This window comes from Dipodomys merriami, unplaced genomic scaffold, assembly GCF_024711535.1.
Source record: "Dipodomys merriami isolate MVZ:Mamm:240054 unplaced genomic scaffold, mDipMer1.0.p SCAF_592, whole genome shotgun sequence".
NCBI lineage: Eukaryota > Metazoa > Chordata > Mammalia > Rodentia > Heteromyidae > Dipodomys > Dipodomys merriami.
This window is the reverse complement of record NW_027206171.1, coordinates 425,922-498,010: the sequence shown is the minus strand read 5'-3', so window position 1 is coordinate 498,010 and position 72,089 is coordinate 425,922. Positions and strand designations below refer to the sequence as shown.

Here is a 72,089-nt window from a genome sequence, read left to right as displayed (position 1 = left end):
GATAGATACATTAAGTAGCCACTAGCATTTTGCAGAAGGCATGAGTTTGTTCTTTTTTCCTACCTTCAGCATCTCTTCAATGGCTAACTTTTTCAAGACTCACTGAGACCATCTCTTAAAGGCAAAATATTTTGTCCTGTGTTGCTGGATCAGGATGGTCAGAAAAATCTGTGCTTGGAAATAGAAGGGCAAGTGGATTGTTTCTTCCCTTTTAACATTTCTTCTTGGGAGAAAAAAGTACAAGAGACTCAAAGAAAATGAAAAAAACAGGATTTTATCACTAAACACATTTGGAGGTTTTGTTTTAAATTGATAATAAGCATAAATCCTTTTCTTCTACCATGTCACTCTTCTGTGTAAAAAGCTCTCTGGAGCTGGGCATGGTGGAATATGCCTGTATCCCAGGTATTTGTGAGATAGAGATAGGAGATCGTGGCCCAAGGCCAGCCCTGGGCTATAAACAAAAGACCCTATCTGAAAAATAAAGCAAAAAATAATACCAATAATAGGACTGGGCGTGTGGCTTAAGTGGTAGAGCATTTGCCAAGCAAACACAAGGCCTTGAGTTCAAAACCCAAAGTTCTACCTAGGGGAAAAAAACTTGGATTCTTAAAACCCTATAGATTGGACAAAAAGTCTAGAAACTGACTTTCAGTAAGTGTAGACACATTTTTTACAGTCTATTGTTTTGCACATTCCAATAGGAGGCAAGTAGTATTTGAGTTATTTTTCAGTGGCATCAGTATCAAGACTACATCAGTGTATCTGAACTTTTTTCTGAAGTCCTACAACATCTATATTATTAAGCATTTTGTTTTCCTTTTGGACTTTCATACAGATGTCTTTCTAAAATCATTTGTTAAGATCACCTGTTCTGATACAGTGCTACATAGCATGTTTTTCTTCTGTGGGAATCTTCAGAGACAGTTCCATCTATTGGTAGCTTTGTTAGACTTGGCTCTTCACTCCAAAGCGGGGGACTCATGTCCTTCCAGTAGAGAATCTACAAAGTTATTTCAATTAAAACCAAAACTTGATAGCAGGAGACAGCTTCCTGATCTAAATGTACAATTAGAGTTTAGGTTGGCAATTACTTTAAAAGGTTGTTTTATGTTATTTTTTTTTTGGAGAGGGTTGTCTTTGATCTCTGTAAATACCAACAAGCTTATACATTGTAAGCCAAGTGCGTATGCCTATGTATGAATTTGTAGAGCTGATTTCTGTTTCAAGTGAAGCTGCACCTTTCATTTTATAAAGTTCCCTCCACCCAGAATCCTATAAATGTTGTAAATAGACCATGGAAATTGCAGTAGTAGGATCAATTTGAGAATATCTGCTGAGAGACCAAAAAGTTCATTTTTTAAGTACCTTGGTTAATTAAAAAGTAAAAAGATTATTTCTCTTGCTTATTTTTGAAAAGAAGAATGCACTTTAACATAGAGCTGCATGGGCAATTCAAACAAATCCGTGAAGTGCAGTACCCATCCAGAAATCACACTTCCTGAAAACCGTTCAAAAAGCAGAGTCCAGATGGGCTGTTGATCTCACTGCCTGTAGGTTGAAGCTCAGATTCTGAACAATTTTGATACATGCAGGGCTGCTTCAAAAGAGCAATGTGAATACAGCCAGAAGCTTCGGACAGGCCTGTAAAACAGCAGGTCCCGAATTTACCACTAACTAGCAAAACTGACAGAAAACTCATAGAAAAAGTTAAGAAGCCTTCCTGCTGATGTGCACTCCTTACAATAGCAGACTTTTGCAAATGGAATTTTACAGTCTATATTTAAAGAACTGTATGTTTGTAATAAATAAAGTATGCGGAAAAGTGAAAAAAAAAAGAATTCTCCTTGGGGCAACAGCTCCCTATTAGGACTACCTTAGCCTGTCATGAGGAATTTCTGGTCAATAGGGACTGTCACCCAACTCTACTGCTAGCCCCTATATCCCATGCCCATCGAGGGCCCAACTACCCACCCTGCCTGCTTGAGCAGGTGACCTGGTTCCTACCTGCCAGAGGAGCCAAAGCCAAAGGAAGTAAGAAGGTCATGGCCACACAAAGGCCACCCATGCGTGTGAGCACATGGGCTGCAGCCAAACCTATCCAAGGAGCTCTCATCTCAAGGTGCATTTCTGAACCCATACAGGTGAGACACCTTACCTTACCACTGTGACTGGGATGGCTTTGGGTAGAAGTTTGCCCACTCTGATGAACTGACCAGGCAACACTAGTCGTGCTGCCATTCCTGTGCCACAAGTTCAACAGCCTTGTCCAGGTTGGTCTCCTGGCTTGACCCATAGAGAGAGTCTTATCCAGATAGGTCCCCTGGCCTGAAACATAGAGACTGCCTTGTCCAGGTGAGTCTCCTGGCTTGACTCACAGAGATGGCCTTGTCCAGGTGGGCTCACCTGGACTGACACATAGACGGCCTTGTCCAGGTGTCTCATCGCCTGGTGCATACAGATTGCCTTGTCTAGATGAGTCTCCTGTCCTGATGCATAGAGACAGCCTTGTCCAGGTGGGTCCCCTGGCCCGATGCATAGAGACACTGTTAAATCCCTGACTGTGGATACAGAGTCACATACTGCCAGTAGAAAATCCTTCATACTGTCTTCCCATGTGAGAGAGCTCATGTTGGCAAAGCACTACAACCATGGGAAAGTTTCCAATATTTCTTGGGAATGGATAATCAAGAGAAAGGAGGAATCCAAAGGCAAAATTAAAAAAAACAAAATTGAACAGATGGGTCTGAGCTTGTATCAGCTATCATTCCAATTCTAAATCAACTTGAGTATTCCTGGATTTACAAGACACCACCATGGGATTACTGGAAGCTGTGGATAATAGGGTGCAAATTAGATCCATCAGTTGGGGTGGGGGGAGGGAGAGGGAAGACCAGAATTCCCTTGAATTTGTAATGATCTCAGAGGAGGGAAAATCCATGGCCAAAGGTGACAAAGGAGTTTTACTAGCTGGTCTATAACTGCCTTGTCCTGGGCTACCTCAGAACTAAGAGCAGCTGCAGCCTCCAGGTGGCAGGTTTCTCTCTTTTTCCAGCAGGCCTCTCTATACCACAGGGCTCTCCTCTCCACAGGCCTGGCCTCTGCTCTGCTCCAGGAGGCCTGCCTCTTGTGGCATTGTGGTGGTGTTAGTCTCACTCTACACCCCTCCCCCACTCTGCTTCTCACAGATTGTCTCAGATGCAATATAAATATAAAGAACACCTTGTATTCCCTTTGCCTTCTAAAAGCTATTATTTAGTTAGAAGAAGAGGAAGAGATTTCAGTACAGAATATGTGTTCTAATAGCCTAAATGATGGTGCTTGATGAGTCTTGGTTCTAAAGGTACAAAAGAGGAAGCCAAAGTTCTCAAACTGCTGTATGCTTTGACAAGGACTATATATATATATATATATATATATATATATATATATATATATATATATATATATATATATATATATATATATATATATATATATATATATATATATATATGTTTGGGGGGGGTCTGGTCATGGGGCCTGAACTCTGGGTCGGGGCACTGTCCCTCAGCTTTTCAGCTCAAGGCTTGCATTCTACCACTTGAGCCACAGTGCCACTTCCAGCTTTTTGCTTTTTGCTTATGTGGTGCTGAGGAATCGAACCCAGGGCCTCAGGCATGCAAGGCAAGCGCTCTACCACTGAGCCACCTTCCCAGCCCTGACAAGGACTATATATTTGTGTTCTGATCTATATGTATGACTAAGTTATACTTGGTTTACTTCTTTAACATTTTTTACGGAGACAGTCTGTTATGCAATGTGGTTTCAAAGGCACAATAATTTGTACAATCGTTTATTCCTAAGTATGCCTTAAGCAGAGCTAACATGTTACATAGTTCTTCACCTTAATAAATATGTAATATAAATTTAACCAAACTTCTATTTTGTATATTTGCAAAGTACAAAGTAAAAAAATTGAACATTTTTTTGGAATTTGTATTTTGCATACTCAGGATGAGAATTAAGTTTTAAACAAGCCTATAATATTTTATGTGAATAAAATAAAATGGGCTCATTTTACATTCGATCTCCCATGACTGTGGTGCCAATTGCCCATTCCCACGGGGGATATGGAGAATCTGCCTTCCCCCTGTAGGGCAGGATTAACAAATCACTCCAGGACCCTCCTGCTGACCTGACCACAAGGGTCTCTTGGTCCACTGGAGGCAAAAAAGTCTTCCATTTCACACTGAGGCTGCAGTCCAACTAAAAGCTCACATGTAGAAGCCACCTTGACTCCAGCGTTCATTCCAGTTCTCTTCTCTTCCAATTAACTCTGAACCCACTTCAATGTTTCTAGGTCTTCCAAGGTACTGTACCCTGCTTTATTAACTGCAATCTTTTCAAGTTCTTTACACAGGACACATCAGTTAGCAGCAATATTCATGAGCAAAAACTCCACTAGGAAGAGACAGTGCTATCTGAGCTGCATGAAATAGGAAGGTGTAGGTAGAAAGGTCTAGGTTTTGTGCCATGCCACCTCCTTCAGAGTTTGCGTGAGAGATCACGCCAGATAAAGCATAATCTTCAAGGAGCATGCCTGCAGGAAGGGGGTGTTGGTTCAAGGCTTCCCATACACTTGGCTGCACCTTTATAGCCTCTACTTTTATTCTTACTATATTCTTCTTGGCTGTACATTCATTGCCTTTATTCTCGTTTTGGCTATTTTTCTATTGATCCATGAATAGAGCATGTTGTTTCTTTCCAATCCAATGGAGACGGCTTCTCTGAATAATAAAGACAAAAGATTAAATGTGGGCAATGCCACAATCAATCTATCATTTGATGTGACACTGCCTCCAGGAACTCCTACAATTTCACAAGCAGTTTTGTGGCTCATTCATAGTAAATATAGAAATTTAAAATCTCTAGATATGTTACAACAGGCAGAATTAATGAATTAAACTAAGCCAGAAGGAGTTATCCCAAAAGCACAGAGAGTTCTAAAAAAAGGGACCCCTGATAATTAAAGGAAAAGAAAAATTCCCCAACAGTTATGACTACTTTTAGTCCATCTTACATTATAGGGAATAGATGGTTATTTCCCACAAAATATAAAGTTAGTGACATCACATTTCCTGAGCTGACCCATGAACCATTGCCTTATACAGGAGTTTACAAAGATGAAAATAGATGGATTAATGTAAAAGGAAAAAGGGTGTTTTGGAACTCATTAGATTTTATGTAAAGATTAAGTAGATCTGGACCACTATGGTGTTTATTATCAAAACAACAAGATAGTTTAAAATAATAATTAGAAATTTATGTGAACAAACATTGGGATTAAAATTATAGAAAACGGAGAATGCCTGATTCAACCTGAAAGTGGTTTTTAGGATGGTTTCAAAGGGGCTTGAAAATATATGAAAAAAATAAAAAGAGTACAATATAAGTACAGCCCTATCTTGGGTTTGTTCATTATTAAACATAAAAAGGCTGACTAGATGACGCATTGTTTCGCACCATTTAGCTTAAACAGTTGGTGGGATAGTCATCAATTTTTATGTAATCCATCAATGTTTTTCTTTTCCTAAAAATTGATTACTTGCTTAAATAACAAAAGAATCTATGTCACAATCACACACTGTATGAAAATGTTAATTCTCCTCCATAAAGATACACTCAGATGCAACTCTTTTGAGTCTGTGTCTGTCATTTCGCCTACTCCTTGCCCACCTATCCCCAGATCTCTGTCCCATTGGTCCCAGTGCTCCGGCGGAGCTGGTCCGTCGCAGTTTTGTAAGCTGAAGTCAGAAGTTTCCTATAACTACTGCAGTGTAGCTAGCAGCATTGTCAAGTTTTAATTAAATAAACTGAAATCAAATTGGGCCCATGTATAATATCAAGGTGCCACAAGCTCATATTTTAGTTCCTTCAGTAGGATTCAAGACATCTGCTACCAACTTCCACAGCCACTATATTAAATGGACTAAATAAAATCTGTGCATGATGGCTCAAACCTCACCAGGAACAGGCCAGGGAATTTCTCCCAGCCATGTCTCTAGTTTTTACTCCCCTTGCTCTGCTTTCCCACATTAGAGCTGATAGAGAAAGTTAAACAGGGAGAAGAGATGACACTGGGAGACAGCAGGAATTCCAATCAGCTGCAGCCTATACCTACCCAGCCATGAGGATGCTCTTCTTCCCCCTGCACACAAACTCTCAGGAGAATTCTGCCTACCTGAGAAGGGAAAGGAAAAGAACTTGAGGTTCAGGGTAGTGGAGAGAGGACAGAGGAAAGCAATCCAGAGACAAGAAGGGAAAACAGAGAGAAAGAAGACTAGAAATAACAAATAGCTTAATATAGGAAGTGGGGGGAGCAATCTACAATTCTGCAAACACCCCAAGTCCCACTGGCAAGCAGTGTTCATCCTTCCACTATTGCTCCAGAATCCTCCTTTGAGACCAGAATTGAAGGACACTCAGACAGTCATGTAAGGGCCACAAAAATCACTTGACATGTGACAGGTCAGCACACATGTTTTTCACTGGCTGCTCACAGCTGTCTGTTCAGCCCCAGAACAATGTCATAAAAATCCAGATGGCCCTTGGCTGAGAAAAAGGTTCTTGGCCCTTGTGTAGACCATAATAAAAGTGGAGAGGAGTATATGCTATTGATGACAGAGGCCAGTGCACTTTCACACCCTGCATGGTGGACCGTCTACCCAACTCCACTCACCTCACCACACTGGGCACCTCTGTTGCACAGCAGGAGCTGCTGGAACCTGGATGACGCTTCCATCATGGTCACAAGAAATGCTTCCCATGGATGGGAAGCACAAAAGGACCTTGAAAAATCCTGTGTGTTACTGTCTTAATAAAAGATAATCTGGCAAACATCATAAAGTAGCTTTTACAGATCTCCAAGTGTGCATAGTTAAGGGAACATCTGATCGGTGAAATATTACTCTTAAATAAGCATTAGAAAACCCATTGTGAAACCCTGTGGAGGCACACTCTTCTGCACCCCATGCTCCACCATGGCTGGATGCTGGCCTGCATGGAAGGCACTAGATCAGAGCCCTTGGAATGTTTCTCCCTGGAGAAGATCTCAACACCTAGCATCGAGACCCCAGCCAGAGCAGGGGTTCCTCACAAACTGCAGCAGACACACTGTTGGCTTTCTTCTCAGTCAGAAGTACACCCCACTAGATAAAGGGGGATCACAGCTGCAAAAAAGAAAGCAAGGCTTTGCTCTGGCTTAAACCACATGGGCAGCCCTGTACTCTACTGTTATGTTCTGGCCCTCGAACCAAACAGATTCATCTGTTTTGGAAAAACCCAAGGTGGTTTATTTCCAATAGTGGGGATGAAATCCAGATCCTCCCACATTCCAGATAGTATGCATCCCCAACCCACAGACACAACCCTTTCCACTCACTCCCACATGGTTATCCCACTGGCATAACCATGGTCCTGTTTTGCACCCAGCTGCCTGGTTTTAGGGTAGACAGTCTCCTCAGCTCCACTCTGCACTACTGTGACAGAAACTTGAAAGCACACACAGACTTGAAATGTTACTTCCTGGCCAGCCACAACCCTAAATGCACTCATGACAACATTGATATTCCAATGCTTGCTTACAAAAATGCAAAAAGAAACTGAACTGACTAAATGGATGAAACAAGCAAGACAAAGTACATTTCAAGTCTCAGCATCCAAAACACCAAGCTTCCATTACTTGTAGATGACTTAGTAGCAACTCCTACTGGAATATCTACAGAAATGCAGCTAGACTGCAGAAAATACAAATGTCCAAACTACAGAAACACAGCACAGTGAGTGACTCTCTTGTTTGTTTCTTTTTTTTTTTTTTTGGTCGGTCGTGGGGCCTGAACTCTGGGCCTGGGCGCTGTCCCTCAGCTCTTCAGCTCAAGGCGAGCGCTCTACCACTTGAGCTACAGCGCCACTTCCGGTTTTCTGGTGGTTTATTGGAGATAGGAGTCTCACGGTCTTTCCTGCCTGGGCTGGCTTTGAACCGCGATCCTCAGATCTCAGCCTCCTGAGTAGCTAGGATTACAGGCGTGAGCCACCAGCGCCCGGCGTGAGTGACTCTCTTAACTTCAATTTTGAATAAGTCAAAAAATACATAAAATCTGATTTAAATGAAACTAATACTAAAATTAACATTACTAAACTTGTGTAGTCTAAAAGATGACTGGGGCATGATACTCCAAAATTGAACAGCTAGCAAGATGGAAAAAAAACTAAAAGCCAGAGGGAGCAAATGGGAATACAGAGAACTTTACATCTGAATGTCTTCCACAAAGACTCTTAAACAATTCCTGTCAGTTAAAAAGCAGATGAACAGCAGTGCACTGACAACCAAGGTGGTAGCCTCATCCTCCTCCCTCACTCTGGGAGGGCTATTTGGTACCCAGAACTGAAAAGGAGTTTGCACATGTCAAAAATTTATTGCTAATCTTCCTCAGCCATCTCCACAGTGAGACAGTATTGTGTTGCCACCTCAGGAGTTAAATGCTTCCTCTCCAAGCGATGACTGCCTCTTGCTCTACCTTGATGCCTCTGGTACCAAGGAGCAAACCCAGATGCAGGTCAGCTGACAGTGTTGGGCACATCTCAAAAGCCTAAGAGGTTCAGGTTCCTCAAGGCCTTTGACAACTCAAGGGATGAGCTCCTCCCCCAAGTATTCTGGCTTAACCCTATCTCTCCCTAAACCAATCCAAGTCACTGCAGTGGTCTTTCTGTTCTTTCTGGGTAACGTCTCTTTTGGAGGTATACTTCACCCTTGATAAAAACACTTTTCAATGAAGCCCGTTTTAAAGCTGTACCTCATGCCTCTACTGACAGCAGTACCAACAACCCAGAAGATTCCCAGCATGGACTCAAGGAACTTTGATTTCCTGTCACTCTAGGTTGGTGTGACCTTTTATAACACTTCAGGTTTATGGAATCACAACCCTTTTGAATTCAAGCTAGACCATTCAGCACAAGTTGCTTTTCACTGCTCTGTATGTTACCCCATAGTGTAGATGTACCATGCACTCATTTCCTGTCGCCTGCAGGCACACATCTGAGTATTCCATGCTTTGGCTGATTCTACAAATAAAGCTCCTATAAACATCTTCAAACAAGTCCTCATGAGGCCACACTGTAGTGTGGACAAATAGTTAGGAGCAAAATAGCTGTTACATTCTACATGCACAAAAAGCTGTCTATTTCCAGAGTGACTGTCTGTACCATTTTCTATTGCTCAACAGCAATCTACATGTTCTGTATTATTCTCTGCCAACAGAGAGATGATCACTCATTCATGGTGTCAGTCTGTGTCAGTTGGCACCTCTCCTCTGGGGCCTGTGACTACACATTACAACCTGGCAGAAGTGAGATGGCTCAATTCCCAGATGCTGCATGGTAAAGACAGAGAGGAGAGCCTCAGTATCCCCTACATGGGCACACCCCAATAGTGTAACATCCATTCACCAAGCCCTACATCTCAATGATCCCACCCCTTCCACTACCACCATGAGTCTCTGAGGGACACTCATCCCAGTTGAGCACCCTGTGATCTTAACACGTGACTTCTCTAATGAATACTGCTGTTATAGCTTTTTGTGTCCTCGTTTAACATTCATATACCACATCTCATATAGAAACTGTTTAAAAAAAGCTTTTGTCCTTTATTGGCAGTGCTAGGGCTCAAAATCCAGACCATGTACACTCTAGGCAGGTGCTCCACCTCTGAGCCCCATCTTCTGCCTTTTCTAATCTGGCCTCAGAAAGTGCTGAGGACTTGAGTTCAATCCTCAATACTAGGAAAAAGAAATTATTATATGGTTTTTGTATACTTCTTCAGGCAGATAAATATGTAGATATAGACACATTGATAACAGGTTCTCTATAGTCTGTCCTTTTGCTAGCTCTCTGAAAGCAAACTAAAGTCCAATGCATCTTATTTTTTCCGAAGTATAATTAATTCATGTTCTGTATGTCCTTCTTGTCAAACATTAGTTTTCAGAGTTCTGGCTTCCCTCCATAGTCTCACTTGCCACGTGGAGTTATATTTGGTGTAGAGGCTACAGTTCAGGCTCTTCTCCTCCCACACAAGTTGTGATTTGGATTAACCATCTCTCTCATCAAGACATTTTCATTTTTTAAAAAATCAATGAACATTATATTCTTCAATTACTTCTCAATTTTCCATTCTGTTCTATTCATTTACCTGTCTGTCAATGTCCCAAACTTTCATTGTCCTAAGCACTTTGTAACATTTTTTGAACTTGATCCTTTTCAAAATTATCCTGCCCATTCCAGATCCTATGCACATCTATAGAAACTTTAGAAATTGGTTTGTTCATTTCTATTCCAAAAAGCCAGCTAGGAAATAGTTTAATAAACTGCCACTCTGGCAGCTCTGAACATTCACTACATAAACATAGACTCTTATGATACGATAAGGCAGAGCCGTTCTGTGATCAGCTGCTACAACCCTTGAGATCCCAGTGATGACACTTGCTGTGTTTTGCTAAGCTGGCTGATGGTTGATAGTTCATGGAAGACTCAGATTGGGGCTGGTCCCCAGACAGCAAAAGGCAGCATCAAAAGGCTGGGGCTTTTCACCAGGAGAAACAGAGGCCAAGGCAGAGTTGATCATCAGTGGCTCACATCACTGCTCATGCCTACATGATGAAGCCACCATGAAAACCAAAAATCCGGGGTTCCGCCTGACTCTGAATTTAGCTAGCTAGAAATTCCTTATGGGAAAGAGATGAGACTGAGGAAGGCTTGTAAGAGGCAATCCCAGTCTTCCTAAGAAAGCTGAATTGGCCAGGAACTGGTGGCTGAAACCTGTAATCCTAACTAGCTACTCAGGAGACTGAGATCTGAGGATCAGGATTCAATGCCAGCCTGGGCCAGTAGTCTGTGAGACTCATGTCTCCAAATAACCACTCAAAACCTGAAGTGGTGTTTTAGTTAAAATGGTAGCTCTTGAGCAAAAGAGCTCAGGAACAGAGTTCAGGCCCCACAACCAACAGTAACAAAGCCAGATCACAAAGGCAGCAGGACCACCTATTGGTAGTAATACCTCAGAACCCACAATGCTGGGCAGACTACTCCAAATGAGGGAAAGACCTAAAAACACCTAATAAGAGGTGCTGTACTCAAAACGAATGGTGACCCTTGACAACTAAAAATAAAAAAAAAAAAACATAAGTAGAATGAAAGAGAGCCAGGTGCCAGCAGCCCACGCCTGTAATCCTAACTACTCAGGAGACTAGATGTAAGAATCATGGCTCAAAGCCAGCCCAGGAAAGAAAGTCTGTAAGACTCCTATATACAATTTCCCACCACAAAAGCTAAAAGGGGAGCTGTGGCTCAAGTGATAGAGTGCTAACCTTGAGCAACAAATCTAAGGGAGATTGCCCAGGCCCAGAGTTCAAGACATAGTACTGGCACACATAAGCATGCACGCACGCGCGCGCGCGCGCGCGCACACACACACACACACACACACACACAAAGACACACAAACACATCACAAGGCCACATTCCCAGGCCCCTCATGAAGTTTCTCTGAGGTAGCTTTAGGAGTGGGTACCTGAACTAGCAGTCACTCATACCTGTGCGTGACTTGCAAACCTGCTAATGTGTAAGCTTTCTTGCAGGGACACAAGCCAGAGCAGAGGGACCAACTTTTCCCTGCTTCTACTCCTTCCACCCAGTCCCAGAACCATGCTCAATCTCATTAGTACAGGTTTCTCCTTGCAAGAAGGTTCTATTAGGTGTCCTCAAACTGCCAACCTTCCACCTCCAAGGAAAGGAAGAAGAAAAATCTGCTCTTTCTCCAAACTCCAAGGGATTTGTTTGTTTGGGGAGTACCTAGGACTCAATACTGTATCACCCCAGCTGGCAGGGAAGAGATGGGCTCAGGCAGTCCTCCTGACTCAGCGTCCCAAGTAGCTGGTAAATTCAGGTACACTACCTAAAAGTGGAAATCTTTTTCATTTCCCTTCTTGGTGCTGTGAAAGAAGCACATAATTTGAACTCAGGGCCTCACACATGCTATGCACATGTCCTGGCTTCCCTCAAGCTCAAAGTGATTCTGGTGAGACTAAAATTAGTAGATCTGCCTCCACCATGAGAAGAGTATAACATGGGAGTGGAGCCCAATTCTACTGAGTTCAAGGCTGACCTATAACAAGTATGACATGGTGGGGTTACACAAGGAGATGAGCACACAGCACGGAAGCTTCCAAGATACTAGCTCCCCACAGTGAGCCGGAATGCTTCAGTACAACAGGTGAAGCACAGGAGAATCTTCCCTACATAGAATCCTCTCCCCAAGGAGCTTCCAGAGATAAGGACCACCTCAGATTTACTCCTTCTGCCTCCCTGAAAGACCAGTCAACCAGGAGAAACTTCCTTAGTACAGGGTGTAATCCTGCCAGGTCATCACAGCAGAATCAATACTGTGCTCTGGTGTTCATCCTGCCACTGAAGCAGGTAAGCCATCCAAGGAGGGGGTGTCTCATCTCATCTGAGGGAACCTGATTAAGTGGGAGAGGTCTCATCGCCCGGGGAGGGTCTTGACACCTGGGAGTCTCCATTTGAGGATGAAACCTTTGTCTTGTTTTTGATGCCAGTACCAAAAGATTTGATAGTTCATTGGAGACAGGGCTTCCCTGACTTTTCTGTCCTGATTGGCTTTAAAACACAATCATAAAAACATAAAAACATATCTCAGTCTCCTGGGATTACAGGGAGGTGTTACCAGAACATAAAAGACACCCTTTTCTTAATGAAGACAAGAAGTGCAGTACAAAATCCAGCTCCTCTCTCCTGCTCAGTCCTGGAGGACACACAGGCAATTCCACTCAGAGCCTAGAACAGGACTGAGGGGAGAACATAAGACTTGATGCTACACATGGCCACCTAAGGACCAGCTATGCTTATAACAGGGCTCTTGGGCATAGAAATAGTTGCAAAGGACTCAAGAAGAAAGTGGAAATTCCAGCTAGTTTTGGAAGCCTATGTTACTTTGGCCAGAGCGGCAGCTTGAACTGCCTGCTGCACATTGCCATGTGGCAGACACTGGGCACACTAGCATGCCATTTATTCAACATGGCTGGTCCAGATGGGCACAAAGGGTCTGTGCTCTTCCTAACAGGAAACATCTGCTATTAAGTCTGACTGAAAATTATGTGATCGATGATGAATGACACTAATAACATTTAATAACAAGACTTCTCATGATGAGTTATTATGTGATGGCACTGTGCTGATCACTGTATATGAATGATCTCATTCCAACTTCAAAGTAGCCCTTGGAGGTAGGGACTGTGATGTCTCCATTTTATGGATGAGAAAACAAGGCCCAGAAATACGTGTCCAAAATCACAGAGTTAATGGGTGGCAGGACAGGGTTCAAATCTTGATCTGGGTACAAAGTACATTTTCTCCTTAAGTTGTGGTTAAAAATTATTATTTTCACAATGTGAAATGTGTAAATCAGTGACATTTAGCAATTCACAATTTTGTGTTACTGTTGCATTATTTCTGGAGTATTTTTATTACCTTACAGAAGACCTATTAAGGAGTAATTCTCCAACATTACATTGCTCCTAATTCCTGTTAGCACCAATCTACTCTGTCTCTATGGATTTGCCTGTTCTACACATATTTTATATCAGTGGAATCATACAATAAATGGCCTTTTACCTCTGGCTTCTTTTAGTTAATACAGTGTTTGGGAGGTTAACTATGTCACTGCATTTATCAAAACCTTTTGTCCAACCAGAAGGCAGTGGCTCACTTCTGTAATACTAATCACAAGGCTGAGATATGAGATTCTTTTTTTTTTTTTTTGGTGCGGTCATGGGGCCTGAACTCTGGGCCTGGGCACTGTCCCTCAGCTCTTCAGCTCAAGGCTAGTGCTCTACCACTTAAGCCACAGTGCCACTTCCTGCTTTTGTCTTTTTGCTTATGTGGTGCTGAGGAATTGAACCCAGGGCCTCATGCATGCAAGGCAAGTGCTCTACCACTGAGCCACCTTCCCAACCCCAGTCTATGAGATTCTTATCTCCAATTAACCACCAGAAAGCTAGGAGTGCCAGTATGGCTCAAACTGGTAGAGCACTAACCATGAGAGAAAAAAGCTCAGGGCAGCAAGCAGGCCCTGCATTCAAGCCCCATGACCACAAAAAAAGTAAAAAATGAAACACACCTTCTGTCCATATTATCTTTTTTCCACTTTATTTTATTGGTGAACTTATTTAATGACAAGTAGGGAGGTAGGGAGGTTCCCAAGTGGGTTAAGTTGGAAGTACCAAAAAATTCAGGATCTAGGCTTTCTCCATATGTGTAGTTGCAATGAAGGGTTAGTTGGAGAGAAGAGTTTTTTCCAGACTTGTCTGCCCAGGATGGTTTTGAACCATGATCCTGACATATTAGTCTTCTCAGTAGTTAGGATGCTAGGCATACCACCCGTACCCAGCTTCAATTTCTTTTTACGTATAAGAAAAGCTTGCCCTGAATTTTCCCCCTCCAATCTGCTCTGCCAGATATTCAAGGCAACCTATTCCTCAGCAGTTGCTGGCAAAGAAATGGAATTACAATGAATGATGTAAGATTAATGAAGGTTGAGGCTGGAAGGGGCCCTGTTTCCCCTGTGGTCCACAGTTACCTGATACCTGAACAAAATCCAAAATGTAAGAGAAAGTGATGTCTGTAAGATGGGGCAGCCACTAGTATGTGGGAAAGATTTCCTGAAAGAAACCCATCTGTTCTGAGCTCCAGGCCTTAACTGAATGTCTGAAATGACAAACAAAACTATCCAATCACCAACCTCAACATGCCCAAGATGAAACTCATGGTCCCTTCCCAGTGTTGTATTTAGTTGTGACAAGCATTCCCATTTCAGATGCCCATCCCAGCAAAAGAATCGTCACATCAGCTTTATCATCCATACCAAACACAGTCCCAAGTCCTGCTGATCTAGTCACTCTTACTTATATCCACTGCTACCATCCTAAGTCCAAGTGACCTCATCAGTTCTTCCCTGGATAATCCACTCTAGTTTCTTCACAGCACAGTTAGAGTGGTCCTTTCAAATATAAATTGGTTGTGTTTAAGGCACTGCTCCTGGAAGAAAGACTAAAATTAGGTCTTTGTCTAATCCTTCTAGTCCCAGTCACACTGCTTTCCTTTGAGCTTAATAAGGTTTGCACTCCATCCCACCTCAAGACGTCTTCATCTGCCCCTTATCACTTTTCCCTTTCACCTTAACCTTCATTTCCAAAGGAAAGCTTTCCCACGCATCCTCATGGTAAAACCCTTGCACTAGGAATCACATCTTGATGGTCAGATTCTTGTACTAGAAGTCATGTCCTCATGCTCAGACCCTTGCACTAGGAGTCACGTCCTCATGGCTAGACACTAGCACTTGGAGTCACATCCTCATGGTCACATTCGTGCATTAGGAGTCACATTCTCATGGTCAGACCCTTTCACTAGAAGTCACATCCTCATGGTCAGACACTTGCACTGGGAATCACATCCTCATGGTCAAATCCTTGCACTGGGAGTCACGACCTCATGATTAGATCCTTGCACTTGTGCTGGGAGTCATGTCCTCATGGCTATTTCCTTGCACTAGGAATCACGTCTTCAAGGTAGAACCTTGGACTGGAAGTTAGAAAGGATTCCTTCTTTTTTCTCAGTATGCAGACTAAGGTCTAAGGTCCATAACAAGAAGCAGCTGGTGCTTCTTCAACAACACACTAAATGCTAAGTACATGGCTGTTGAATGGCTATGTTAATGTGTAACCTTAACAGAAGTGTGGCAGACATGGAAAGTACCCCAATTCCATGCGGTTACAGGATAGCCAAGACTGACCCCCTGGTTGGCAGTGCAAGTCACCTGCGTCCATTTGTTGTGGTTTCACCTCTGGCCCCATCTCTCCGGAATGGGCCGGGAGTGGGGTGCAGAGGTCAAGTGAAGTAACAGCCACCAGCCTGTGATTGGGCTCTCTGGCTCGCCGGTTGGGAAAGGGGAATGTCTCTGGGTGCTGATTGGCTGTCTCACTGCGTTTGGGTAGGCAACGGTAGCAGCAGTGGCAGGGGCAGGTGCTTGGAGGGACTGGACAGGGCCCAGCAGAGAGGGAGGAGGCAGGCGGAATGGGTCCTTGCCACAGGATGTGCTGAGCATTGCTTGTGTGGGCTGCCCGCCTAGACCTGCAGTGACCAAAGCTGGATAAGGGTGCTCTGGTGCCCTGTGACAACCACCAGCGATTCTATGCAGGAGAGCTTTTGCTGGGTCGTGGCCAACCGCTTCTACAAGCTGCTGGAAGGTGAGTAGGACCAGTTCCACATCCTGTGCGATGCCAATCGCTCTCGCCAGCAGCAGCAGCTGCATAGCCGCAAGCAAGACAAGACCGCCATGGTGGCTGCAGCTCCAGTGGAGCTACGCAGGAACTTAGGTTCCCAGGCCGGACGCTGGCGGCAGCCCCAGGGAGTCTCAGAAGGAGCTCAAGAGCCTCCCGGTGCCCGGTGAGCCTTGGCAGGACAGCCCAGGCCCTCAGCCACCAGGTACATGGGTAGGAGAGGAGAGGAAGGGCACCGGGTGCAGGACAACCAGGCCAGCTGCCTAGATCCTCGGCATGAGACCAAGGCACTGTGTGCAGCGAGGGTGAGCGCCCTGGAGGCATTTCATGTGCCAAGAGTGCTCTTGGCCAGGAAGGTGGGAGCCTATGAAACGGGGAGCCTGGCTGGCGCCCCAGGTGGTCCTGGGGTGCCACCAAGCCAGCAAGCAAGTCTGGAGCGGGCTGGTGCTACCAGCATGAAGGGAAGGGGGTGGCCGGTGGGGGGCCACAGAGGACGGGGGGTGGGGTTGCCTTTCTCTAACTGGCGCTGGCCTGGCTGCACTTGCATTCCTGAATCACCCCTGACTGCTCTAAGACAGGCGTTCCTAACCCTGGCACCTCCAAGCTTCTAGATGTCTCCTGCCTCATCAGACCATGGCCTGGTGCAGGAAGAGGAAGGGCACCTCAGAAAACACTTCCACCTGACCCGCCCTGGCCTGAGGCATCTGCACCTGCCTCCCACTTCTTCCCTGAGTGCTGAGTGAGGCGAGTGGTTGTCATGAGGTGAGGTGTGTGGTTGTCACTCTTCTGATTGTTGAGGTTAGCTGTGTGGTTGTCACTGTTCTAGGTGTTGAGGTTAGATGTGCAATTGTAACTGTTCTGAGTATTGAGGTTAGGTATGTGGTTGTCACTTTTCTGAGAAATGAAGTTAGGTGTGTAGTTGTCACTGTTCTGAGTACTGAGGTTAAATGTGTAGTTGTCACTATTCTGAGTGTTGAGGTTAAGTGTGTAGTTGTTATTGTTCTGACTGAGATTAGGTGGGTAGTTATCTCTGGTCTGAGTCGAGGTTAGGTGTGCGGTTGTCACTGTTCTGAGTACTGAGGTTATGTGGTAGTTGTCACTGTTCAGAAAACTGAGGTTAGGTGTGTATTTGTCACTGTTCTGAGTATTGAGTTTAGGTATGTAGTTGTCACTATTCTGATGACTGAAGTTAGATGTACAGTTGTTGCTTTTGTGTGTATTTAAGTTAGGTGTGTGGTTGTCACAGTTCTGAGTGCTGAGGTTAGGTATATAGCTGTCACTGTTCTGAGTAGTGAGGTTAGGTGTGCAGTTGTCATTGTTCTGACTGTTCTGATATTGATGTTAGGTGTGCAGTTGTCACTGTTCTGAGTTTTTAAGTTAGGTGTGTGGATGTCACTTTTGAGATATGCGTTTGAGATATGTGTTTGAGATATGCAGTTGTCACTGATCTGAGTACTGAGGTTAGGTGTGCTATTGTCATTGTTCTGAGTATTGATGTTAGGTGTGTGGTTGTCACTGTTCAGAGTACTGGGGTTAGGAGTGTAGTTGTCACTGCTCTGAGTGTTGAGGTTAGATGTGTAGTTGTCACCATTCTGAGTGTTGAGTTTAGGTGTTCTGTTGTCACTGTTCTGAGTATTCAAGTTAGGTGTGCAGTTGTCACTAGTCTGAGTATTGAGATTAGATGTGCATTTGTTACTGTTTTGACTGTTCTGAGTATTGATGTTAGGTGTGCAGGTGTCACTGTTCTGAGTACTGAGGTTATGTGTTTGGTTGTCACTGTTTTTAGTGTTGAAATGAGGTGTGTAATTGCCACTGTTTTGAGTAGTGAGTTCATGTGTATATTTGTCACTTCTGAGTATTGAGGTTTGGTGTGCTGTTGTCAGTGTTCTGAGTATTGAAGTTAGTAGTGTGGTTGTCACGATTCTGAGTATTGAGTTTAGCTATGTAGTTTTCACTGTTCTGAGTATTGAGGTTGGGTGTGTATTTTTCACTGTTCTGAGTACTGGGGTTAGCTGTGAAATTATCACTTTTCTGAGTATTGAGATTAGGTGTGTAGCTGTGTCTGTTCTGAGTTGAGATTAGGTGTACAATTGTCACTGTTGAGTGTTGAGGTTAGGTGTGTAGTTGTCACTGTTCTGAGTGTTGGGGTTAGGTGTGCTGTCATCACTGTTCTGAGTATTGAGGTTAGGTGTGTGGTTGTCACTTTTCTGAGTAGTGAGATTAGGTGTGCATTTGTCACTGTTTTGACTGTTCTAATTATTGATGTTAGCTGTACAGTTGTCACTGTTCTGATTACTGAGATTAGATTTGTAGTTGTCACTTTTCTGAATGTTGAATTTAGGTGTGCAGTTGTCAATGTTGTGAGTACTGAGCTTATGTGTGTAGTTTTCACTGTTCTGAGTATTGAGGTTTGGTGTTCTGTATTCAGTTTTCTGAGTATTGTAGTTTTGAGTGTGGTTGTCACTGTTCTGAGTATTGAGATTAGGTGTGCAGTTGTCACTGTTCTGAGTACTGCAGTTAGGTGTGTAGTTGTCAATGTTCTGAGTAGTGATCTTAGGTGTGTAGTTGTTATCGTTAGCAGAGCTTGTTTGCCTATTCCTGGCTTGGTCAAGACTCATCCACTGCTTTCTAGGCAGCAGAAGCTCACGCCTGTTCTCCTAGGTCTTCAGGATGCTAAAACGGAATCAAGGTTCAAAGACAGCCTGGCAGGAAAGTTCAGGAGACTCTTACCTCCTGTTAACCATGGTGGGGCTGCAGTTCAGTGGTGGAGTGACAACCCTGAGCCAGAAATCTTGAGGGACAGTGCTCAGGCCTGAGCATGGACATGCGTGCACACTCACATATACATGTGTGCAGACACACACACAAAGTGTGAGTTCATGCCCTGTCAGAAAATTTTAAGTGCTAGCACCTTGACTTGTGCAAATCGCGACTCTACCTTTATCTGTGTGGAGAAGATTTGTTGCTTGAGAATCAGAAGTCTGTAAAATAAAGTCTGTAAAATAAAGATGCTGAAAACCAAATGCTATTCGGTATGTCAGTAAGTGTATGACCTTACTTAATCAAATGAGATAATGCACTTTTACCTTACTTTTTTTCTCAAATTAGAGAAATATAAAATTAAATGAGGCAAGGATTCTCCATTTATTTACTGATCTACGTAGTTTTTGCTGTAATAGTTTGAACTGATGGCCTCACTAATTTTTAGATATAGCTGTCTCCCTATGCTTCCTACAAAGCTGAGATTAGAAGTGCATGCCATCATGACTTCATGTCTAGCTTCATTTTTTTAAACAAATGAAAATGTTGTGTCCTTTAGAAGAGTGTGACACTGCAGCTAGTATTGCTAATAAGCTGACTTTTCACAGTTTTCAATTTTAAAATAAATTTTTGTCATTTTTTTTTCTTATAGTATTGAGGATCAAACTTGGGGCCTCAAGCAAGCCAGGCCAAAGGACATTATCAATGAACTATAGTCCTACCCTGTGGTGGAAATTTTAAACATGTATGACATTGAATGAACACCCTTTATTTTTCCTGACGTCAGCACTGTGAATTTATATACACAAATTTAATTACATAAATGCACAGTGCTTTTTCTTTTTTCAAAACTTAAGTGATATAATCTGGGATGCAGTCCACTTCCTGCCTGACAGTGCACTACCAACTTTTCTGTCCATTTAGAGTCTAGGCAATCTGGCTTTTGAGATATATATTTACAAATCTTGAGGTAATTTTATAGGTAGAATAACATTGTAGTTTTTTTCAAGGTGCATAATAGAAGAAAGCACCTCATTAATTTCCATTTATGTAGTTACTGTACTAAATTTATCTGTAATGAGTGTTAAAGTTCTACACAAATTTCTGTAAGCCCTGTTATGAAGGTCTGTGATTTTCTCTACTTAAATATTTTATTTATTTATTTTATTGTGAAAAAACCATACAGAGGGGTTACAATTACATGGGCAAGATAATGAGTACATTTCTTATGAAGCCTTGTTGCCTCCTCCATTGTTTCCCATTCCCGTCCTTTCCCCTTTCCACCCCACCCCCACCCCTGCCAAAGTTGTAAAGTACATTTTTCAACATAATGTATTGTAAATCTCATTGTTGCAATGGGTCCACCTGTATCCCTATTTAAACAATTTGTTTTTTTCCTTCCCCTTTAAAATTATACATGTTATGCCAAGGTCATAGGACCCCCACCAAGAAGAACTCTACAGCTGTTTTATTTAAACAGGCTGCAGCTTGGGCCTCATCTTACACTCTGACACAGTGGCGCTCAGGAAGAGAGCACTGAGCTAAGGATGTGCAGGTCTTATAAAGGTACACACCCAGGTGGTTTATCACCACCTATTGCTCTGCTACAAACAAGCAACAAGTGGTCACTGCCTCCAAATTTTAACCCTTCATTCCCCCCCATTGACTTATACTCCTGAGACACAATCTTGTAGCTCTGGGCCAAAACTAATTTCCAATACCTCACGAACTTGAACGGGTATAGTCCCTCTCTGACCTTAGCCATAATATTAAACAATAATATCAATAACAACCAGTTTATTTTTCTTTTCTTGAGGTGTATGCGGAGTGGTTGGGTAGGATGCTTGCAGACTTCCCATGTTTCCCCACGGTCATCCAGGGCAAAGGGTTCAGCTGGTCTGGCATGGGAGCAGAGGATCCAAGCAGCAAGGGCAGGAGGAGTAGTCAGTAGCACCATGTAAGGTCCCTTCCACCTTGGTTCCAGAGATCTCAAGTTGTGCCTTCGAACAAACACCCAGTCCCCTGGTTTAAACAAATGGGGGGTAGGAATAGAAGCAGAATCATAATGCTCTAAGCTGGGGCCACATACTCTTATGCAACAGCTGTAAATAGTCAAGCTTACACAGAAATTCAGTATCATCCAAATCAGCAAGCAATTCAGTCTGAAGACTAGGGATAATGGGTGGAGGGGGTCCATGCATTATTTCAAAAGGAGTAAAGCCAAACCGATAGGGTGAAGTTCTTATTCTAAACAGGGGCAAAAGGAAGGAGTGATACCCAATCTGCGCCAGTCTCCAAGGCCAATTTATTTAAGGTCTCCTTTCTGATTCATTCTTTCTACCTGCACTGAACTCTGGGGTCTATAAGCACAGTGCAAATTCCAATCCATCCCAGGTGCTGTGGCTATTCCCTGACTTACTTTTGAGACGAAGGCCCATCCATTATCTGTCCCAACAGTGGATGGGAAGACATACCTGGGTAGGATTTCTTCCAGGATCTTCTTAGCCATGATTTTCACAGTCTCATGTTTGTTGGGTAGGCTTCAACCCATCCTGAAAAAGTGTCTACAAAAACTAGCAAATATTTATATCCAAATTTTCCAGTTTTAATTTCTGTGAAGTCTACTTCCCAATACACACCTGGCCTATCTCCACGGAGGCAAGCTCCTTTTGTAACCAGTTGATTGGGGGCATTGGTGAGCTGACAGGCTTCACAAATTTTTTTAAATTTAATTTTATTTTATTTGTGAACATACTGTACAGAGGAGTTACAATTACATGGGCAGGATAATGCATACATTTCTTACCAAACATTGCAGCCTCCTCCTTTGTTTACCCTTCACATCCCTTCACAGCCTCCCCCCTCCCCCCCATCCCAATCCTATTCCTTCCCCCCACACACACCGACGTTGTAAAGCTCATTTTGGACATGACAACTTGTACTTCTCATTGTTGCAACAGGTCCACCTGTATAGATAAACAACTGGTTTTTCCCCATCTCCTCCACAAGTTATACTGACATCAAATATAGTGAAAGCAGGGGTTATACTGTGGGGGAGGGACATACAAAGCAACAAAGAGATAATCTTATAAATGTGTTAGAAACACATGCATGGAAGAAAAAAACATTAAAATACACATCTAAGGGTTCATTTTCCTGACATTACATTATCTGACCTTTTCCGCTTGACTCATACATATACTAGATATTACAAATAAGGGAAACCATGGGACCTATATTTCTTGGGCCTGGCTTACTTCACTTAATATAATTTTTTCCAAGTTTTTCCATTTTCTAACAAATGGGGCAATGTCATTCTTTCTGATGGAGGCATAGAATTCCATTGTGTATATATACCACATTTTCTTGATCCAATCATCTACTGAGGGGCATCAGGGTAGGTTCCATATCTTAGCTATGGTAAATAATGCTGCAATAAACATAGTTGTGCTGGTAGCTTTAGTGTGGTCTTGTTTGTATACATTTGGGTAAATGCCCAAAAGTGGGATTGCTGGGTCATAGGGGAGTTCTATGTGAAGTCTTTTGAGGAACCTCCATACTGCTTTCCAAAGTGGTTGAACAAGTGTACATTCCCACCAACAATGAAGTAAAGTTCCTTTCTGTACACATCCCCTCCAGCATCTGTTGTTGTTAGAGTTCTTGATTTTTCCGTTCTAACTGCATTGAGGTGATATCTCCATGTTGTTTTGATTTGCATTTCTTTTATGGCTAGGGATGTTGAACATTTCTTCATGTGTCTATTGGCCATCCTTCTTTCTTCTTCAGAGAAGTTTCTCTTTAAATCTTTCGCCCACTTATTTATTGGGCAGTTGTTTCTTTGAGGATTTGTTGTTGGGGGGTTTAATTTTTTGAGTTCCAAGTATATTTTAGATATGAGACCCTTGTCAGTTGTATGGCTAGTAAAGATCTTCTCCCAATCCGTGGGTTTTCTATTGATCTTGCTAGCTATGAGGCTTCACAATTTTTAACAATGTCCTCGATGAGTTGATTTTTACTTTGGAGTGTTGGAGCATGTCCTGCAGTCTTCGTGTTCCCATGTGAGGGACGCAATGGATTCTCTTTAGAATCCCCTTCCCCAATCTTTTTAGCAAGATAACTTTCCCCTCACCAGTTTTCCTTCTCTGTCCAGAGGTTTATAGGCCATGGGAATTTTCTTTATCCACTGCAAGTCTTCTTGGGGGTATTGAGGCTCAGGAGGCAAAGCTCGTGGCCCTGGGTCTACTAGAGTCAGCTCTGGGCTGGAGGGCCAACTCCTTAGCTGCCTGATCGGCCAAGTTATTTCCTTTGGTTATAGAATCAGTTCCCTTTTGATAGCCAGGGCAGTGCATAATGGCAATATTTGCTGTTTCCCATCTGGCCGAGGCTTAAAATTTCTTGTTTGTTTTTAATATATTTTCCCTCAGCTGTCAGCAGCCCCCTCTCTTGGGAAATGGCTCCATGGCCATGCACGTTGGCAAAAGCATACCGACTGTCTGTGTAAATGTTTAGTCTCTTCCATTTTCCCATTTGTAGGGCTTTTGTTAGTGCCACTAGCTCTGCTCTTTGTGCAGACATTCCCTGGGGGAGTGCTTCTGCCCACACTATCTCAGTGTCCGTGATGATTGCTGCGCCTGCGTATCTTTTTCCATCTCGAATGAAACTGCTGCCCTCTGTGAACCATGTATGCTCAGCATGTGATAGTGGCGATTCCAACAAGTCTGGCCTCTTTTCCTTTACCCAGTCTCTCTTTTCATGCTCAATTTCATGTTTTCTGTCCTTCCTTTCCTGTTTTTGCCACGGCTACTAGATCCCTAATAGACCTCTCACCGAGAGTCAGATTCTACAGCTGTTTTATTTAAACAGGCTGCAGCTTGGGCCTCGTCTTCCACTCCGACACAGCGGAGCCCAGGAGGAGAGCCCTGAGCTAAGGATTTTCAGGTCTTATAAAGGCACACAACCGTGCAGTTTAGCCCCATTTGTTGCTTTGCTACAAACAAGCAACAAGTGGTCACTGCCTCAAAACTTTAACCTTTCAATACCAACATCAAATACAGTGAAAGCAGGGATTATACCATAGGGGAGGGACATAAAAAGCAACAAAGAAATCATCTTATAAATATGTTCGAAACAACCGCAGGAGAGAAAAAAAAAACATTTCTTCATGTATCTATTGACTATCCTTTTCCTCTTCAGAGAAGTTTCTCTTTAAGTCGTTAGCCCACTTATTTATTGGGCAGTTGTTTCTTTGAAGATTTGGTTTTGGGGGATTTAATTTTTTAAGTTCTAGGTATATTTTAGATATGAGTCCCTTGTCTGTATAACCCATGCTTTCACTGTATTTGATGTTGGTATAATTTGTGGAGAGGAAGGGAAAAAACAAATCGTTAAACTAAGGATACAGGTAGACTCATTGCAATAATGAGATGTACAAATCGTTATGTCAAAATACGAACTTTACAACTTTGGTGAGGGGTGGGGGGAGTGTCGGGTGGGGAGAGGGGGGAGTATGGAAAGGGATGGGAAGTGGAAACAAAGAGGAGGCTACAATGCTTGATAAGAAATGTACTCGTTATCTTGCCCATGTTATTGTAATTCCTCTGTACGGTATTCTCATAATAAAAAAGAAAAGAAGAAACATTTGAATCCTTATCTTGGGGTTCCAATCCAGATGCCCCTCAATAGATGAATGGATCAAGAAAATGTGGTATGTATACACAATGGAAGTCTATGCCTCCATCAGAAACAATGACATTGCCCCATTAGTTAGGAAATAGAAATGCTTGGCAAAACTCATATTAAGTGAAGTAAGCCAGGCCCAAAGAAACATAGATCCTATGGTTTCCTTTATTTGCAACAACTAGTATATGTCTGAGACAAACAGAAACTGTCAGATAAGTTGATGTTAGGCAAAATGAAACATTTTAAATTTAGTCTGAAGATTGAGTGAATGCTTAGCATAGAGAAATGTCAAGCATTTGGGAATACACTTTTTGACATACACCAGAAACATTAATCCTCCAGAATGTGGGAATTAGATGCTTGCCCCGTGGAATTGGAAGTTTTAATGTACTAAACTATCCAAAGCTGTACAGAAACCTATGAGAGGCCCTTTGCTCAGTATATTCTCGAACCATCAGAGACTGTTTCAGCTCGCTTTTCTCAGCTTTCTTCAGAGCCTAGAAACCCTTTGAGCCAAAATGCAACTATTTTATGGGAACTCTTGCTGGAAATTTTACTGTATTCTTTTCCTTTTCTAAGCTTGTGTTTAGATCAGTGATCAAATGCTAATGCAAGCCTTTTATTGGAAAGGGCTGGTGAAATGCAAGCTGCTGTTCTAGTGTGGAAAAGCAAGGTGGGTTCAATTGCAGTTTTGACCTCTTACAACTGATTTGGGGGGAAAATGTCTGTCACTATTAGCTTTGGTCTTTGGAGATTTAGAGGGAGAATGTAGTATTTGCAGGATATTGGTAAATATCCTAGTAAGTAGCCAATTCTATTTAACACTTCAATTTACATACAGAAATGATGGAAATGACTTTACTATAAAGCAAGTTTAATTGATATAGTTAAAAATGAGATAGCAGAAAGAAGGTAGAATAATCAATGAAGTAATTCTGTAGTTGAATGGAGATACTATAATGGTAAAACACAAATGCTTATGGGTTGCAAATAGAAAATCTAAAGCAAATCTTTTAATTTTTCACTTTGCTAACTTTATTTATGTAGGTGCTAATTCTAGGAATTGAACTTAAGGCCTGGGCTCTGTCCCTTAGCTTTTTCTTTTGCTTATGGTTTTTGCTCTACCACTTGAAGCCACAGCTCCACTTCTGGCTTTCTTAGAGATCACATAACTTTTGTGCCTAAGTTGGCTTCGAACTCTGATCCTCAAATTCCATTCTTACAAGTAGCTAGGACTACAGGAATAAGCCACCAGTACTCACCTTCAACTTGTTTTTTTGTTGTTTTGTTTTGTTTTGTTTTGTTGTTGTGGAGCTTGAGCTCTGGGTCTGGATTTTGTCCCTCAGATCTTCTGTTCAAGCCTAGCACTCTACCGCTTTGAACCACAGTGCTAATTTCAGTTTTTCTGGTGCTCAATTGGAGATAAGAGCCTCATGGATTTTCTGCCAGGCTGGCTTTGAACCACGATCCTCAGCTCTTGACCTTCTGAGTAGCTTGGGTTTCAGGTGTGACCCACCAGTGCCTGGCTCAACTTATTAACAACTTAGTGACATTTTCCCCCTGATTTCAACTACCCCTTCTATTTTGGTTGATCTGATTTGTTTCTACAGTAGAAGTATAATCCTCTATGAAAATATCATAAAGTGATGTAAGTTAGATTTAAATAGTTATTGATATTATAGGATATTAGAGCCATAGAGTGAACTTAAATCCCTTGTGCAATATTTGACACTCAAAAACATTTTATATTCAAGGTAATTACATAATTTTATGTTCGTGATGTACAAACAGGATTTTTATTTTAAGACTTGATAGTACTTACTTATTTGTGTTAGAGTATAAAGTTTAGTTAGGAAATAATAATGAGAAAACTGAAAAAAATCCCTGTATTTTTAAATTTTGTAATTTTTGCCAGTCCTGGGGCTTGAACTCAGGATCTGGGCACTGTCTCTGAACTGCTTTTGCTCAAGAGTAGTGTTCTACCACTGAGCCACAGTGCCACTTCTGCCTTGTTCTGTTTATGTGGTACAGGGCATCTTGCATGGTAGGCAACCACTAAGCCACATTCCCAGCTCTATGCCTGTATTTTTATTGTGGATACATGAGAGGAATTTAATGAGATGTACATCCATTATTTGAATAAATTTTAATATTTTTCTATATGTACTATCAGCGTGGTGTAATTACTCCTAAGGAAAATCAAAGAAGTATAGCAAAAGCTATAAATAATATTTGAGGACCCTTCTAAATCTAAGGGGAAAAAGACAATTTTGGAAGACAGTTTAAGAAATGACAAAGTTCAAAATTTAGTTACTAACTTATTAGATGGCTTAAAATACAGGATTTGATTGCATATTCTAAAGCAGCAGAAGAGAAAAGACAAAAGAGGGTTAGCACTTTGTCCTTGTTTCACCTGGATGCTGGATTCTCAAATGGACAAAAAAAGATACCTTCTTGAGTGAGTTGAAAACTGAGTTGAGGCCCACACTAGAGACATATGGCAAATATATAAATCCCATTCAAGGGAAGGAAAATCTTTTTAAAATACAATGTTAAGTACAATCTAATATTGTACTTTAAACTACAATCAAAGGTACTGGTATGTACTACTTTCCTGGATGAGGTTTAGAACTATGGTTTCATAAAGCTGCTTTTGAAATGTGAAATGTAGTTAGTTTATTAAATTGTGTTAATAGAGGTCATCTATAATTAACCAGGTGTGGTGCATGCCTATGTTTTTAACCCTCAGGAGTCTTGATACAGAATGATTGTGAGTTCCAGGCTAATCTCAAACATATGTAATGACCTTATTTCAAAACACAGCAACAACAAAAAGAAAGAAAAAGATACCTATAATTATATGGTTTATCGTATACTCTCTAAAACATAAGTGAAGTCATAATAGTAATAAGGTTTTATTAAAATGAATAAATTCTAGAAAATAACATCAGCAACTTTTTCCCCCGGAAATTCCCATTTATCCAGTGGTATTCCAACTGGTTTTTGGAAAAATGAAATCTTAAGGAACCTATAGAATTGTACCTAGTGTTTCATGGATGTTGTGTTTTAGCCCTCTGCTTTGGTTTTCTGCTGGCAGGCCAGAAGTGGACTCCTAGAAAGGGGGAGCAACAAGGCTGGAATGACAGCTGGAGAAAACAGGTGATACTTAATAGAGCTGAGCAGAGATCCTACAGGGAATATGGACCATTTGAGGCCAAGAGGCAGGCCGACTTTACAGCTGAGAAGTTTTCAGCTGAAATGTATGTACAGTCCTCAACTGGGATGGTTGGGGAACCAGAGGACTTTTCAGAACAGCCATAACCCTTTGTGACCTTTCCATATTACAGATCTTAGGAACATTTTGATAGTTTAGGCAACAAGTCATTATTATTTTAGATGACACCTGAAAGATCTTCATGTATTTCAGAGATGACCTTATATCAAGATTCAGGGCCAGTTGTATAATTAAAACTAAATGTGGAGCTGGGTTCTGTTGGCTCATGCCTGTAATTCTAGCTACTCAGGAGGCTGAGATATGAGGATCGTGGTTCAAAGGCAACCCCAAGCACGAAAATCCTTGAGACTCTTATCTCTAATTAACCACCAGAAAACAGGAAGTGGTGCTATGGTTTAAATGGTAGAGTGCTAGCCTTGAGATGAAGAGCTGAGAGATATCACCCAGGCCCAGAGTTCAAACCCCATGAACAACAAAAATAAATAAATAATAAATTAACCATGGGCTTGGAAGGTACTTTATCAGTAGAGCATTGGGAGAGCTCTTTAGAATATACAAGGCCCTAGTATCAATGTCTAATTCCACTGCAAAGGAAAAAAATATTTTCCATAAGTATGAGAAGCACACAGTGCAGTGTTTCACACGAGTTAACATAGCTGTTTTGCGAGACACCACCTTAACTTATGAAAAGCTGAGTGTCCTGGTACATGCCTTTCACCTATGTGGGAAGCATAAATATGGGGTCCAGGCTGGCCTAATCAAAAGCAAGTATACAAAAGTAACAAAATAGCTGGACTCTAGTGGCTCACATCTGTAGTACTAGCTACTCAGAAGGCTAAGATCTGAGGATCACAGTTTGAAGTCAGCCCAGGCAGTAAAATCCATAATATTTTCTCTCCAATTAGCCAGATTAGAACTGAGGCCTAATACAGCAGCAGCTGTAAACAACAACAAAAAAAGGTAAGTAAAAGCTCAAGGTCCTGAGTATAAGGACCAATACTGACACCAGAAAAAAATAAACAAGTAAATAATCAAAAGGAACTGGAGGCATGGTTCAAGTAGAGTGCTTTTGTAGCAAGCATACAGTCCTTAACTCAAGCCCCAGCACAGCAAAACAAAACAAAACCAAAACAGATGAGTATATTGGATTCTTTAAAATTTTACTTTGAAGTTTTACACTAAGGAGCTAATTTTAGAGTAGGGATATAATTAGGGTTTTGATTTAGCATTATGAATTCAGTCTCTTAAATAGATTGAAACAGATTCTTAATTCTATGATCAGCTAAGTAGGCTATCATGAGACATGTGAAGAAAAGTCTAATATGATACATGATACCAAACTCTGGAAAGTTCTCTGGTGTGAAGTAATGCATAGGACTGGTGCATTCTACCATGTCTCCTGAGTCAGAGCAAAGCCTTCTACAAACGTAGTTATTATTTTGCTTATGCCTCCTGTTAGTAAGATAGTTCTGTATTCAGGGAGTCAAGTTTCTCAAAGTGTTTTGACTTCCTGCCATCCAAATTCATTTAGGACCCTGTCCGAAACAAAGTCTTAGTCAAAGAACATGGCTTTATAAGGCTGGAGTAAGGAACCATTTTCTACCAAGCGCTATTTGGATATTTATAACCTGTCATGTACCAAATGATTTTTCAGGCCTTATAGGGCCCATGGGTCAAGTGTACCTCATCCCTGCTAGAGTCAATTAGAAATAAGTAAATAAAGGACCTGTAGCAGAGAGCAGCACATCTGAAGTGGTGTGCATATGGTGACTAACTAGAAGGGACACATAAAACAGCAATGCACAACCTGGTGGATCTGCCACAAGGTTAGAGAAAGTTCTGGAAAAGCTCACTTTATTTTTTATTTTTGGTGATTATTTCAAATTTTCTCTGTAATGGCCACTTTTATATGTAAAGCTTCTTGGAGCAGAACTAAATTTTTGAAAGGTTTATGTATTTTTTCTCTACTCAGACTTTTATTCTATGGAAAAAATGAAATTTTTGTTCAAATGCAGAAACCGTCGTTGCCATCATTTTTAAAAAGTATGGAACTTTAAAAAGTATAATTGAACATGTCAGTTTTTCTTTTTTTAATAAGTATGGTAGGCTTAAAAAGATAGATTTTTGTGACATGAAAATCTGTCTGTGAAGTGAAATAACATATGTAATGGTAGGGGCACAGGGATATGAAACAATGAAGTGACTTTTCTTTATTTCTTTTAAAATAATTTGATTTATAAAAACATGGCAAGAATTACATAAAGTATTCTCTTATACCCTTCATTTGGATTCCCTGACTATCAACTTCTTAACATATTTGCTTTACCATTCTCTCCTTTTCTACATAGTTTTCTCTTTGTCATTTAGAAATAAGATGTGTGAGTGTTCCTTTATCCCTAAATACTTTATGTATTTGCCAAAAACCATGAGAGAATTACTAAAGTAATTAATATTGATATAGCACTATTATCTGATTCTTTAAATTATTTAATTTGCATTCAAATTTCACGAAGTGTTCTATCTTCTTTAATCTGGAATAAAGTGTAGACCAGTTATTTTTGTAGCATATGTATTTCTCACATGACCCATTGAGAGGACACAACTTCTGATACTCCTACCAAATGTAAGTGGCAGTGTTCTCTGGTTTTCTGGTGGTTAATTGGAGATAAGGGTCTCACGAACTTTCCTGCACAGGTTGTCTTTGAACCACAATTCTCAGATCTCAGCCTCCTGAGTAGCTGGATTACACGTGTGAGCCACTGACACCCAGCTCAGGTTTCATGATCCATATGTTAATCTTCTGCATTTTGTGTTAGAGTTTGTCAAGAATTAAACTTCTTCAGTACAAGATTATTTAATTTTCATTAAGTTTTAAAATACAGAAGACCTGGTGTGCTGCTTCACACCTGTTGTTCTAGTAATTATGAGGCTGAAGCAGGATAATTGCAAGTTTGTATCCTGGGTTAGATTAGGAAGACTACGTTTCAAAAAATGCAAACTCAAAACAACAACAACAACAACAACAACAACAACAACAAAGGAAATGGGAAAAAAGTATATGGAATATATACTGTTTTCAAGGATTACAATATACACAGTGATGATTTTAGGCTTGGTTTCTATCATTAATATATTTGAGAAGACTTTGGTGTTTTGTTGTTATCTGATCTAGATTTCTATAAATGTAGGACTGATTTTCACTGATGTTGTTTCCCATGTATGTGTTTGCTGTTCAAGTATTGTGTAGACTTTTTTTTAAAGATTTGTGTTACAAACAACCGAGAATAGCCAAAGCAATTATAGGCAAAAGAAACAATGAAGGACAAATCACGATACCAGATTTCAAGCTCTTCTACAGAGCCATAATAACAAAGACAGCTTAGTATTGGCACAAAAACAGACCCGAAGAGCAATGGAACAGACTAGAAGATCCAGAAGTAAAATCACATACCTATATTCATCTGACACTTGACAAAGGAGCCAAAGACATACAGTGGAAGAACTGAAAACAAGGTGGCCACATGCACAAAACTAAAAGAGGACCCCAACCTGTCTCCATGCACTAGCATCAACTCAAAATGAATTGAAGACCTTCCCATCAAACCTGAACCTGTGAAACTATTGCAGGACAGAGTAGGAGAGACAGTTGAACTTACAGGCACAGGCAGGAACTTCCTGAACAAAGTCCCCGGGTCACAACAAATTGGAGACTCGAAGAATGGGACTATCTTAAAACAAAATTTCAGCATCGATGAAGAAATAGAAACCAAACTAGAAAGATAACCAACTAATTGGGAAAAAATATTCACCAGCAATAGATCAGAGAAAGGCCTAATATCCATTATATACAGGGAACTCAAGAAACTAAATCCTCCCAAATATAACCAAATATTAAATGGGAAAGCAGCTAAAGAGAAACTTCTCAGAAGAAGAGATACAAATGGCAAAGAAACACATGAAATGTTCATCATCCTTGGCCATAAAGGAAATGCAAATCAAAACACTGAGATACCACCTTACACCAGTCAGAATGGAACACATCCTAATGTCAGCCAATGACAAATGCTGGAGGGTATATGGAGAAAGAGGAACCCTTGCATTGCTAGTGGGAATGTACACTAACACAACCACTTTGGAAAGCAGTCTGAAGGGTCCTCAGAAAGCTAAATATAGATCTCCCATATGACCCAGCCATACCACTCCTAGGCATCTACCCTGAGCAACAGGAACCAGGATACAAGGACACATGCACCTCCATGTTTATTGCAGCACTGTTCACAATAGCTAAGATATGGAAACAACCCAGATGCCTCATTACAGATGAATGTATCAAAAATTTGTAGTACATACATACAGTGAAATATGCAGGCATTAGAAAGGATAAAATAACGGTATTCACCAGAAATTGATAGAATTAGAATAAATCATTTCAAGCAAGGTAAGCCAAGATCAGAGAGACAAATGGTACATGGCTTCCTGATATGTGAATGTTAAATCCAAAATGCAAAGACATATGACAAAATAAACAGGATTCAAGAAACAAAGGACCTCTACTTAATTTGTCATATCATTCCTAAATGACTCCATGTTCTCGACCTTATATATGGTAGATAGATAGATAGATAGATAGATAGATAGATAGATAGATAGATAGATAGATAGATAGATAGATACCATATATATGTACCATATATATGTACCATATATATTTACCATATATGTGCACATCTGAGGGGAGCTAGGAGCAGGACACAGAATCAGAGGGAAATAGGAGACTATATAACAGAGGGGCACATCAGCTACATTGGACATTGAATGAAAATGAACTAAGGAATTCAAGGGCAGCAATGGAAGGGAGAGAATTAGAGGGAAAGAGGGAGCAGGTTACACTAAACAAAAGGAAAGAAAGGTACATATCAACCGATTTGGAAGAAATAGTTGTATTGTCAAAACTTATAGAATTCACAAACTTTATAGACCATGATAATGACAATTTGCCTTGTAAAGGTTAAAATGTGTATATGACTTTAAGTATTACTATCCCACAATACTGTGAAATTTGTGAATTTTATGTAATCACTGAATCTCAATAAAAATTATTTTAAAAATTATTAGCCTTTGGACTATATTCTAACAATTCATAATGTGCTATGATTTTTTTCTGTATTTCTATGTCTAGTCTAATTTACGTAAGGAATTTTGATAGGTTAAAATAATTTCTCTTTTCTCAAAATTATATTAAATGCTAATAAAGAAAATTGGAAAAGAATAGAATTTTAAATCAGAAAAAAATGTTCTGTTTTAAAATTGGTTTGGGTTTTGTTAGAAGGTAGAAAAGCCAATGTAGAGAATTTATTTAGCATAATGTTTTATATGAAAAAGGTAAGATTAATCATCATTTCTGCATTTGTTTTCAAAAAAAGAAAATTGTAAATTCGATCTTTTTTTTTATTGTGGTAAGAATGGCTTTTCTTAGCCATGAGAGAAAGAATGGTAGGATAATTTACTGGTGCAAGTATTGAAGCTATTAATAATCCGGATTACTTGATTTCAGGATCCGTTTTTGTTTTGGTCAGTCATGGGGCTTGAACTCAGGGTTTGGGCACTTTCTGCGAACTTCTTTGCTCAAGGCTAGTGCTCTACCATTTTAAGCCACAGCTCTACTTTCAGTTTTCTGGTGGTTCATTGGAGATAAAATGTCTCTTAGACTTTCCTGCCTGGGCTGGCTTTGAACTTTGATCCTCAGATCTCTGTCTCCTGAATAGCTAGGATTATAGGCGTGAGCCACCGGCGCCCAGCCAGGATCTCTTTTAAATAAGTAATTTGTTGTTAGGGAAAATGTTTTGGAAAGCCTATACAAATTTAAAAAAGTTAATAAACAAGGTGTTAAAATGATTAAAAAGATGTATTCATTTAGAACTACATCTTGGAGTCTAGTAGAAAAAAAGTAGGTCCTCAGAAAGCACAAGGATGGGCAGAAGGGAAAGCGGGCAGGTGATTACACCACCAGATCCTGGTAGTGTACCACACCATACAGGAGCCTGGATGAGGCAGAACACGGGCAGAGGCTTGGGCTCTCTTATCATATTGCATTGTCATCTTTGACTAGACCAGTGGACAGGTTTGATTGAGACAGGCCGCTGAAAGGATGTGGAAGCCCAAAAGGGGGCATGAGAAGAAGAGGGAGAGGCGGTCCCAGGAATTGAGGTTTTGATGCATTTGACCACACAGGGAAACAAGATTTTGAAACATACAGTGGGAATGATAAAAAGTAAGTCATTTTATATGTGCTATTTTCTACATAAATTTCAATAATATATGAATCTGTTCATTATGTATGAATATTTAGCCAAATTCATATCAGTATGCTATTATGGTATTACTTTTTGAAAGGCTATCTTGGGACAACTTTTATGATCGCTTTTTCTGATGTAGAAATTGACTAGAGCGTCAGTAGTAGCTTAAAGGAATACTATTCATTTCTCTAGAGCTATTAGAACTGAAGACTGCATAGGTAGATATGGAGCTTGTACCTGGGGATTAGGTAAAGAGACCAGGTAAGGGGTGAATGTGTGTCCTCTGAGAGCCTACGATGTAGTGTAAATCTATGTACCTTTATTTGCTTTTATTGAGAATTGTGATCACTGAATTATGCTTTATAATTATGTATCCTTAAGCAGAGACTGATTTGGGGCTTTGATTTACTGACGTAATATTTTTGGTGTAAGTACCTAGGTGATAACTTTATATTTTTGGTTGTGGGGCTTGAACTCTGGGCCTTGGTGCTATCCCTCAGCTCTTCAGCTCAAGGCTAGCACTCTAGCCACAGTGCCACTTTCAGTTTTCAGTGATTTACTAGAGATAAGAGTCTTACAGACTTCCTTGCCTGGGCTGCCTTTGAACCATAATCCTCAGATCTCAGCCTCCTGAGAAGCTAGAATTACAGGTCTGAGTCACCGGTGCCCAGCTTCTAGGTGATAACTTTTTAAAACAAGTTTGCTCTGTTGCATTTAGATTTGAAACTGCTTTTAAGGATCTTTTCGTATTTTATATTAGCTAATGATTTGTGACAGATGTCTACATACTTGTTGATGCCCAAACAAGTATATGGCCTGGCATATTTATGTATGTCTTAATAAGCTTTCTAAATTCCCACATATTATATACTTTTTGGAGACCTTTCAGAGTCCTTTTAGCTTCTTGGTATTGCTTCTTACTTTATAGTCATTTGTAGATGTGGGTTGCAGCTCCAAGAGAAGTTTCTCCTGTATCTTCCTCCTGTTAGACATTTCTTTATGGTTTAATGATACTTTCGATCTTTGCCAGTTCTGCTAGAGTAGGTATGTATTTGGTTTTACAGGGGTGTTGACCTTCATGGTGTTTGCTGACCAAGTGGTAGGATTTACTGTAGGGTAAGGGATGATGTAGAGCAAGGAACTGTGCAAGACCAGCTTTCCATAAATTAGAAACTTGATGCATCTGTACTTCTATTCTTCTTCGTTTAAAGAGTCTAAGCTTTTTATGCAATCTTGTTTTTATTTGTTGTTAGTATTATTCTGGATACAGACAGTTCCAGGGTGACCTGGAGTTCTCTGTGTCCCAGGCTGGTCTCTAAATTGTTAGCTTGCTACTGCCACCTCCTAAATGCTAGCATTACAGACATGTGCCACAATGCCAGGCAGAACTATACTTCTTTGAGTATCTGTTCTAAAAGACAAATGTATAAAATAATAATGCCAAATGTAACATTAGTTTTACTACCATTCTCTTCTATAGGACCTGAAGAGAAACTTTTTGAGTGGTTGCTCAATCTGGAATTCCATATTCTCAATGATCTTTTTCTTACTTCAATTGTATGTATGTATCTAGATATACATATATACGCATATACACATAATATCTATATGTATGTATGAAGAGGTGGCTGTGTCACTTGTGGGGCTTCCAGGAGTGGTGTTGGAAAGACGTGTCTCATGGCATTCATTTTGGGTTTCTTTGTGACAGGAATTTAGGTGGTGATAGTTAATAAATCAGTCTTAGTGTAAGACATTTTAATGTGTGAAGGATCTGGGGCTTGAACATAGGGCCTGGGTGTTCACCCTGAGCTTTTATGCTGAAAGCTAGCACTCTACCACTTGAGCCTTGTCTTCACTTCTGGATTTTTGGAGATAAGAGTCTCACTGATTTTCCTGCCCAGCCTGGCTTTGGACCACAATCCTCAGATCTCCGCCTCCTAAGTAGCTAAGATTACCAGTATAAGCCACCAGCATCAGGTAAGACTCACTTTTTGTGGTTTTGGGTTTGATTGTTGTTTAATTGTTTCTGTAGTTTTCAGAGCTGAGGTCTGAACTTAAATCCTTGCACTTGCCAGATGAGTTCTCTTACACTGAGCAAGTCCCCAGGCCCTCCTGTTGTTTTTAATCAGCTAATGTGAAGTCAGTGCTGTCATGTGAACTTTGGATCCATGAGGAAGTGAAAGCCAAGAGATGTGCAGTTCATCCCTTGTTCATGCTGAAAACACTGGCAGAAGGACAGACCCACATGACTGAGTAATGACAATTTGGAGTTTCCTAGGGCTGCCAGCTATTCAACAAATAAAGGATTGATATCCATCCTATATAAAGGACTGAAATTAGACAGCAAAAAAAACCAAAAATAATCTAATTACATAGTTTTCAGAAGAAGAAAAAGATGGCTAATAAAGTCATGAGGAAATGTTCAACAGCCTTAGCTATAACAGAGAACATGCAAATTAAAACTGCAATAAGATTAAATCTACTTCAGTTGGAATGACAGCCACCAAGAAAATGTGGTAAGATGAATTAGAAAAGGAATCTTTATACTCTTTTCGTGGGAATGCAAACTAGTGCAACCACTATGGGTAACAGTCTAGAAACAGACCCTTCCAAAGACTCCATTATACCAATATGAGGCGTATGTCAGTAGAATATATCAATATACCTGAAAGATGCCCGCATAACTCATGTTTATTACAGCACTGTGCACAATATCCAAATGATGGAATCAGACACCTGGAATCTTCTTGAACTGATAAAGAAGAAGTAATATAGATGTACCATGGAATGTTACACAGCCATGAAGGAAAATGAAATCATGTCGCTCTCAGAAAAGTGGATATAATAGAGGACATCATAATGAACCAAGCTAAAAAATAAAAATAAAACAACACAAGATATGTGTTTGTTTCCGATATAGAAGCTAGGCCTAAAGAGCATATATATTCATAGACATGATTGTACCTTTGTGTATATGGGCAGATTTACAAATTGAGTCTACAGGACTGTTTAAGAGGGGAAGGGAAAGGGAAAAAGAGAGTGAATAATTTTGAGATACATTATAACTATATATGAAAATAACATGAAAACTGTTGATCAATGGAAAGTTGGGGGGAGAGAGAGAGGCTGAGGCAGAGAACTAGCAAGAAGGTTGGCTAACTAAGGGGAAAGAGAATGAATATGGTTAAGTAGATTTTTGTCAAAGTAAAACTGAAACTTTTTGAAATTGTTTTAAGAAGAGGGAGAAGGATAACATTGTGTGGAAATGTCACAACAAAATCTCCCCTTGTATAACTAATATATAATAATTTTTTTAAAGGAAGGGACTTGTTGCTCACATCTATACTCCTAGCTACTCAGGAGGTTGAGATCTGAGAATTAAAAGTTTGAAACCAGTTCAGGCAAATGAAACTGAGATAGATATTCGAATCTCTAGTTAAACAAGAAAAAAAATAAAAAGCTGGACGTGAAAGTGTACCTCTAGTGATAGAGTGCCAGCCTTGAGAGAAAAAGCTGAGCAAGGGGAGAGAGAGAGAGAGAGAGAGAGACCCTAAATTCAAGACTCGGAACCCGTACAACAAAAGAAAAACAAAACTAAAGTAGAATTTAATCAAAGTTCATGGCAAAAAGAAACTGTGAGGTTAAAAAATTGTTATTAAATTTTTTGTCAGTCATGGGGCCTGTAACCTTAGCCTAGGCACTGTCCCTCAACTCTTCAGCTCATGGGTTGTACTCTACCACTTTAGCCACAACAACACTTCCAACTTTTTCTGCTTATGTGGTGCTGAGGAATTGAACCCAGGGCCTCATGCATGCAAGGCAAGCACTCTACCACTGATCCACCTTCCCAGCAACTGTTATTAATTATTAAAGAGTTGTATAGAAGGGTTACCATTTCATAAGCATGTAATGAATTTTTTCTTTGGGGGCAATTTCACCCCTTCCTTTGTTATCTCCGTTTCCCTCTCCCATCTCTACCTACAAATTGTATAGTTCCACAGTTCATTTTCCTGTGTCTACTGAGTACCACTGCTGCATTTTTTCACCATTGGTTCTTCCATTGCTTTGCCTCCTATTACCCACCAAAGACAGCTAAAGGAAAAACAGGCAAAAAGCAAGAGACAAAGACCAAAAAGAAAAAAGAAAAAAACACCATCTTCATCAAGAGGAAAAAAAATATTAAAAACTTGTTGCAATTTCCTGAAATTCCTGTTGATAAATATTATTTTATATGTTCACTGGCACAGAGGCATTCATTGCACCTTTGGGTCCCTTCCTTAAGAATACCTCTTTTAATTGTGAGTGTTTTTAAAAATTGAATGTTGTTTCTACATACTTAGAACAAAAAATATTTAAGTTGAGATGTATTTTATTAATGCAATATAATTTATATGTACTTTTAAAACTTAAAAAGCCATCACTGAAAATTTTTTTTCTGAACCAGGTTGTAAAAAATGCTGCATTCCATATGTGACTGTAAATTTTTTACAGCAGTGTTGGGAACTGAACTTGGCTTGTTATACCAAACACTCTGTCACTTAAGCCACAGCATTTTGTTGGTCTTCTACTGTAGTTCCAGGCCCAACATAGTCTTATTCTTAGGAAGTATTTTTAATACTTGTAGTTTAAGAATATTTATGGTTGAGGCTGGGAATGTGGCTTAGTGGTAGAGTGCTCACCTAGCTAGCATGAAGTCCTGTGTTGGATTCCTTAGTACCACATAAACAGAAAAGACCAGAAGTGGTGCTGTGTCTCAAGTGGCAGAGTGCTAGTAAAAGAAGCTCAGAAGCAGTGCTCAGACCCTGAATTCAAGCTCCAGGACTGACCAAAAAAATAATATTTATGATGTCCTCTCTGTTTCCCTCTCTCTGTCTCTCTTTCTGTCTCTCATGTTGACCATGGTGCTTGAACTCAGGACCTAGATGCTTAAGACCAGTGCTTTACCTCTAGAACCACCATTCTACTTCCTTTGTGGTGATTAACTGGAGTCTCACAAACCTTCCTGCCTGGACTAGCTTCAAATTGCAGTCCTCTGCTTCCTGAGTACTAGGATTACAGGTGTGAACACCTCAGTTTATGACTCCTTTAAGTAGCTGGAATTTTCTAAGATAAGAATTTTGATTTATTTATAGTCCATTCTCCCTACCCCCTCTCTCTCTCTTGGTTGTAGGGCTTGAACTCAGGACGTGGGCTAGTGCATTAAAGCAAGTGCTTTACCACTTTGAGCCACAGCTCCATTTCCAGTTTTCTCGTGATTAACTGGAGATAAGACTCACACATACTTTCCTGCCTGGATGGCTTTGAACTGTGATTCTCAATCTCAGCCTTATGAGTAGCTAGGAGTATAGGCATGAGCCACTGTTGCCTGGCATATAGCCCATTCTTATTTTATGGAATTTTCTAGTGATAAAATTAATTTTCATATTCTGGAAATTTATATGGATGAAAAATTCATTTTACTGTGGCAACTGTATGTGCACATAACTCCTTGAAAAGCAAATACTTAAGAAATAAGACACTAAATTTGAGCTCAGTGACCCCCACTTGTAATTTCTAGAAACTTGGGAGGATCATGGTTTGAGGTTATCTGGGGGAAAAGACTGAATATCAACAAGCCAGACATGGGGGTATACATCTGTAATCTCAGCTATGCAGAAAGCATAAGTAGGAAAATTTTGCTTCAGTGCAATGCTCTTAAGTTTAAAAGTTAATAAAGCATTTTTTTAGAAAAAGAAGAAATGGGCCATTAAAATTTGCTTTTGCAATCTTATGGTTGTAAAAGCATTAGTGTAAACGCATTCATATGACTGCAGAGGCTTTTGCTGTTTTTCAATGGCGTGGAGTTAATGGCCTTGAAGGAAGAGGACTCAGTGGAGGAGACCCTGTGTGTCCTGGATGAAGAGTCTCCAACTAAGTAGGGTGTTTCACATATTTTCCTCATTAGGTTGTAATCTTTTCATACATCTTAATGTATTAATAAGGAGCAATCCAGGTCAAGCTATCTAATGAGTAATTTTTTTAGCATAATCATCTTATTTGGGTTCTAAAACTTGCATTCCCATTTTTTTCTGTCTTAACAGTAGATAACATTGTGTCTTGCATTATGACCATAGTCATTCTCAGTTTCCTTTTAAAAAATATTTTTGTTATCTTTAGGTAGTTGTACAAAGCAGTTGATGAATACAATGCGTCTTGATCAGCATTCTCCCCCAATTCTCCAAGCCACCCCTTCCTTTACTTATCTTAATTCTAGGTTATGTATGGAAAGTTTTGCAATTTACCAAAGCTGTTTTTGTGTACTCTGCATCTTGATTTGTGTCACATCTTCACACACACCCTTTTGACACACCCTTTCCCTTATTATGTCTCAATTCTGTGGCTTGGATTCTTGCCTGCATTCTCCAACCTTCCCCCTTCATCAACCCCTTCCTTCTCCTCCCCTCCCCCTTCCCTTCTTACTAGCACCCATTTCCTGGTTCTTATTTTGCTGGGCTTTGACTTAAAATCTACACAATTGCTAATGAGTGATTTTTTTAGGTACTGGGATTTGAACTGGAGCCTTGAGCTCTTGCTCAGCTTGCTGACAGCTAGTGCTGTACCTCCTGGTTTCTGGTGGTTATTTTGGAGATGGAGTCTAGTAGACTTTTTGCCTGGGCCAGCTTCAAACCGCAATCCTCTGTATCTGTCTTCTGAAGAGCTAACATGAAGCATGACCCACTTGTGTCTACTTCTAATGGGTTTTAATGAAATTAATGGGTTAAATTCAAATATTCTGTTCTTCACCCACCTCTTTCCATCAGTAGCTGTTCAACTCATTTTTTTCTGTTCCTGTTATTATCACCAAGTCCCTCTTTTCTCTCTTTACTTCTTGTTGCTTAGGTGCCTGGTCCGTATCTAGCAGGTTTATACCTTAAGTCCACTTTTCCTTTGGAGTTCGTATGGGATCTCGCTTAGCCAAACCCCAGCAGGATGACTTCTCACAGTTGTCCTACGTGCCTGTACCCACAGGCAGGCACTGTAATCATTTGAAATCTCTGCAAGGCTTGACCCCCAGTATTCTAAAATGAGTCCTCAGTTCCACATAGCAATCTGTTTCAGGGTTTCACTTTTACCACCTTACAGCTTAGTCCTTCTTATCTACTCAGAACTCTGACACTACCCTTTCCCTTTCGCCCCACACCTCCTCTTTCATTCTCCCTGTGCAGCTTTGTGTCATAAACAAGGTGGGAGTCATCAGATGGGAACTTCACAGTTTTTTCCCTGTCAAAGGTACAAACCTGTCTATAGCCACTCATCTCCTAAGTTCCTGCCTTCCTGGTAAAAGCCCATCTTCTCACAGCTCTTAGAGCTTTTGGTCTTCTCTCTCTACTTCATAGAAGCTTCATATGTCAGGTTTTTCCCTTCTGTATTCATCTCATTTCTCCCAGCTCTGGTCTTGGAATCAACAGTTTAAACACAGTCATTCTCATGCTGGTTCTGGGACTTGAACTCAGAGATTCGTGTTGTCACTTGGATTTTTGCTCATGACTGCTAGAGCCATGCCTCCAGTTTTGCTATTTTTGCTGGTTAATTGGAGATAAGAGTCTGAAGGATTTGTGTACCCAGGCTGGTTTCGAACTGTGGTTCTCAAATCTCAGCCTCCTGAGTAGCTAGGCTTATAGGTGTGAGCCACTGGTGCTTGGCACTCAGAAATCTGCTGACCCTTCTCTTGAGCCTCCATTCTCTCATGATTCCCTCTTTCTGAGTTGTGTGCATTCTTTCTTCATTTACATACCCCATCTTCATTCCTCACTTCACTCTTGCCCTCTTTGTGTTCTGGAAGCTGTCACCATGTCTCCTGATGTAATGGATGTTTCAACCTGAGTCTTCTTGGTTCTCAGAATCATTGGACTTTATTGATTTCTTAAACATGTCCTCTAACTGGCTTCTGATATCACAGTACTGATTTTCCTTCTGTGTCTCAACATCTCCTTTAAAGGCTCATCCTTGCCTTGTAGGTCTTTTAAAATGACATCTCTTTCAGCTTCTCTTCTTCTAGAGCCCGTTTGTGGGATCTTATGTATCCTGTGCCTTAAACTGTCAGGTATATCTCCAGAATTATCTCTGAGTCCTTCCTTCAGTATAATTCTGGCCACCTCCCCTGATCCCATATATTCCTTGTACTCCACATCTCCAGGATTTAGCAAATTATTTTCATTACAAGCCTCTGAGCCTCCTCAGTTGTTTCCACAAAGTAGAAGCCTAGGAATAACCTAAGTATTACTGTGTGCCAACATCTTCTCTTTATAGAACTTCTGTGTATTAATTCACTGAACTCTGGATTGCTCTGAGAAGTTAACTGTTAACTTTCTTACATGGAAGCACAGGGGTTAAACAACTTATTAGTAAGTACTCAGACAAAATTTGAGTCTAACAGTACATCAGACAGAGAATGGTAGGAATCATTCATTGGCATTCAGATGATCATCCTGTTAGGGACTTCCCTTAGCTGGGCACAGGTTGCTCAGGCCTATAATCCTAGCTCCTCAGGAGGCTGAGATCTGAGGATTGAGATTCAAAGACAAGCCCAGGCAGGAAAAGTCCATGAGATGCTTATCTTGAAGTAAGCACCAGAACTGAAAGTGGCAATTTGGTTCAAATTGGTAGAGCACTAGTTTGAGCAAAAATACTCAGGGTCAGCTCCCAGCCTCTGAATTCAAGCCCACAATGGACACACAGAGAGAGAGAGAGAGAGAGAGAGAGAGAGAGAGAGAGAGAGAGAGAGAGAGAGAGAGAACTTCTCTTAAAAAGAGAAGATATCGGTTCTGTCATCTTGGGGATTGCCAGAAGGATCACTGATTATTTCCCTAGATAAGATTGATGGAACAACCACCTCATTCCTTCCCTTCATGAAAAGAAAATGTTGGGAATATGTTTCCTTCCTTGTTAGCTTGTACCAGGGTTTGAACTCAAGGATTCAGCTTGCTTGCTTGTCACTCTACCACTTAAGTCGTGCTTCCAACCTAGCTTTTTTTGTTGGTCATGGGGCTTGACCTCTGGGCCTAGGCGCTGTTCCTGAGCTCTTCAAGTCAAGGCGAGTGCTCTACCACTTGAGCTTGAGCCACAGTGCCACTTCCGGTTTTTTTACTGGTTATTTGGAGATGAGTCTAACATACGTTCCTCCCTGGGCTGGCTTTGAACCACGATCCTCAGATCTCAGCCTCCTGAGTAAGTAGGATTACGGGTATGTATCACCAGTGCCGGTCCAGCTAATCTTTTCCTGGTTATTTATGAAATGGAATCTTGTATACTTGTTATTCACAAAAGCTCAATTTTCCTATATAGGACTGTAGTTACGAGCCACCGTGGCCTAGCTGAGTAAGTATTAATACAAGGTATCTATCTTCTATTGCATTTTGTTTCCAAGTGTATTCGTATAAACAGTGCAGATTTTGCATATTTATGTGTTAGGTTAAATTTGCTTGCCTCAGTCATATCTGGTTAGTAACTTTTGCTTAGTTCTAGGGCCCACTTTCTTTGGTTCACTGTATTTTTCCTATATTCAGGTAGAAAGGTACCTTACTGAAAATGTGGATTTGTGGACTGGTGTTTTACATATTCTCTTAGAATATCACAACTCTTTTTCTAAGCCCCATTACCCTCTTACTCCCTAAATCTCAGTGTAGTACAAAGGTGAAGGCTTTAGAGATACAATGCAGTATCCTTGTGGTACCCTGGAGCCCCTGCAAGGTCACCACATGGACCTCTGATGGGTCTTCGTGGGCTGGTCATGGGGACCTTCCCAGGACACACATTCAGAAGTTCCACTCCCCTTCTTGGGACCGGAAGCAACATGTGCCACATATACTTTCTATTTTCTAATATTTTCCTTCAGTGATATAAACAGAACCAGAACATAGAAATATTATGTTTTATTACAGCAATATATATTAACTATATTATTTCAACCTTTAAAACCATGTTAATATTTTATATACAGTTGGTATTCTTTCTGTAATTCCTTATTTTTTATTTTTGAATGTAACTAAAGTAATATAGTTTGTGTGTATTTTATCATTCTAGTATAACTACATTTGCACTACTTACATGCAACTTTTTTCAAATTCTGATATTTAATACTGTGTTTTTGGATAACAACTTTATTGTACTTTTATTTCAGTTTGCCATTATGGCCTTATAAATACAAACAATAAAACCTATTTTTGCTAGTATAGAGTTCAATGTCCTTTGGAAACTACAGACTCAGGATATAACATTGTGCATACACTAATGTGTATAACCTTATTTACAACTGCTCCATAAAATTAGTAGTTTAGATGGCAGCCTCTTCATGCGCACTAGGCATGCTGGGGCCTCTGGTGAAGTAGAAGCCTCACTGCAGCTCGCCCACCTTCGGCAATACCAGGGGACTGTGGGAGAAGAAGACATGCTGGCGGGCTAGGATGGTGCCACAGCACAGAGCCAGCTGCAGTCACTGGAAGCTCTACCTGGGCATAGGCGTACATGGCACGGTGCCCACTGAAGTACTCTAGCACTGGCCTGTAGGCCCAGGGCTTGAATGACCCTTCCTTGGGAAGGGTCATCATGCATTGCATGATGGGGCCTACTGAACCAAAGCCTTTCTCTAGATCTGCTTGTACATAGATAGCCTTCTTGGAGCAGGGGAAAACTCTGTTGTGCTGCAAGAAGAAAGACAGGCACAGAGGTGGTAACTCCAACTTTTGTACCCAAGTCACTGTGGAAGATTTCTTCCCTGCAACCTCCCACCGGATCAGTCTGTCCAGCTCCTTGTCCTTGGAATAGCAACCATTGACACTCATGTCAGGTACTAATGGCTCCTCTTTTGTGTTGGTTAATTGATATAAAGAGAGCCCCTCCCTCAGACAACAAAGTTATATTCTGGGTTTTGAAAACATTCTGTTTCTGAGCATTCCCAGTGTTTGGTTTTTGTATTCTTTCTTGTAAATTCTTGTGAAATTTGTATTTTAGGTGTGTGGGGAGGAGCAGCCAGATTATGAACATAGTTTCCTACAAGCCTTTTATCTAAAAAGGAAAACAGATTCCCCTCTAAAACTGCCTAACAGTCAATAAATTTGTGAGGGGAACAGGCTATTTTCTCCTAAGATCAAAATGTGCTAGTTTTATATGCATGCTTTATGTGTTCAAAATACAATTAAGTCATTCTCTATCATGGAAACGATTGGACAAACCTAAGAGTTAAGTGTCCTGGGAGCCAAAAGAAGGAGTTTTGTGAGCTTTACCAATGCGGGGGGAGAGGTGAGAGGTGTTAAAATCAACATATTATTTTGTAGAATCAAAGTGGTAATACAAAATGAGAATGACAAAAAATCTCTGGTCTCATGTGTTGATCTCATGTGCTGCCCTTGACATGGCACATTTTGCCTTTCTGGCTGTGGTTAGGTCCATCTGCCCGGTGGATAAGTTGTCTTCAAGGCATCTTGGTCCTGAAGAGGGACTTTGATTACCCAGTGGGAGTTGGAACCAGGCGAAGGACAGGACAAAGTCCACTTCCAGGGCATAGCTCCTTAGTTCCCCATGCAAGTAGGATTAGCAGGGAAATTTCTCTGAATTTGACTCCAGAAAACAACCACTGAACCAAAAGGAATGACCGCCAAACACCTTTCCCCTTCCTCCAATCCCTCCTTCCTTGGTAAAGTGCAAAATAGTTTTGCAGGTTTTGGCACTCACACAAATCACCAACCCTCACCTGATAAATTAGGTTGCAAGTGACTAAGTCATGTAAATGCATAAGGCCACACTCTTTACTCTGGACAACATCTTCAGGTTGTTTGATGCTTTAATTTTTTAAAATTCCTTTTTGTCATTTGTGGGGCTTGAACTCTGTGCCTGAGTGTTAACATGTTGCTGAACTCCTCAGATCAAGCAGAAGCATCTACCACTTGAGCCACAGCAACACTTCCTCCTTTCTGGTGGTTAATTGGAGATAAGAGTCTCACAGATTTTCCTGCCATGGTTTACTTTGAACCATGATTTTTAAAATTATATTTCTATATATTTCCGCTAATTTCAGGAGGCTTGGGTCTCCTTTCTCTTTTATTTTCTCCTGTATCTTTTCTTGTTTGGGAACAAATGTCATGGACTGTCCATCCATTCAAAACTAAGCTTATTTCATTAATTTAATAGAAAAGGAATCCAGCTTGCCTGCATCTCAGGGAAGCTTTGCATATAATGTTCATCTGATAATTCACATCAGTGAATTTTCAAAGTCATGTTGATAATTTTTTGTAAACCATTCACTAAAAAGGTCCCAAAAAGCAAGAATAAATAATAATGTTCTGATTTCTAACAAGGTTAAAAAAACAAGTATTTCAAGAAAACACATTCTAGTCTTCCCAGATTCCATGGTGAAGAAGTCCTTAACACTACCCCCTCCTTTCAAACTTGTAGCTTTATTCAGTTTTACTAGCTTTCATTTTGGTACTAGCACCAGTAATCTCCTTGTAGTATTTGACAGTGAAATTCCATTTGTTAATAGCTCAATTCATATTGACAATGGTAGACTCATGAGTTAACTATCATAGAACATAAAATATTGAATAGCATTAATTATATGCAACTATTCCATAAATTAATATAAGTACCACATATATGCATCTTCATCAATTTTTAAAATGCAAAAGTTACATATCTGTGTCATAAAATAAATCAGATCACTAGTATGAGACTAAGCTAAACCTATTTCATCATCCCCAATATTCTTTGTAAAATTTTCTCTTCTCATTAACTTTTACCTTAAGGCCTTCTTTTCCTAGCAACCGATGATATGTTGATGACTCTACATTTTAGTCACCTCCGTATAACTTTTTTCCCTTTCCACCTGCAGTTAGTAGCTCATGTTAAATACCTGAGGAATAATTGGTCCCAATGTGCCTGAAAGATGCCAGGAGTACCAAAGTCGACTGGCTGTGCCCACTCTGCCCTTTTTTACTTAGGGAATGGAGTATCAGTGTCAGGGGTGTCAGGGAATCAGGTGGCTGGAGCCATGGTACTATGAATTATGGGTAGTAGAACAGAGTAGCAGAAACTAGGATACCAGGGAAAGAAGAATTGTGACTATAATCATTGAGTTGCAATGACTGGGCGTAGGAAGCACATCTGGAGTTCACTGCTCCTGCGGCACTGAGCCCAGGACAACCGGGGAGGTTCCAGCTCTAGATCAGGACCAGGCTTTGTGGACAAGACCAGATAGGGCATCTGGGGACCTGAGCGGTGGCCGTCTTGTGTGGGCTGGGAACTTCATTCGTGTAGTCTAGGTTTCTCCATGGAAAAGCGCATTCACTCCTGTGCCTCTCCTGTCTTTAGGATTCCTGCTATTCTCCTGCCTGCTGCCATGTCCAACTACAGGTGTCAACTTCTCCACACTGCTGAAAGGCCATCCCAGACATGCTCACAGGGCTTCCCATGCATGCATGCAGAGCTCTGGGGTGCCATCCTCCAGCCAAACTGTACCCGCTGTTCAGCTTGGCCTAGGGGTCCACGAACTACAATCTTACACAGGAAGCCAGGGGTACACAAGGCCATCCTGCAGTCTCAGGAATCCTTTCCCTCCTGCTCAGGTGTGGGGTGGCTGTGAAGCCAACCACAACATCACATTTGATTATCTAAAAGGAAGAATAGAAAAGTTTCACTGTCCCAGAAACAACTGCCCCTAGGGTTCTTTGTGTACATGAGTGTGTGTGTGTGTGTGTGTGTGTGTGTGTGTGTGTCTGTGTGTGTGTGTGTCTGTGTGTGTCTATGTCTGTGTGATGTGAGAGAATCAAACACAGCTGAGGTTTGGGGTAAAACACTTCTTCACTTCAGCATTGAGTTTTGGTATCTAGTGGTTGTCCCCCCCCCAATTCTGAGTCAACGTTCTAAAGTTGTCTTTCTTTATAAATTTTTTTTTGGGTCCGGTTGTGGGGCCTGAACTCTGGGCCTGGGCACTGTCCCACAGCTCTTCAGCTCAAGGCTAGTGCTCTACCACTTGAGCCACAGCGCCACTTCCGGCTTTTTTCTTTTTTCTTATGTGGTGCTGAGGAATCGAACCCAGGGCCTCAGGCATGCAAGGCAAGCGCTCTACCACTGAGCCACCTTCTCAGCCCCCCTTCTGTATACTTTTATCCTTTGATCTTCTTGATGTTCAGATTCCTATGGTCTGCTTGTGAACTGCACCATTTGCTTGTTGAAGGTGGTGCCTTTTAAAAAATTTATGAAGCCCTTTGATCACTTGAAATGCTGTTTTTACTGTGTAAGTGCATTTTACTTAGCCCAACTCTTGGGGCCTTCCCTGTGACTGGTAATTCTGAGATTAGCTTAGGGCTAATATGAGATACTATCCTTTCAATCTATCTTTCTAGTGAAAGAAGTTGGGCGTCTTTATTGAAATAATTGCCTGGTTGTAAAAAAAAAAAAACCAAAAACAGTGTTATAAATGTACAATCGCTTGATTTTAGTAAATTGTGCACTGTAGTGATAATTTTTTTTTTACTAAGGTGAATAGTTGGAATGGGAAAAAAAATCACAAATTCTAAAACTTAAAAATTGATCAAATAACAAAAAAAAAGAAAGTCACTGATTAGGAATGTATTACAAATGTAAATGTTTAATAAATAAATGAAATATTTGAAATTCTTATCCACAAAGGAAATATGTATCAAAAAGTCACTGAGATTCCATATTACACATCAGAATACTTATCACAACTCAAACAAGTAAAAACAAATGCTGGAGAGGTTGAAATAAATCAGGAATATTCAGTTGTGTGGCATTATAAACTAGTGCAACCCATAAGCAGCTCAGAATGGAAGTTTACACAATGCCAAAAAAGACACATATTTTAATGACCTTTACAACAACTTGGATACATATTGAAGGAATATGATTCAACATGAATATCCATGTTCATGGCAGGAGCATTCATAACAATCAATCTCTGCAGTCCACCTAGGTGTACCAGAAAGAGGGAATAAAGAAAATGTAATATTCATAGCTATAAACATATACTGGGATATAAGAGAAGTGAATGCTTCTACTATTTCATTTCAAAAATATTTTTGGATATACACAATCCTAATTTCACTTGGTTTTATGGCATTGTGTTTTTGCTTTGGTGAGGAACCTCCATAATGATTTTCAGAGCAGTTATAGCAGGTTAAAGATATCCTATAATATGTGGATGGTAGACCAAAATTTAAATATATCAGTGAACACATACAGGACAATCATATATAGTTTATAATTTGAGGCAATGTTAAGAAGGCAACAATTGGGGGAAAAGACAATTTTAGAAGCTTAATAAGAAATTATCTTGAGAAGTTGAATAAAGAGGTACAAAATGAGATTCATCAAAAGCTGTTGAATGATAGAAGATGGAAGAAGGTTAGAAAAACAGATTCATCTGCATGGTCAACTCGACTGAAGTATATGCATATTTGGTGTACATTGATGAAACTCATTCCAAAACTGTGAGCTATTCTTTTGCATCTCTTGCATTTGAGGTAGAATAGGTCCAGGCTCAGCTCATGCCAAGAGGTAGATGCATTGTGACAAGTTCAGGTTTGTACTGAAGATCATCATATTGAAAAAAATAACTGAAATTAATAGCACCCTTCTAGACTTGCATCTATACTAACAGACAACTTCCTGGTTGCTCACTCTGTAGCTTCAATTCTTTAGTAGCAAGAACAATTCTAGGAGGTCTTTCCTTGCCATACTTTTTGAGGTTTCCACTGAAAATTGAACTTATTAGAATCTCAAACGTTTCCGTTTGGGGGTGGTGGATACTGATGGCTTATAACTACAATCCTACATATGCAGGAGACGGAGATCTGAGGATGGGGGTTCTAAGCTAGCCTGAGAAGAAGGTCTATGAGATTTCTCTCTAGTTACCCAACAAAAAATCAGAAGTGGTACTCTGTACCAAAGTTGGAGAGGGCTAGCTTTGAACCAAAGAGCTGAAGGACAGTACTCAGTCCCTGAGTTCATGTGCTGTGACCAACAAAAAGTAAGTTTCATTTTTTGACTATGGTTTCCTCTTCTAACTCACCATGTGCTTTATCAGGAAGTCTTGCTTAAGGTTCCTATGTCTTACTCAAGTAGATTTTGTCTGTCAACAATAACCAAGTCTACAAAGTCTACCTAGAGTACAATCAGCAAGTTTAAAACAAATATAATATTTTTTAAGTGTGGATGTGCAGACCTTTGACTAATTCTTACTTTAATGAAACTATGTTGGCCTTCCTTCCACTTGAACAATTGTGTGTAAAATAGATGCATCCCTGGATTTAATCGGTTCTTCCCAGAATCCATTTTTTCAAGATTGTTTTTCCATTGATGCAGAAAAGTTCCAAGTTGTGGCTACTATTATTTATTGTATTGCTAGTTTTAAGCATGGGAAAATATATCAAAGGTATTTCAAACTTGATTTGTATGAAAAATGTTCATTCATTATCTAAATTCAAAAAACATAAATTACTAAATGCACTGTTTCTTTGGTGAAAAGAAGAGCATGCGTGTCAGAGATAGTCTTCCATGTAGGAGTCTTAGAGGATCTGACTATCTAGTGGTCTGGCTTTTAGTAGTAGGTAGTAGTAGGTTGCCATGATGGGTCTTTCCAACACTTCTAGTTTGGAAGTAGAGGCCTGGTGAAACAAACACATTTGTCTCTGACTTACTCTCTTTCAGGATGTCCAAGGCTGATATTGATTGTGAACGATAATAATTGTCCTCCTACCATTTCCTTCTAAGTAATTTAACTTATATTTGGGATTTTGCAACTTGTAGCAGCTTATATGTAACAGTCTCCTGTGGAGCGATTTAAGAGCGAACCTTCAGTATCTGTGTTACAGTATAGTGGTGTCATAACAGTTCCTTATATTTTATAATATAAGATAAATAAAAATGGTTTTCTTAGGAAATCTAGCTAAATTATGTATCATTAAACATTATGATAATCGTGTGTCAAAGTTTATAGATCACTTTATTTTCAAAAGAAAATCGAAGTAATCAGAATATTGATATTTTTGAAATGTATAAGGCATGTATATTTCCAAAGGCAATATTACCCATATTTCCAGTTTCCTATTTTGTCATGTAGTTTATTAATTTTGTATTTTGTCCAAATTATAGCTTACTATATATTACTTGTGCTATAAGAAATGGAATACAAATTCAATTCTTGTGTTTGTTTTCATTCATTTGTATTTATCATAAAGTTGTTTTGCAAAGAGGTTTCAATTCAATGAGTTTATTAGTATAATGCACCTTGATTAGTGTTACATTGATCTACCCCATCTTTCCCAACACTACCCATCCTCCAAGTTACCTGGTTCCATTTTTACATATGTATCATTAATATTATGATTGTATTTGCTATCCATTCCTGTTTTCATTAATCTGCCCCATCTTAAACTTCTTCCCCAGCTGAACATGATTTCCTTTCTGCTACTTACTTTCTTGAACTCTTCGTTCTTGGTTAGTTATTCAGAGAACCACCATCACTGTAATATTTCCATAAGCATACCGAATATTGGGCTTTTAAAGTTTATTTTGATTTCAACATGTACATAGGAGTTGACATTCAATACATGAGTACATGAGTACACTGGATCTTGATCAATGTCACCTCTTTCATAATTTTCCCCAATGCTCTCACTACCAACTTTTCCTCAATTTCTTCATTTTATGGGATACGCATTAAGTTAGATCATTGCATTTATCCCCACTTTATTGCTTCATATATCTATTTCTCCCTACCTTGATCCCAGTCCTACCTCTGAGTACTTGATTCCTGGTGTTTATTTTGTTGGAAGGTTAGTTAGCTAGTCTAAGGAATTACATTATTTAAATGCTTCTCTGAACCAACCATATTTCAGTTCATAACTAGGTGTATACTTGGATTCCACCCCAAAGTGTGCATATTGTATTGATCCTGATCATGTCTACCTTCCTATATAACAGAAAACATATCTCCCTGGGTTTGACTTTCTTCCCATCTTTCACTTAACATGATTTCCCCCAATTTCTTTCCTTTCTTTGCAAATGATGCATTATCATTCTTTATAATGGATAAATAAAATTCCACTGTGCATGTTTATACACACATATGCATATTTATATGCATATAGCTATCATATTTTCCTGATCAACCTGTTTACTGAGTGGCATAGTCCATATCTAAATGCGATTTCTTGTACTATAATGCTTTTTCTTTCAATGTTTTGGAAAAAGACTTAGTATCATTTGCCTAATCTTGTGCATACAGTCTATTCTATAACAAAAATCATTCTATTAATTTCCTAATCTAGTCATTTACATTTCTATATATGTTGGCTCCTATAAATCACAGGGATTCATAATTGTGTATGATTCTGTTTTTAAGAGCAAGACTAAATGCTTGCTTGTATATAGTTGACACTTGCAAATAATTTATTATATAATTATATATACATACATATACATATATAATTTACATATTGACATACATATATACATATAGTGTGTGTATATATATATGTATATATATATTATCTATGTGCTAGTGCTAGGACTTAATTTCAGGTCCTTTTGCTTTTCTTTTTCGCTCAAGGTTGGCATTCTTCCATTTGAGCCACAGATCCACCTTTAGCTTTTTGGTTCTTAGTTGAAGGTAAGGGTACCATAGTCCATTTCACCTTGTCTGTGAGTACCATGGTCCATTTTAGCTTGTCTGTCTTGAAACTATGATCCTCAACTTTCAGCCTTCTAAATAGTAAGTCAAGCACCACTAAACCCAACCCTATTCTATTTGAATTAAAAATTAATTTAAATAACAACAACTTGTAGTATTTTCTTTCTTTTCTTTCTTTTTCATTTTTATTGTGAAAATACTGTACAGAGGGTGTTACAATTACATGGGCAAGATAATAAGTACATTTCCAATCATGCATTGTAGCCTCCTCCTTTGTTTCCCTTTCCCATCCCTTCCCATCCTCCCCTCACCCCTCCCCCAATCCTAGTCTCCCCACCCATCAAAGTTGTAAAGTTCGTTTTTCCACATAACTACTTGTACATCTCATTGTTGCAATGAATCCACCTGTATACCTATTTAAACGATTTGTTTTTTCCCTTCCCCTCCACAAATTATACCAACCTCAAATACAGTGAGGGAGGAACATACAAAGCAAGAAAGAAATAATCTTATAAATGTGTTAGAAACAATCACCTGAAAGAAAAAAAACATTTGAATACATATCTTAGGGTTCATTTTCCTAACATCAACTTATCTGAACTTTTCTGCTTGACTCAGACATATACATTTTCAAATAAATGTCTTTTCATTTAAACTAAATTACACTGCTTAATTTTTTTTCTTATTCCAACTTACCTACCAAGAAAGAAAAGGAAAAATTCAAAACTAAAGAACCTCTGAATCTAACAGTTCTCAAGCCTGCCAACCACAGTTTCTTTGCTGGGAAATAGAACAGGATGATGTTTTCTACAAGCAAAGCAGCAGAAAATACTCTTTACTGAAGTAGCTGCAAATCTGATAAGGATGAGGACAAGCAAATTTATTCAGTAAGTATTACAATGTGTTTGCTGTGGTAGGCTGACTCTAGTGGATAAGTTTAGCCTATCTTAGAGGATGTTCATAATCATGTGGAGGATAATCAAAGGTGAATATGTAATTAGAGAGGTGTGATTTCTGGAAGATGAATGTTTATATTGTAGTTTGTATACTGTTGAAAATGAGACGGTTAAGATAGGGATGTTTATGTAATTTTTCTGCTTGTAAGACAAAGAATTATACTAGCAATACCTTTGAAAACTGATTTTAAAGTAAGGGTCCTTACAGTTTCTGTTGCAAAATAAAGTTTTACCCAATAAGTAGTTGTTTATTCTGAATTGGTTTAGAAATGAAATATCAAAATATTATTGAACACTCAATAATAATGACTTAAGAACATGCCACGGATAATCACAGCTACTTAGTAGGTAGAGATCTGAAGATAGCTGTTTGAAGCTAGCCCAAACAGAAAATAACTCTGAGACTCATACAGACAATTAGCCAAGAAAAAAGTATGAAGTTGTCCTGGGGTTCAAGTTGTAAACTGCTAGCACTGAGCAAAATGGCTCAAGGAAAACACCAGGCCATAGTTCAAACCTCAGTACTGGCACAAAAATAACATGCACCTAAAACATACAAATATGTTTATTTAAATAAAGTCATTCCTTGTATCCTTCACAGTATAATAATAAAACAAATTTTATACATATATAATTTATAGTAGTAATAGAATATCAGTAATTATACTATACATATATCATTTATATATTATAATAACATTACATATATTATACATACATTATAGTAATAACAATACTATCCATTAAATTAATACATGTTTTGGAACAGTGAATAGATTTTTTTAGTACAACAAAGTACCTATTCACAAAAAAATATTCCTTTTGGATTATATATCACTAACAAACTATTCCATGTGCATTCAAGGTACTTAATGATAAAACCCTGTGTTCATAAGCATAGGTGTCGTTGACATGGATTTGTTACTCCTTAAACTGTTACACCAATTACTTCCACAAACATTGAAAGCTGTATGATGTTCATTCAGCTATATCTCTAGAAATTAAACCGATCTTTATTTGATACAAAGATCATTTGATACAAGTCATTACCCATACCCTTTTCATTTAAAAATATTTATATTCTGTAGCAATTTTGTTGCCATTATAACCATAATGAAGAAGATAATGTGGCTTTATCTACTCCATAGTTCTTAAAAGGTAATGAATGTGACATTTACAAAATTGCCTCAGATATGCCTTGTGGAAAACTGGATTTGAATTATGGTCAGTCTTAGGTACTTGGGAAATTTGCTTGGCCTTGTTGGCTAGGTCTTTTTGAGTGATATATTGAATTCCTTTCCTAAATTGCAGAACTGTCATGAGCACTAAAACTACTCTAGTGCAGGTGCAGTGCTTGGAATGGTGTTTTGAATAAGTCCCAGATAAATCTGCTTCTCTCACCATGGTCACAGCATCCTTTCTGAATGCCTTCAGAAATATTTACCCAATTGATGGTAATATCTGTGAAAATTTGTCTTTACTAAAAAAAATATTCTATTCTTCACATGAAACAATGAAAGTAATGTTGGGGCTGTCCTGTGGCTTTTATTCTAAAGGAGGTTTGCCTAAATTTATTTACTATATTAGTGGTACCAGTAGCATTCTTTAGTGCTGCCCTTCATGTTTCTAGTCTGTGTTCCATCTGGAATACAATTGTAACTTAGTTTATAATCTTTGTTACCAGAATAAAAAAATACAAGTGTCTTTCCAATAACAAGACAATTTAGGCAAACATTGCATATTATATGCTTAATACTTTCCTGAAGTATATTTCTAATTTCTTTTAGACCCATAAAGGATAGCTCAGAACAGGGAAAGAGCATTGTAAGGAATAATAAAAAGTACTATTATGGTGGTCTTAATGACAAAGTGTAAGGAATATATAACAAAACTGATGGTAGGTTAATTTGCTCTTTTTGCTATTCTCTCCCCCTTCTTTGTAGAAAGGTTCTCACTATGAAGTGACAAATGATCTAGACGTTTCAAGCCTTGTCTCAGTGACAGAAGAGATGGGATTAAGGATATGTGCTACTATGACTGCTTTTAAGGAAGTTCACAATAAAGCAATACTAACACATATAAAGAAACTTTTGTAAGTGATGTGTATTCACTTCCTCAATTGCCAAAATTAAATTCATATGTCAAAACATCAAATTATTTACATTACAATATATGCCGTTCACCTGGAATCACCTCCACAAATCAAATGCAAACTAAAAGCTCGATCTCAAAAACCAACATCTAATCAGTATCTGAAATACAAGAAGATAAACAAAAAACCTAAATGAGTGAGACCTTTCACACTGGTAAGAGCATTGATAGCTGGATTTTAAACCAGGGCTTGAAATGATCAGATGTCATTAAATATGTGATTAAATTGCAGGATTGACCTTGGTCTCAACATTGGAGGTACAATTCAAAGGCAGCTAAGGTTGCTGCAGTATTGTTGCTGCATATTCAGTGTGACTCTCCCTAATAATGGTAGTGTACAGAGTCGAAGCTAAGTCAGTAAAAGGTATAGGAAGTATTCTCCACTGAGAAAAATTGCAGGGGTGATCCTCCCTCTTGCGTTGAGAATGTACAGCTCATCTCATTTTACTTTAGGCTCTAGCATATTTATGATCTGAAGACCATTATAACACTTCTGTGTGCAATGAGTGTGAGCAGTGAGCAGGGTAGGTGTGTATTACTCTAATACACATAAAAACCTTAGAGGTATGGGATGACCCGACCCTCAAACTTCATTCTATGTTGTTGAGTTTCATGGAGAAATATTAATAATTAACCAATTCAGATTAATCTAAGTCTGATTCAGGCAACTGAGATAAGACTTTAGGGTCATTCACTCCAGTCAGTTTGTGACCTATGAAATAAATCATATTATTTCACAATGTATATATGTTTGTGAAAATTTATGCAAAACCACATACCAATTGTATAAAAGGGACACTTATCCATCTCTTATATTAGCAGAAGTAACAATACTCCAGAAATGTACTTCCTTGCTAGTGTATCACAGGATGACTGCTTTATTGTCTTTCCAGATGCTCATATAATTTTATGTATCTTCTTTGGGAAAAAGTGTATCAACAGTTTGTTTAGAGGTGTTCATATCATTACTGTTGAGGATCTTCTTTGGAAAAAGAAAAGTTGGGAAAGTGTGTTTCCACAGTTTGTTTTGAGGTGTTCTGAATATCAGTACTGTCACTAACTGCAACAATAGAACAGCACAGATGATGGGATACCTGGACAAAGAACTGAGAAATCACAGAGAGGGATAGGAAAGAATACACCTGGGGATCAGAAGGCTCATTGTTCTGGATCGCAAAATCCTTCTTAATATGCTTTATATTCATTTTATTACAGGGTTTTTGTCAGTGGTTACAGGTATGTGCACAAACTATGGCATAATCTAGTCATTAACATGAGGTATTGTTTGTATACATAGTTGTCACTGTGTATGTAACTCCCTTACTGTTAGGGTGCAGAAGGGAGCAATAATCATATCAACCGTAACACAGACAACAATATTATCTCCAAGGCCTTAATCTTTTAGTGTCCTAACAGCTCTAACTTAAATAAATTTAAGGCAAAAAATTATGTGGCTGTCTTCACTTGACTGTTTGACCCTTCCAGGGCATAGCTTTCATTCTTCTGAGTGCTGTTTGAGATGGCTTTTCGATCTCTTATCCCTTTCCAGGGCTCATGACTCTACTGTAGAAATCCTCACATGTATTCTTACAGATGTATTATTTTGAAAATGATATTTTTATAGAATAGATTCACTTTATAAGCTTAATATTCCCTTTCTCTCCCTCTGCCTCTCTCTCCCTCTCCCTCTTCCTTTCCTTCTCTCTCTCCTTCCCCCTCCCTCTATTCTCTGTAGTAAAGAGAAACTCCAAGCCTCAAATCTGTGTGTGTGTGTGTGTGTGTGTGTGTGTGTGTGTGTGTGTGTAGTAATGAGATTAGACTCCAAACCTCAAACTCTTGCTTGTTTTTTTCACTCATGACTGAAGCTATACTACTTGAGCCAAGGTTTCACTCTGCCTTTGTCTGCAAAAGTGAACATAAATGTTTCATGGATTGCTACTGCAAAAGGCTGTGAACCTTGATCTTTCAATCTTAGCCTCCTGTTTATATAGGAATATTGATGGGATACTGGCATCCACCTTTATTATCAAGTGTTTTTGTTTTGTTTTGTTTCTTGCTGTTGTTTTTGTTCATTCAAAATCTGTAAGGAAAGCAAATTATTCATAAACAGCACTCTTCAAATAAAATACGTATTGTTGAAAGATTACCTTAATTATGCTATTCTTTTGCATTACTTTTATTACTTGGTATGTACATTACTTAATTTGATTTCTTGAATTCTATTGTTTCACACAGTAGAGTCATATATATATATATATATATATATATATATATATATATACATATAATTTTCCTTGTCTTGGTTTATAATGTGTTAGTTTTTTCACAACAGTTTATTAAAGTTTATCTCTGTACTACTGAAGCAAGACCTTTATGATTATTCAATATCCTGTAATTCATAAGTTCATCTCTTCTTGTGGCACTATGTGGGTACCAGGTAGTTTCCTGTAATCACTCCACATGTTTTAGAAGTCACTGCCAGACACTTTTCTGACCATATATCAGTTCACAGTTCTGCCAAATTTGCAAGGGCATCCTTTGTAATTCTCCTTTGATTTTCATTGTTGTAAATCCTATGATGGTCATGTTGATTTTCTCCCCTGTTGCTTTCATCACTGTATTTGGGAACTACTGATATATACTATTTTACTTCACTCCATTCTCCTTGTGACTTGGCCTGTACCCCTCTCAGAGCACAGGGCCAGATATTGGGAATATTAAATTTAGTCTTTATTTCATAAATATATCTTTACTTTCTAGCAATACATTCATTGAGTTCATTCTGTACATTTAATATCTTGATAATGATTACTGTATTTTCGCTGCTTTGCCTGTTATTTGCCTTCAGGGAAGAACATAACTCAGTACTGTACCCTAGGTAAATGAAGGGTCTCAATCATGCCTCAGTAGATGTTGTTCATTGGATAATGTTTACATCATGGTCTGCTTGCCTGATTTCTTTACATTATTTTTCAATATAGACCTTTCTTCTGGAAAATATTTGTGGGCCTCATGAAGATCAATTCCTAGTGGAAGCAGTCATTAATTTTATTCCAAAATCATTTTATGGTGCCCTCTGAGTTTCTTCAAGGTCTGCATATTACTGCTTTATATTCTTGGATACGTTTTAAGTATTGGTGCATCCAATGATAATTGCTCAAGTCACCATTTGGATGATTGAAAAGAAAACCATACTGCAATCTCACCATATGACAATTTTCTAGTTTTAAATTCTTTTAGATTAAAATTAATGCTGGAAGATTGAACATTCTGTATATTTTATATTTTGCTAAGTATTTAGTTTTAGTTTAGGTTCAATATAGAAGCATAAAGTTAAATCATTACTATTTAATTGATTTTAGTATTTCTAAAATATTCAGAGGAAAAATTCTATTAATTCATAATTTGAGGACAATAGAGTGTCCATTATGACTAAATGAGACAGTTTATAGTTTTTGTGTTCCAAAGGTGGTGGTGGGGAATCAAGTCCAGTGCTTCATATGTCTTAATCTACTTTGTTCCCCTGAGCCTGATGTGATCTGTGGTTTTATTAGAAAAAGTTCACTAGGAAGGAATTACTTGGTTAGTTTATCCAGTATCTCTCTCATACATAAAAGTAATTTAATTCTACACTGACAGAAAATGGTAGTCTTATGTTGCATTTATTAGTACTAACTATTTTTTTCTAGCCCTTCTCTTCACTTTCAATGCATTACCAGTTTCCTATCCTCCCCTCCCAGGAAACTTGACTTGATCCACTGGAAACGCCCTTCCAGTCATCTTCTTCCTTAGAAAGCCCACCCTTAACTAACCTACTCTCTGGTAGTCCTTCTATGAATTCTCAAAGCCCTGACTGCAACCTGACCCCTTCCTGAAAGTCCTGCTCTGCTACAGGGAAATCCCTCTTCCACTCCACCCCTTCCTAGAAGTCTGTTCGGCACTACCAGAAACCAGTCCACATCCCTATCTCCTCCCTTTATGTACTGCCTTAGTTCACCAAGAATCCCTCCCTTATCCACTGGATACAACCCCCTAACTACTCTAGCCCCTCCCAGTCTGGCCCCTCCCATATAATTGTCCCTCCAAGCCGCTCTTTTCCTTTCACACCCTGTCCCCAACCAGGCTTCCCCATGGAGTTCCTCCCAGTTTCATCAGAAACCCCCTCTATTACTAGCCTACTTCTCAAAGCCCAATACTGAACCTACCTCCTCCCACAAAGCCTACCATGCTACTCCAAAAACGTTCCACCTCCCTATACCTGCTCTTGAAACTCTGCCTTGCTAAACCTGAAGTTTCTCGCACAGCTCACCACCTCCCTGGAAAACTCCTCCTGCTCCACCACATGCCTCCCCACCTCCCACATCCACTCCCTCTATGCCCTGCCTTGCTCCCCAGATAAACCTGCCTTCTGGGCTCCTCCCTCGGATCCACACTCTGCTCTATCAGATGTCCTGCCTGTAATTATCCTGTACCCTTGAAACCCTTCCACTCCTTCCCAAAGCTCCACCTCCAGCTTGCCCCAATGCTTCAAGCCCTGCCCTGCTCCATCAGAAAACACCCATCACTCTATCCGATCTCTCAACACCCAAATTGCTCCACCTGAAACCACTGCACCAATTGGCTTCCCTCTGGAATCCTCGTCAGGCTCAATTGGAAATCCCTGTCCCTCCCTAGTCCCTTCTTTTAAGGTTGCCTTGCCCTACTGGAAACCCAGCCACAGTAGGTTTGGTACTGCCTTGCAATACTGAAATACCCATCCAACTGTACTCCCTGTCTGCAAGTTGTGGCTGGGTTTACTGAAAACCTCATCCTCACTAGTCTAGTCCATTGGATTCTCTCCCTGTTTACACAAAGCCCTCCTAATAAGGCTTGTCAACTGCTACCACATCCTGCTCCATAGAAACATCACTTCCACCTTACCACATGCCTCAAAGTCCTACCATGCTCTACTAGAAACCTTACCCCTTACTAGCCCACTCCTTCTGAGCACCGCCCTTCCCTCTCAAAGCCACACCCCCAAAAAGCCTCTCACTGATAGCCCTGCCTTCCTCCACCAGAAACACTGCCTTCTGTCAGCCTCTTCCCTCAATTCCCCTCCCTGCTCCATGGGAAACCCCACCCTGCCTATCCCGTGGAGGCTCTCAGTGCTCCACCAGAAACCCTTCTCCCCTGTAGCCTTGTTCTTCCATTTCAAAGTCCTGTCTGCAAATAACAAGCTCCCCTTTTGCCCTGCCTTCTTATACTGACAAACAGGCCACCTGTCGGCCTTCTTCCTAAAGCCATGCCCTGTTCCCCTGGAAATCCCACCCCGAACTAGTCTAGTCTTTCCGGTCCCCTCCCTACTGTCTCATAGCCCTACCCATACTGACCTCTACCCTCAAAGCCCTGGCCAGTTACACCACAGAACCTTTGTAAGTACCAGCTTCTCCCTTGAACCTGACAGGGCCCCACCAGGATCCCCACACAACCTTATCCAGGAAGGTCTCACCTAGTAACTGTTTTATTCCAAATGTGATTTTATATTGGTCATAGAATTCACACTAATCAATAGGATAAAATAGCAGTGTTGCAAACAGGAAACATAAAAATGAGATAGCTATTAGATGTCTAAGTCCAGTTTGGGGTTTATGTAGGCTTCACACAAAATGTTTCTGCCAAATAAATAAATGATGGCATAATAGCTAAAAAGATTTAGTGTCATTATTAACATCTAACACATGCTGAGATTTTTATTTATACCTCTCTTTCTCCCTTTCTTTTTTCCCTCCCTCTTATTTTCCTCCCTCCCTCCTTTCTTTTCTCTTTCTTCGTTCTTTTTCCTTTCCTTCTTTAGCACATGACTATGGATTTATTTTGTTTGCTAAACAACATTCCTTTTTTGATTTACTTTGCTCATAGGTTATCAGTTTTGCTGAGGGCCAAACAGAGTCTAAATTCCTCACCTCTGTCGGCGAATTTGAGGGATCAAAAGTGCATTCCAACATGCCTGGTTTTCGATGTGCAGATCTTATTACTTTCCTTGCTGACTGATGCTGAACAGTGATCATCTCAAATTCTATCTCTTCAGTTAATGATGTGAACTCCAGTAGCCTGCCCTACTACAGATTGTCTAAATGAGTGATTGAAGGCAATATGATTTTAATCTCTTTTTTGACATTCCTATGGCTTGAACTTTGGCTTGAACTAGGATGCTTTGGCTCAAGGCACTTGAGCGACAGTGATATTTTTGTTTTTTTCTGTGATGATTTGGTGACAAAAGACTCACAGACTTTCCTGCTCAGGCTGGGTTTGAACCACTATGCTCAGGTCTCAGCATTCAAATAACTACGATTACAGATGTCAGGCACTGTTGCATGCCTACAATTTGAGTTTAATCACTGGCATAAATATTAAAATAGGTTTGTTCCTGTTAAAATATAGGGTAAGTAAGTGTGAAAATATAGTTTCACTAATCAGATAATGTAAGGAGTTATTTTGCTGTTTGTCATTTTGAATGTAATTTTTGAAAACATACTTTATTTCTTGAAAATGAGATTAAAGACTTTGAATTGCCTGATATGCTATCTCACATCTATGATAAATATTTGTTAGAAGTCAGAGATCTACGGCATCACAATGTGAACATAGCCTCGCCAAAAATGTATGCATACCAATCTCAAAAACAAGTGAAGCATGAATACTCATACCATTAATCTCAGCAACATAAGAGGGATAGGTACCAGTGACATGGTCCATGCATTGCCTACATAAAAGAGATTGAAAGATAACCTAAAAGTACAAAAAGCAAGAGGCATGTAAAGATTAGTTATAAAACTAAATGCATGTAAAATTAAATGCATTTTAAAATGACATATTCATTCATTTTAATTATGAATTTGATTTTATAACTGTATTTCTCCACCCTTCATGTGCTCATTAATGTGCCTTTCAGCACTTGATTCAACTCCCACATATGAATACTCAATTCTGGGTGCTTATTTTGTTGGGCTGTGAGTTAGTTTTTCTAAAAAATTATAGTGTAGTTCTTAAAGAGAAACTTCTCTGAAGAGGAAAGAAGGATGGCCAGTAGACACATGAAGAAATGCTCAACCTCCCTAGCCATAAAAGAAATGCAAGTCAAAACAATATTGAGATACCACCTCACTCCAGATAGAATGGCTATAATCAAGAACTCTAATAACAACAGATGCTGGAGGGGATGTGGACAGAAGGGAACCTTACTGCATTATTGGTGGGAGTGTAAACTTGTTCAACCACCTTGCAAAGTAGTATGGAGGTTCCTCAAAAGACTCCACATAGAGCTCCCCTAAGACCCAGCAATCCCACTTTTAGTCACTTAACGAAATGACCACAAACAAGACCATACTAAAACTACCAACACAACTATGTTTATTGCAACATTATTTACCATAGCTAAGAAATGGAACCAACCAAGATGCCCACAGTAGATGAATGGTCAAGAAAATATGGTATATATACACAATAGAATTCTATGCCTCCTTCAGAAAGAAAGGCATTGCCCCATTTGTTAGGAAATGAAACGACTTGAACAAAATTATATTAAGTGAAATAAGCCAGGCCCAAAGAAACCTAGATCCCATGGTTTCCCTTATTTGCAATAACTAGTATATTTCTGAGACAAGCACAAAAGCTCAGATAAGTTGATGTTAGGTGAAATGAACCCCAAGATAAGTGTTCAAATGGTTGTTCTTTCTTGCTATTGTTTCTACCATATTTATAACATGATTTATTTGTTGTTTCGTATGTTCCTCCCTCACGTTTGAACCCCTGCTTTCATTCTATTTGATGTTGGTATAATTTGAGGAAGGGAAGGGAAAAAAACCAAATCATTTAAATAGGGATACAGGTGGACCCATTACAACAATGAGATGTAGAATTAGTTATGTTGAAATGAGAACTTTACAACTTTGGCTGGGGGGAGGGGCAGTGAGTGGGAGATGGGAAGGGATGGCAAGGGGAATTAAAGGAGGAGGCTACCGTGCTTGATAAGAAATATACTCATTACATTGCCCATGTAATTGTAACCCCTCTGTACGGTATTTTCACACACAAAAAAAGAATTATTGGTATTTGAAAATATATTTGAGTAATAAATAGAATAGAAAAAATATTAATTCACTTTTTTATCACTACATATCTTTTTGTCTAAATATAAATCCCAGACTTAAACTAAGGGCCTAGAATAAGCAAAATGGCTTCTAGATCATTTCTTTCCACAGAAGATGACAGCAGCAGAAGAAAAACCGGTCCACAACCTGCAGAAGGAAGAAAGAGTTTAATGTCTCCTTAATTCTTAGGTTTCCATGCTCAATGAGGAATCCTCAGTACAGAGGACAGTTTAAGGAACTAACAGTTCCTGTGCTGTTCCTCATAGGAAGCAGACACCAATCTCCCATCATGCTTGAATGATTATCTTGGCTGTGTTCTGAGAGGGTCCAGGAGGACTCTGTCATGGTCACTGGAGATTCAGAATTGCTCTCTAAGACAATGACATAGAGGAAAGTCATCACAAGACCTCAGTCTGGGTTTTGTCAGGTTTAGATGATTCGTAACAGGCTCTGATGCCTTCTGACTAAGAATGTGAATGTATCATGAGGTTCCAGTACAAGAATTTATCATGACATGTGTTAGCTTGAACCATTTCCTAATGAAAGCCAACAAAATATAATGCCCTCTGGGCATATTCTCATCAATATTTATTAGTTTAAAAGTTATAAAATCAAGTTGATGATGAGGAAAAAACCCAGATAAAAACAAAATTTCAGGGGCATTTACAAAAATGTTGTTCTGTACATATCAAATATGACAAATTATTAAAACTTAATGAAGCTGCGTAAGTTATATTGATTTCTTTTGTTCTACTATTGCAAATTTCTTTTACATTTCAACTCCTTAATAAAAAGAAGCTAGGCCAAGCACTACCAGGTGACTCACATCTAGCTGTAACTCTAGCTATTTAGAAGGATTTGACCTGAGGAAAGTGGATTTAAGTTTACCCCAGGTAGGAAAATCTGTGAAACTTTAATCTCCAATTAACAGTTCAAATTCCAGAAGTGGAAGTTTGGTTCAAGTTGTAGAGTGTCAGCCTTGACTAAAAAAAGCTAAAGGTCAGCTCCTTGAGTTCAAGTCCCAGTATACACACACACACACACACACACACACACACACACACACACACACACACACACACACACACACACACACACACACACACACACACACACACACACACACACACAATCTACCTCAAAAATAACCAGTGACCAGGAAACAGAAACAAGATAATAATTTTCTTTATTTTCTTTCGTTTTTGCCCCCTCCTTTGTTTCCTCTTCCCACCCCTTCCCACCAGCCCCCCCCGCTCCTTAAGATCCCCCCACTGGCCAAAGTTGTAAATTTCGTTTTTCGACATAACGATTTGTACATCTCATTGTTGGAATGGGCCCACCTGTACACCTATTTAAACAATTGTTTTTTCCCTTCCCCTCCACAAATTATACCTACATCATATACAGTGAAAGCAGGGTTTATACCGTGAGGGAGGCACATACAAAGCAACAAAGAAATCATCTTATAAGCATGTTAGAATCAATTGCATGAAAGCAAAAACATTTGAATCCTTATCTTCAGGTTCATTTCACCTAACATCAACTTACCTCACCTTTTTGCTTGTCTTAGACATATTTGTCATTTTTTTCATTTATTTCTCTTTGGGAAGGTAAAGGGGGCAGAGAAATGGAGGCACAAAAGATGAACATATGGAGCAGTGGTACTCAGTTGAGACTATGTTGAAAGTGCACTATGCAACTTGTTGGTGGGGAAGTGTGAAGACTCAGGGTCTATGTTGAGGGGGCAGAATGATGCAGGCTTCAGCCTCAGGATTATCTGAGGACTGTGTTTGGGATTAGGAAAGCTCTTGGTATGCCGGGCTAGAGAAGGAAAATGTTTTCTCTCCCTATCTCAAAACACATGTCATAGACTCCTGGGAGCTGAGGAAGTAGATCTTCTGGCTGCTTAAGCATAGATGAACAGCTGGTCAAGCATTTTCCTGAGATTGGAGAAGTGGTTTGAGCTTGTTCTAAAATAGTTTAGATAATAATATATCAAGATATTGTCTCATAGGTCAAATAAAAATGTATCTGTTGAAATTTTTTGTATGAATGTCTTCTGACCAAATCTTGGCAAAGATCATGCTTGCTTGTCTTTAAATACCCACTAATAATAAATCACAGCATGCAGTGGCAATTGTTCTTTGGACTCTGCATCCCCTATGTCCTTTTGATTTCACGACCCTTATCCAGGGACCCCGACGCCCTAGACGTTGACAGGGAAGTAGAGGAAAACTGGAAGAGATGAAAGGAAAGGGTGATATTGTCCACAAAGAAATGCACTCATGGAAATAGATCTGTGGCTCAAGATGAGTGCGATTCTTCAGCGAAAGGGCTCAGGGACAGTGCCCATGCCCTGGGTTCAAGCCTCATGACTGACTATAACAAAAATAAAGACAAAAGAAATGTAGTCATTACCTCACTTATGTAACAAAGCTCTCTACATCACAATATTAATAAAATAATAATAATAAGGAAGTTAATTAAAAAAACAAACCAGTGGGAGAGAAAAACTGAGAGAGCAAGGGATGGGCTGATATTTACAAAAAGAAATATACTCATACCTAAATTATATGACTATAACCTCTGTTTAAATCATCTTTATAATAACAATATAAAAGAAAAAAAAACAGAAATAGTGCTGGAGGCATAACTCACATGGAATAAGTTCAGACTAATATGTAATAGCAAGTTCAAATCCCATTATCAATTTCCTCTTCAAAAACGGTTCTTCTCATCACTTTTATTTCCCTAGCTTATGAGAGGGGGTGTAAACAGTTAAAGAGTGAGGAATAAGCCATACATACAGGAGAAATTTAATCTATCAGGCAGAGAACAGCACCTGTAAAGAGCAGTACAAGCTAGAATACATGTTGACTAGAACACATGCTGACGCCATGATTTCTGAAATTTAAAAAAAAAAAAACATAGTTGAATTTGAATACAGGCTGCACTGTATACTAGCTGGGGATGGAAAGTTAACTAAAGTCTCTGGACTTCAAATTCTTCATAGGTAAAGTGAGCATAACAATACTTATCTCACAGGATTATGAGACCTGGATGTCATCAAACATGGAGCAGGTTGTGTGTTAGTTGTGTGTGCAACACTCAAACACTGCTGGGGGGGGAGTATAAAATGGCATGATGTTTACCATATTACTTAACAGTTATACAACAACTACTACAGGCTCACACCTGTAATCCTACTTAAAAAAGAGGCTGACACCTGAGGATCTTGTTTCTAAGTCAGCCTGGACAGAAAGTGGATGAGACTCATCTCCAATGACTTCTAAAAAGGCTGGAGGTGGAGCTTTGGTTCAAGTGGTAGAGTGCTAGACTTGAGCATAAACCTCAGGAACAGTGCCCAGGCCCTGAGTTCAAGCCCTAGGGCCCGCACACACACACACACACACACACACACACACACACACACACACACACACACACACACACACACACACACAAATTGTTGGCTTTGTGGACAAGGACTTGCTGGGTAGCTCAGGCTGCTCTTTAACTTAAATCCTCCTGGGTACTGGGATTACAGGTATGTCTAACATACTTGAATTCACTCAGAATTAAATTCATTCAAATTCATGATGATACTATGGCTTAAAGCTGTTCACACTAATTTTCAAGTATACAAAATATAAATAATATAGGTGGATATGGTACTATGCTACCACATGGTAATTCCAGCCATTACTCAGGAACCTGAAACAGAGAAGAATAAAGATTTGAGGTAAGTCTGGTCCACACTGTAGGACTTAGTCTCGCAAAGAAAGAAAATTTTATAAATATTAATCTCCTGTGAAATATACAATATGTTAAATTTATATAATGGAACAAATAGATCATTATAATGGAAATAAAATCTTGGCAGAAATTTTAAATACATACATATGTGTGTATATGTATTATATATTATATATTTAAATTTAAAGAAGAAAATTTTCAAGTGGTATTATCTGCATCTGTCAATCTGTCACCCACCTATTTACCAACAACAGTGATTTCTATTTAGTGTTCAAAAAATGCTGTTTTCTCACATAAGTACAAAAAAAGTTCAAAACCAAAAATTCAAAAGTTGCATTATCATATGTACAAAAGTACTTTATTCCCTACCATAAGGATTTGGAGAAAATATGCATTAAGTTAATGGCATGGAATACTGCTCAAGAATGGAAGTCTAAGAGAATGTAGATTGTGTGTGTGTGTGTGTGTGTGTGTGTGTGTGTGTGTGTGTGTTCCATGAGTAAATAATGGAGTCTAAAGTACACATATTACTCTTACTTAGTCTTTTTGCTCAAAGCTGCCATTCTACTACTTAAGCCACATTTCCACTTCTGGATTTTGATTTCTTTCTTTTTATTTGTGGGTCATGGGGCTTGAACTCTGGTCTTGGGTGCTATCTCTCAGCTCTTCAGCTCAAGGCGAATACTCTACTGCTTGAGCCACAGTGCCACTTCCAGTTTTGTAGTGGTTTATTGGAGATAGTCTCGCAGACTTTCCTGTTCAGGCTAGCTTTAATTGTGATCCTCTGATCTCAGCCTCCTGAGTAGCAAGGGTTACAGGATTGAGTCACCGGCACCAGCTTAGATTTTGGTTTCTTTCTTTCTTTCTTTCTTTCTTTCTTTCTTTCTTTCTTTCTTTCTTTCTTTCTTTCTTTCTTTCTTTCTTTTTTGGGGGGTCCGGTAGTGGGCCTGAATTCTGGGCCTGGACACTCTCACCTCTTCAGCTCAAGACTAGCAGTCTACAACGTGTGCCACAGCACCACTTCTGGCTTCTTTCTTTTTGCTTATGTGGTGCTGAGGAATCGAACCCAGGGCCTCATGCATGCAAGGAAAGTGCTCTACCACTGAGCCACCTTCCCAACCCAGATTTTAGTTTCTTAATTGGAGAAATATTGCAGATTATTTTGCATAGGCCGCTTTAAACCAGGATCCTCCATTTTTGGCCTCTACAGTAGCTAAGAGTTAAAACATGAACCAATGGTGTACAGCAACTATGTTAACGTTTTTGTCATGTTTGAATGAATTTTAAATTAAGACATATATGTTACTTTTGAAAGTGGGAGGAAATAGTAATTAATGTTTAACAGGATTTAAAACATACATAGCTCAGAATGGCAAGTAGCTGGGAAGAGGATGGAATAAATAAAAAATTACTTATGACTGTTTTCAGACTGTGCATAGAAATGATTGAATTGTTGGAGAACAAAGATATCAGATAGTTGAGGTCCAGCTGGCTGCCATACACATGATGCCAGCTGCTACTTTTTACAAGATTGTGATGTTGCTGGTGACACAGCTCCGTTTCCAGTTGGGAGCCTGAAATATTTCTATTGATCTAGCAGGAGAAACACACCAGTACAAGAAATGTGATTACCAGTGCTGAATGCAAAAAGACATCCAGTCCAAGGAAGACAGAATAACTTTATTTCTGAAAGAATTCTCTTACAAAGAATCCTGAGCTGAATATGTTGGTGCATGTCTGATATCTCTGAAATTGAGAGGCTGACTTTTTTTATTGTGAAAATACAATATAGAGGAGTTACAATTAAATGGACAAGATAATGTGTATATTTCTTATCAAGCATTGTTGCCGCTTCCTTTGTTTCCCCTTTCCATCCCTTCCCATTTCCCATCCCTCCCATTGCTCCCCGCCCCCTGCCACCACCCCCCCGCCAAAGTAATAACCGCTGTTTTCACTGTATTTGATGTTGATATAGTTTGTGGAGGGGATGGGAAACAATAAATCATTTAAATAGAGAGGCTAATTTAGAAGTTAGCTTGAGACCACCCCAAGTTTTAGGTCAACAGAAGGACACATAGAAAAACCCTATCTTAAAACAACAACAACAAAATAATTCCCAATGACTGGGAATGTGGTTAGTTTTAGAATGGTTGCCTAGCCTGCATGAAGCACTTGATTTGATTCCTCAGTATGACATAAACAGAAAAACTGGAAGTGGTGCTGTGGCTCAATTGGTAGTGTGCTAGCCTTGAGCAAAAGAAGCTCAGAGAGATTGCCCAGGCCATGATTTCAAGCCCTAGGACTGGCAAAGTTTTTTTTTTTTAAAGAACAAGTGCAAAATGCTGTTTGTTGGAATAAATATGCTGAAGAGTTCTTTGTGCTCAATAGCAAATTGTGTTGTTGGACATTCATAATGAACTTTGTTAGGAAAAAGTAAAATAAATTAATGAAATAATATCTAGCATTGGACAGGACATGGTGAGATCTACAACTGATTGCTGCCTATGGTTACTTCATACAACTAACGTTACAGATACAATTGTCAGATTGTGATATTGTAAAGGTACAATCATGGGTTTTTGTCTTTTTCCAAATAATCTTACTGTTAGGAGCCAGTGGCTCACACTTGTAATCCTAGCTACTAGGGACGCTGAGAACTATGGGTCCATGAGACTCTTATCTCCAATTAAACGTTCAGAAAATGTGAAGTGTAATCTTGTTCAAGTGGTAGAGCACTAGCCATGAGCTCAAGAGCTCAGGGACAACGTGCAGACCCACAGTTCAAGCCCCACAACTAACAAAAACTAATAATATTAATAATAATAGTAATGATAATTTTAAAGTTACTATTAAGGTGTTATATATAAAGACTATCATTTCATAAGTTTGTTTCTTTGATAATAGAAACACAAATCCATTTCCATTGCCAAGAGCCAGGATTTGGCCATCTGCTTTCCACCTGATTTTGGGTGTAGAAGCAATCTGTAATACAAAGGAAACCAAACCAATTCTGACTATAAATATTTTTTCTCTGCATATCTTAAAAAACCATGCTGTCAACATGAAATAAAAAATCCCAAAGTTTAAAACATTCTTCTAGACAAGTTAAATAATTACTAAGAACAAGTTATTTTAAGAATAATTTCAGAGATCTTGAACTCAGGGCCTGGGTTCAAATTCTGAGATTTATTACTCAAGAATAGTGCTGCCATGTTGAGCCACAGTGACACTTGTAATTTTCTCCTGGTTAATTGACGAGAAGTGTCTCACTGACTTTCTTGTCCAACCTGGCTTTGAACTAGGATCTGGAGATCTCAGCCCTCTGAATAGGTAGAATTATAGGCATGAGCTACTGGAGCCTGGCTAGACTAATTGCTTAACTGAGAGATCAGTTAAAATTAAATGTTAATCATGTTTAACTTTGTAAAATAAAGTTAACTGAAATGCCTTCTACTAGAAATAAGGAATCAAATGTGCTCACTTTGTAGGTGGGTTACAAAGTTCTTACCAAAAGCTACATACTTTCCTTGTGTTCTATCCTTCCAAAATTGTTTGCTTTCCGGAATCATGCCTTGTCTTTCCTTTCTGGTTTCTTTAGCTTATTTCATACATGCTCACAGCTTCTTCAGCTATCATTTACTCATGTGAAGAGCTTGTAAATATCTATTTTCAATCTAAACTCCTTGTATGCCCCTCTCATCCATATATTCAACTGCCATAAATACTTGTGAAAGAGTAATCTTGTCTTTCCATTACTGGATATTAATGTGTAAGTAAAATTTAGGAAAATAATGGAATAAGATCAATAAATATAACTGATGTTTGTAATAGTAGTGCTAAACATTACTACAATGCTGATTATTTTCTGAGCAATTTAATATCAAGCTCAAGGAAAACAACGTTGTTGAATGCTGATATTGGGGTTTAAACTCGGGACCTTACCTTCTCACTCACGTGTTTTCCTTCAAGGACGGTGTTTTGCCCTTGAACCACAGATTCCCTTCCAAATTCATTTGGGAGATTACTTAGAGATTAAAAAAACTCATCTTTCCTT

General features: G+C 39.4%; 1 long non-coding RNA gene across 2 annotated transcripts; it reads left to right on the top strand.

Moving 5' to 3' along the window:
* Positions 1-16,134: 16,134 nt before the first annotated feature.
* On the top strand, positions 16,135-57,380 carry LOC138813380 (uncharacterized). Of its 2 annotated transcripts, none has more exons than XR_011367761.1 (3): positions 16,135-16,352; positions 53,752-53,930; positions 55,943-57,380. It is a non-coding gene; the product is annotated as an uncharacterized lncRNA (long non-coding RNA). The 2 variants fall into 2 exon arrangements; XR_011367760.1 differs by having other exon boundaries at positions 53,748-53,930.
* The last annotated feature ends 14,709 nt before the right edge of the window (positions 57,381-72,089 follow it).